We start from the raw sequence: 67756 nt of genomic DNA on the forward strand, positions 1-67756 counted from the left end.
CCTAACATTACACCTAACCTTACACGTAACCCTAACCTTACACCTAACCTTACACCTAACCCTAACCTTACATCTAGCCCTAACATTACACCTAACCCTAACCTTACATCTAACCCTAACATTACACCTAACCTTACATCTAACCCTAACCTTACACCTAACCTTACATCTAACCCTAACCTTACACCTAACCCTTCACCTAACCCTAACCTTACACCTAACCTTACACCAAACCTTACACCTAACCCTTACCTTACACCTAACCCTAACCTTACACCTAACCTTACACCAAACTTTACACCTAACCCTAACCTTACACCTAACTCTAACCTTACACCTAACCCTAACCTTACACCTAACCTTACACCTAACCCTAACCTTACACATAAACTAAATCCTAACCTTACACCTAACCTTAACTCTACACTGAGCCCTAACCTTACACCTAACCCTTACCTTACACCTAACTAACCCTAACTTTACACCTAACCCTAACCTTACACCTAAACTTAATCATAACCTTACACCTAACCTTAACCTACACCTAGCCCTAACTTTACACCTAACGCAAACTTTAAACCTTACCCTAACCTTACACCTAACCCTAACTTTACACCTAACCTTACACCTAACCCTAACTTTAAACCTAAACCTAACCTTACACCTAACCCTTACCTTATACCTAACCCTAACCTTACAACTAGCCCTAACTTTACACCTAACCTTACACCTAACCCTAACCTTACACCTAACCTTACATTTAACCCTAACATTACACCTAACCTTACACCTAACCCTAACCTTACACCTAACCCTAACCTTACATCTAACCCTAACATTACACCTAACCTTACACCTAACCCTAACCTTACACCTTACCCTAACCTTACATCTTACCCTAACAATACACCTAACCTTACACCTAACCCTACCCTTACACCTAACCTTACACCTAGCCCTAACCTTACACCTAACCCTAACCTTACACCTAACCCTAACCTTACATCTAACCTTACCCCTAACCCTAAACTTACACCTAGCCCTAACCTTACACCTAACCCTAACCTTACACCTAACTAACCCTAACTTTACACCTAACCCTAACCTTACACCTAAACTTAATCATAACCTTACACCTAACCTTAACCCTACACCTAGCCCTAACTTTACACCTAACCCTAACTTTACACCTAACCTTACACCTAACCCTAACCTTACACCTAACCCTTACCTTACACCTAACCCTAACTTTACACCGAGCCCTAACTTTACACCTAACCCTAACTTTACACCTAACCTTACACCTAACCCTAACCTTACACCTAACCCTAACCTTACACCTAACCCTAACCTTACACCTAACCCTTACTTTACACCGAGCCCTAACTTTACATGTAACCATATACCTAACCCTATTCTTACACCTAACCCTAACCTTACACCTAGCCCTAACCTTACACCTAACCCTTACCTTACACCTAACTAACCCTAACTTTACACCTAACCTTAACCTACACCTAGCCCTAACTTTACACCTAACGCAAACTTTAAACCTTACCCTAACCTTACACCTAACCCTAACTTTACACCTAACCTTACACCTAACCCTAACTTTAAACCTAAACCTAACCTTACACCTAACCCTTACCTTATACCTAACCCTAACCTTACAACTAGCCCTAACTTTACACCTAACCTTACACCTAACCCTAACCTTACACCTAACCTTACATTTAACCCTAACATTACACCTAACCTTACACCTAACCCTAACCTTACACCTAACCCTAACCTTACATCTAACCCTAACATTACACCTAACCTTACACCTAACCCTAACCTTACACCTTACCCTAACAATACACCTAACCTTACACCTAACCCTACCCTTACACCTAACCTTACACCTAGCCCTAACCTTACACCTAACCCTAACCTTACACCTAACCCTAACCTTACATCTAACCTTACCCCTAACCCTAAACTTACACCTAGCCCTAACCTTACACCTAACCCTAACCTTACACCTAACTAACCCTAACTTTACACCTAACCCTAACCTTACACCTAAACTTAATCATAACCTTACACCTAACCTTAACCCTACACCTAGCCCTAACTTTACACCTAACCCTAACTTTACACCTAACCTTACACCTAACCCTAACCTTACACCTAACCCTTACCTTACACCTAACCCTAACTTTACACCGAGCCCTAACTTTACACCTAACCCTAACCTTACACCTAACCCTAACCTTACACCTAACCCTAACCTTACACCTAACCCTAACCTTACACCTAACCCTTACTTTACACCGAGCCCTAACTTTACATGTAACCATATACCTAACCCTATTCTTACACCTAACCCTAACCTTACACCTAGCCCTAACCTTACACCTAACCCTTACCTTACACCTAACTAACCCTAACTTTACACCTAACCCTAACCTTACACCTAAACTTAATCATAACCTTACACCTAACCTTAACCTACACCTAGCCCTAACTTTACACCTAACACAAACTTTACACCTAACCTTACACCTAACCCTAACCTTACACCTAACCCTAACTTTAAACCTAACCATAACCTTACACCTAACCCTTACCTTATTCCTAACCCTAACCTTACAACTAGCCCTAACTTTACACCTAACCTTACACCTAACCCTAACCTTACACCTAACCTTACATCTAACCCTAACATTACACCTAACCTTACACCTAACCCTAACCTTACACCTAACCCTAACATTACATCTAACCCTAACATTACACCTAACCTTACACCTAACCCTAACCTTACACCTTACCCTAACCTTACATCTTACCCTAACAATACACCTAACCTTACACCTAACCCTACCCTTACACCTAACCTTACACCTAGCCCTAACCTTACACCTAACCCTAACCTTACACCTAACCTTTCAACTAACCCTAACCTTACATCTAACTCTAACATAACACCTAACCTTACACCTAACCCTAACCTTACACCTAACTAACCCTAACTTTACACCTAACCCTAACCTTACACCAAAACTTAATCTTAACCTTACACCTAACCTTAACCCTACACCTTGCCCTAACTTTACACCTAGCCCTAACTTTACACCTAACCCTAACCTTACACCTAACCCTAACTTTACACCTAACCTTACACCTAACCGTAACTTTACACCTAACCCTAACCTTACACCTAACCCTAACCTTACACCTAACCTTAAACCTCACCCTAATGTTACACTTAACCATAACCTTACACCTAGCCCTAACTTTACTCCTAACCTTACATCTATCCCTAACCTTACACATAACCCTAACTTTACACCTAACCCTAACTTTACACCTAGCCCTAAGGTTAGGTGTAAGGTTAGGTGTAGGTGTAAGGTTAGGGGTAGGTGTAAGTTTAGTTGTAGGTGTAAAGTTAGGGGTAGGTGTAAGGTTAGAGTTAAGTTTAGGTGTAAGGTTAGGGGTAAGTGTAAGGTTAGGGGTAGGTGTAATGTTAGGGGTAGGTGTAGGGTTAAAGTTAGATGTAAGGTTAGGGTTAAGTTTAGGTGTAAGGTTAGGGTTAGGTGTAAGGTCAGGGTTAGTTGTAAAGTTAGGGTTATATGTAGGATTGAAGTTAGGCGTAAGGCTAGGGTTAGGTGTAAGGTTAGGGTTCGGTGTAAAGTATGGGCTAGGTGTAGGGTTAAGGTTAGCTGTAAGGTTAGGGTTAAGTTTAGGTGTAGGGTTAGGTGTAAGGTTAACCCTAACCTTACATCTAACCCTAACCTTACACCTGACCTTACACCTAACCATAACCTTACACGTAACCCTAACCTTACACCTAGTCCTAACCGTAACCTTACACCTAACCCTTACCTTACACCTAAACTTAATCCTAACCTTACACGTAACCTTAACCCTACACCTAGCCCTAACTTTACGCTTAACCCTAATCTTACACCTAGCCATAACTTTACAACTAACCCTAACCTTACACCTAACCCAAACCTTACATCTAACCCTAACATTACACCAAACCCTAACCTTTCACCTAGCCCTAACTTTACACCTAACCCTAACCTTACACCTAGCCCTAACTTTACACCTAACCCTAACCTTACACCTTACCCTAACCTTACACCTAACCATAACTTTACACCTAGCCCTAACCTTACACCTAACCCTAACCTTACACCTAGTCCTAACTTTACACCTAACCCTTACCTTACGCCTAGCCCTAACCTTACCCCTAGCCCTAACCTTACACCTAGCCCTAACCTTACCCCTAGCCCTAACCTTACACCTAACCCTAACCGTACACCTAGCCCTAACTTTACACCTAACCCTAACCTTACACCTAACTTCAACCCTACACATAGCCCTAACTTTACACCTATCCCTAACCTTACACCTAACCCTAACCTTACACCTAGCCCTACCCTTACATCTAACCCTACCCTTACACCTAACCCTAGCCTTACACCTAACTTCAACCCTACGCATAGCCCTAACTTTACACCTAACACTAACCTTACCCCTAACACTAACCTTACACCTAGCCCTAACCTTACACCTAACCCTAACCCTACACCTACCCCTAACCTTACACCTAACCCTAACCTTACGTCTGGCCCTAACCTCACACCTAACCCTAACCTTACACCTAACCCTAACCTTGCACCTAGCCCTAACCTTACATCTGACCCTAACCTTACATGTAACCCTAACCTAACACCTAACTAACCCTAATCTCACACCGAACCCACACACTCCAACTATACTGTCTTAGCCGGTACAGTATAGTTTTTTAATGGTATTATTAATGGTAATAGTATTATTAGTACTATTATTACCCCCTGGCAGTAGTATTATTAGTACTATTATTACCCCCTGGCAGTAGTATTATTAGTACAACTATTATTACTCCCCAACAGTAGTATTATTTGTACTATTATTTACCACCGGGAGTAGTATTATTAGTACTATTATTTACCCCCCCGGCATTAGTATTATTAGTAGTATTATTACCCCTCAGTAGTAAAATTTGTAGTATTATTACCCCCGGCAGAAGTATTATTAGTTCTATTATTACCCCCTGGCAGTAGTATTATTAGTACTATTATTAAACCCTGGCAGTAGTATTATTAGTACTATTATTACCCCCTGGCAGCAATATTATTAGTACTACTATAATCCCCTGGCAGTAGTATTATTAGTATTATTATTAACCCCTGGCAGTGGTATTATTAGTACTATTATTAACCCCTGGAAGCAGTATTATTAGCATTATTATTATTACCGCCTGGCAGTAGTATTATTAGTACTTTTATTACCCCCTGGCAGTAGTATTATTAGTACTATTATTACTCCCTGACAGTAGTATTATTAGTACTATTATTACCTCCTGGCAGTAGCATTATTAGTACTTTTATTACCCCCTGGCAATAGTATTATTAGTACTATTATAACCCCTTGACAGTAGTATTATTAGTACTATTATTACCCCCTGGCAATAACAGTATTATTAGTACGATTAATACCCCCTGGCAGTAATAGTATTAGTACTATTATTACCCCCTGGCAGTAGTATTATTAGTACTATTATTACCCCCTGAACAGTAGTATTATTAGTACTATTATTACCCCCTGGCAGTATTATTAGTACCATTATTACTACCTGGCAGTAGTAGTATTAGTACTATTATTATCTCCTAAGAGTAGTATTATTAGTACTTTTATTACCCAATGGCAGTAATAGTTTTAGAACTATTTTTACCCCCTGGCAATAGTATTATTAGTACTATTATTACCCCCTGGCAATAACAGTATTATTAGTACGATTATTACGCCCTGGCAGTAGTATTATTAGTTCTGTTATTACCCCCTGACAGTAGTATTATTATACTATTATTACCCCCTTGCAGTAATAGTATTAGTACTATTATTACCCCCTGGCAGTAGTATTATTATACTATTATTACCCTCTGGCAGTAGTATCATTATACTATTATTACCCCCTGGCAGTAATAGTATTAGTACTATTATTACCCCCTGGCAGTAATAGTATTAGTACTATTATTACCCCCTGGCAGTAGTATTATTATACTATTATTACCCCCTGGTAGTAATAGTATTAGTACTATTATTACCACCTGGCAGTAATAGTATTAGTACTACTATTACCCCCTGGCAGTAGTATTATTATACTATTATTACCCCCTGGCAGTAGTATTAGTACTATTATTACCCCCTGGCAGTAATAGTATTAGTACTATTATTAACCCCTGGCAGTAGTATTATTATACTATTATTACCCCCTGGCAGTAGTATTAGTACTATTATTACCCCCTGGCAGTAATAGTATTAGTACTATTATTACCCCCTGGCAGTAGTATTATTATACTATTATTACCCCCTGGTAGTAATAGTATTAGTACTATTATTACCACCTGGCAGTAATAGTATTAGTACTACTATTACCCCCTGGCAGTAGTATTATTATACTATTATTACCCTCTGGCAGTAGTATTAGTACTATTATTACCCCCTGGCAGTAATAGTATTAGTACTATTATTACCCCCTGGCAGTAGTATTATTATACTATTATTACCCCCTGGCAGTAATAGTATTAGTACTATTATTACCCCCTGGCAGTAGTATTATTATACTATTATTACCCCCTGGTAGTAATAGTATTAGTACTATTATTACCACCTGGCAGTAATAGTATTAGTACTACTATTACCCCCTGGCAGTAGTAGTATTATACTATTATTACCCCCTGGCAGTAATAGTATTAGTACTATTATTACCCCCTGGCAGTAATAGTATTAGTACTATTATTACCCCCTGGCAGTAGTATTATTATACTATTATTACCCCCTGGCAGTAATAGTATTAGTACTATTATTACCCCCTGGCAGTAGTATTATTATACTATTATTACCCCCTGGCAGTAATAGTATTAGTACTATTATTACCCCCTAGCAGTAGTAGTATTATCATTGTTATTGTCTCAGGAAAAGCAGACACGTGGCTGATCTGGGCGGGGATTCTGTCTCTTTAAGTGCGTCACGTGCTGAGGGGGGTGGCCTCTGTCAGAGGGAAGTACGCCTGGATGGGGCAGAGCTATAAGACTCCCGCGATGTGATTGGCCGAGTTACAGAGAAGGCGTGGCGTTAACTCAGTGCTGTCGCCCAATCAGCGCTCAGAAGGACGTGGAAGCAGTCAGCTGGTCGCTGTGTGATTGGCTGGAGGAGGAGAACGGATAACGGGCCGCGGCCGCGGGGGCTCAGTGTGCCAGTCAGTGAGTGTGAGGCGGCAGCGGCGGAGGAGGACGGAGAGAGCCGCCCGGAGAGGATGAGAGCGGGGAGCCGGCGCCGGAGGCGGGAGAGAGACAGACGGAGACAGGCGAGAGACACACTCACTATATATATACACCACCCCCCAGCTCACACACACTATATACACTATACACACACTATATACACTATACACACACTATACACACACTATATACACTATACACACACTATATACACTATACACACACTATATACACTATACACACACTATACACACACTATATACACTATACACACACTATATACACTATACACACACTATATACACTATACACACACTATATATACTATACACACACTATATATACTATACACACACTATATATACTATACACACACTATACACACACTATATACACTATACACACACTATATACACTATACACACACTATATATACTATACACACACTATATATACTATACACACACTATATATACACTATACACACACTATATATACTATACACACACTATATATACACTATACACACACTATATACACTATACACACACTATATACACTATACACACACTATATATACTATACACACACTATATATACTATACACACACTATATATACTATACACACACTATACACACACTATATACACTATACACACACTATATACACTATACACACACTATATATACTATACACACACTATATATACTATACACACACTATATATACACTATACACACACTATATATACACTATACACACACTATATATACACTATACACACACTATATATACTATACACACACTATATACACTATACACACACTATATACACTATACACACACTATATATACACTATACACACACTATATACACTATACACACACTATATATACTATACACACACTATACACACACTATATACACTATACACACACTATATACACTATACACACACTATATACACTATACACACACTATATACACTATACACACACTATATATACTATACACACACTATATATACTATACACACACTATATATACTATACACACACTATACACACACTATATACACTATACACACACTATATACACTATACACACACTATATATACTATACACACACTATATATACTATACACACACTATATATACACTATACACACACTATATATACTATACACACACTATATATACACTATACACACACTATATACACTATACACACACTATATACACTATACACACACTATATATACTATACACACACTATATATACTATACACACACTATATATACTATACACACACTATACACACACTATATACACTATACACACACTATATACACTATACACACACTATATATACTATACACACACTATATATACTATACACACACTATATATACTATACACACACTATATATACACTATACACACACTATATATACTATACACACACTATATATACACTATACACACACTATATACACTATACACACACTATATACACTATACACACACTATATATACACTATACACACACTATATACACTATACACACACTATATATACTATACACACACTATATATACTATACACACACTATATATACTATACACACACTATATATACTATACACACACTATATATACACTATACACACACTATATATACTATACACACACTATATATACACTATACACACACTATATATACTATACACACACTATATACACTATACACACACTATATACACTATACACACACTATATATACACTATACACACACTATATATACACTATACACACACTATATATACACTATACACACACTATATATACACTATACACACACTATATATACACTATACACACACTATATATACACTATACACACACTATATATACACTATACACACACTATATATACACTATACACACACTATATATACACTATACACACACTATATATACACTATACACACACTATATATACACTACACACACTATATACACTATACACACACTATATACACTATACACACACTATATATACACTATATACACACTATATATACTATACACACACTATATACACTATACACACACTATATACACTATACACACACTATATATACTATACACACACTATATACACACACTATATACACTATACACACACTATATATACACTATACACACACTATATACACTATACACACACTATATATACTATACACACACTATATATACTATACACACACTATATATACTATACACACACTATATACACTATACACACACTATATACACTATACACACACTATACACACACTATATATACACTATACACACACTATATATACACTATACACACACTATATATACACTATACACACACTATATACACTATACACACACTATATACACTATACACACACTATATACACTATACACACACTATATACACTATACACACACTATATACACTATACACACACTATATACACTATATATACACTATACACACACTATATATACTATACACACACTATATATACTATACACACACTATACACACACTATATATACACTATACACACACTATATATACTATACACACACTATATACACTATACACACACTATATATACTATACACACACTATACACACACTATATACACTATACACACTATATATACTATACACACACTATATATACTATACACACACTATATATACACTATACACACACTATATACACTATACACACACTATATACACTATACACACACTATACACACACTATATATACTATACACACACTATATACACTATACACACACTATATACACTATACACACACTATATACACTATACACACACTATACACACACTATACACACACTATATACACTATACACACACTATATACACTATACACACACTACACTATATACACTATATACACTATACACACACTATATACACTATACACACACTATATATACTATACACACACTATATACACTATACACACACTATATACACTATACACACACTATATACACTATACACACACTATATATACTATACAAACACTATATATACACTATACACACACTATATACACTATACACACACTATATACACTATACACACACTATATATACACTATACACACACTATATATACACTATACACACACTATATACACTATACACACACTATATACACTATACACACACTATATATACTATACACACACTATATACACTATACACACACTATATACACTATACACACACTATATATACTATACACACACTATATACACTATACACACACTATATATACACTATACACACACTATATATACACTATACACACACTATATACACTATACACACACTATATACACTATACACACACTATACACACACTATATACACTATACACACACTATATACACTATACACACACTATATACACTATATATACACTATACACACACTATATATACACTATACACACACTATACACACACTATACACACACTATATATACTATACACACACTATACACACACTATATATACACTATACACACACTATATACACTATACACACACTATATATACTATACACACACTATACACACACTATACACACACTATACACACACTATACACACACTATACACACACTATACACACACTATACACACACTATACACACTATACACACACTATATACACTATACACACTATATATACTATACACACACTATATATACTATACACACACTATATATACACTATACACACACTATATATACACTATACACACACTATATACACTATACACACACTATATACACTATACACACACTATATATACTATACACACACTATATACACTATACACACACTATATATACTATACACACACTATATACACTATACACACACTATATACACTATACACACACTATACACACACTATACACACACTATATACACTATATACACTATACACACACTATATACACTATACACACACTATATACACTATACACACACTACACTATATACACTATACACACACTATAACAACACCACACTATATATACCTATACTACACACACTATCTACACTATACACACACTATATACACAATACACACACTATATACACTATACACCACACTATATACACTATACACACACTATAATACACTATACACACACTATAATACACTATACACACACTATATATACACTATACACACACTAAATATACCACTATACACACACTATATATACACTATACACACACTATATACACTATACACACACTATATATACTATACACACACTATATATACACTATACACACACTATATACACTATACACACACTATATATACACTATACACACACTATATACAATATACACACACTATACACACACTATATACACTATACACACACTATATACACTATACACACACTATATACACTATACACACACTATATACACTATACACACACTATATATACTATACACACACTATATACACTATACACACACTATATACACTATACACACACTATATATACTATACACTATATATATACTATACACACACTATATAAACTATACACACACTATATATATATACTATACACACACTATACACACACTATATACACTATACACACACTACACACACTATACACACACTATACACACACTATACACACACTATACACACACTATATACACTATACACACACTATATACACTATACACACACTATATATACTATATACACTATACACACACTATATACACTATACACACACTATATACACTATACACACACTATATACACTATACACACACTATATACACTATACACACACTATATACACTATACACACTATACACACACTATATATACACTATACACACACTATATACACTATACACACACTATATACACTATACACACACTATATACACTATACACACACTATACACACTATACACACACTATACACACACTATATACACTATACACACACTATATACACTATACACACACTATATACACTATACACACACTATATACACTATATACACTATACACACACTATATACACTATACACACACTATATACTATACACACACTATATACACTACACACACTATATACACTACACACACTATATACACTATACACACACTATATACACTATATACACTATATACACACTATATACACTATATACACACTATACACACACTATATACACTATACACACACTATATACACTATACACACACTATATATACTATATACACTATACACACACTATATACACTATACACACACTATATATATATATATATATATACTATACACACACTATATACACACACTATATACACTATACACACACTATATACACTATACACACACTATACACTATACACACACTATATACACTATACACACACTATATACACTATACACACTCTATATATTCTATACACACACTATATACACTATACACACACTATATACACTATACACACACTATACACACTCTATATACACTATACACACACTATATACACTATACACACACTATACACACACTATACACACACTATACACACACTATATACACTATACACACACTATATACACTATATACACTATACACACACTATATACACTATACACACACTATATACACTATACACACACTACACTATATACACTATATACACTATACACACACTATATACACTATACACACACTATATATACTATACACACACTATATACACTATACACACACTATATACACTATACACACACTATATACACTATACACACACTATATATACTATACACACACTATATATACACTATACACACACTATATACACTATACACACACTATATATACACTATACACACACTATATATACACTATACACACACTATATATACACTATACACACACTATATACACTATACACACACTATATATACACTATACACACACTATATATACACTATACACACACTATATATACAATATACACACACTATATACAATATACACACACTATACACACACTATATACACTATACACACACTATATACACTATACACACACTATATACACTATACACACACTATATACACTATACACACACTATATACACTATACACACACTATATATACTATACACTATATACACTATACACACACTATATATATACTATACACACACTATATATATATACTATACACACACTATATATATACTATACACACACTATATACACTATACACACACTATATACACTATACACACACTATATACACTATACACACACTATACACACACTATATACACTATACACACACTATATACACTATACACACACTATATATACTATATACACTATACACACACTATATACACTATACACACACTATATACACTATACACACACTATATACACTATACACACACTATATACACTATACACACACTATATACACTATACACACACTATATACACTATACACACACTATATACACTATACACACACTATATACACTATACACACTATACACACACTATATATATACTATACACACACTATATATACACTATACACACACTATATACACTATACACACACTATATACACTATACACACACTATACACACACTATATACACTATACACACACTATATACACTATACACACACTATATACACTATACACACACTATATACACTACACACACTATATACACTACACACACTATATACACTACACACACTATATACACTATACACACACTATATACACTATATACACTATATACACTATATACACTATATACACTATATACACTATATACACACTATACACACACTATATACACTATACACACACTATATACACTATATACACTATACACACACTATATATACTATATACACTATACACACACTATATACACTATACACACACTATATATATATATATATATATATATATATACTATACACACACTATATACACACACTATATACACTATACACACACTATATACACTATACACACACTATATACACTATACACACTCTATATATTCTATACACACACTATATACACTATACACACACTATACACACTCTATATACACTATACACACACTATATACACTATACACACACTATATACACTATACACACACTATATACACTATACACACACTATACACACACTATATACACTATACACACACTATATATACACTATACACACACTATATATACACTATACACACACTATATATACACTATACACACACTATATACACTTTACATTATACACACACTATATACACTATATACACTATACACACACTATATATACTATACACACACTATATACACTATACACACTCTATATATACTATACACACACTATATACACTATACACACACTATATACACTATACACACTCTATATATACTATACACACTCTATATATACTATACACACTCTATATATACTATACACACACTATATATACTATACACACTATATATACTATACACACACTATATATACTATACACACTATATATACACTATACACACACTATACACACACTATATATACACTATACACACACTATATATACTATACACACACTATATATACTATACACACACTATATACACTATACACACACTATATACACTATACACAAACTATATACACTATACACACACTATATATACACTATACACACACTATATATACACTATACACACTATATACACTATATACATTATACACACACTATATATACACTATACACACACTATATACACTATACACACACTATATACACTATACACACACTATATACACTATACACACTCTATATATACTATACACACACTATATACACTATACACACTCTATATACTATACACACACTATATACACTATACACACACTATATACACTATACACACACTATATACACTATACACACACTATATACACTATACACACACTATATATACTATACACACACTATATATACACTATACACACACTATATATACACTATACACACACTATATATACACTATACACACACTATATATACACTATACACACACTATATATACACTATACACACACTATATATACACTATACACACACTATATATACACTATACACACACTATATATACACTATACACACACTATACTATTCACACACTATATACACTATACACACACTATATACACTATACACACACTATATACACTATACACACACTATATATACACTATACACACACTATATATACACTATACACACACTATATATACACTATACATACACTATATACATTATACACACACTATATATACACTATACACACACTATATACACTATACACACACTATATATACTATACACTCTATATACACAATACACACTCTATATACACAATACACACTCTATATATACTATACACACTCTATATACACTATACACACACTATATACACTATACACACACTATATATACACTATACACACACTATATATACACTATACACACACTATATATACACTATACACACACTATATATACACTATATACACTATACACACACTTTCTACTTCAGGGTCCATAGGGGGTCCACAGGGTTGACCTTGGGGTATAGGTTGGGAACCAAATCCGGGCACCACGCAGTTAAAGCTTTTAGCTCCCAGGATGCACTGGGTCCACTCTCCCTATAACCCCACCCCCAAGCCAGAGGCACCTCAGTTTAAGTTGGTGCCCGGCCGGAGTCGGGTCACCGTTAGCGCAGGGGGAGCTGATTAGCAGCCCCTAAGCTTATTTTATTTTTTTAGGGACAAAGTTTTTTCCATGGACTTTGGACTCTTCAGAGCGGCAGCGTCGGACTGTCCATTGGACGTCTAAGCTGCCGCTCCGTCACCCCGCTGGCGCTGAGACGCCAGTACAGATCTGGGGATCTCAGCGGGACCCCAGAGTCTGTACTAGCCGGACTCTGCGGGCGCCCAGGACTGCTGCCGGATCCACGGGGAGCAGGTAAGGTCGCGGATCACCGCTTGCGGTGATCCGCGCATTTCAAATGCAGTCCTGTGCCTCCGGTCTCAGGGGACAGACCGGAGGCGCCGGCAGTGGCGGCGGGCCCCCCATACCCCGTGTGTCCACTAGACCACCAGCGACTTAACGATCGGTGCAGGGAGCCGGAGTCCCGGGGGTTAATAGCCGGCCAGGGGAGGCAGCCTTCCCTGTTACAGCGGCTCCTCCCCTCAGCTCAGCGCGCCTTTCAGTATCCATAGTCTGGCGTCGCTGAGCTGCTTCCTCCACGGGCCACGCTTCCTCTGAGGTCTCCAGCGGCCATTTTATCTCTGTGGTGCAGCAGAAATCTCTCAGGATGGCAGTGAGTCCAGTCCCCCTGCGTACCTCACCATCAGGTCAGTGTACACAGCGCTGTAGCCTTCCCAGACACTGAATCTGGGCAGTTGAATGCAGTGTAATAGTGCAGTATATTATATGACATGTTTATGTATATATGTATATATCTGCATTGTATGTGACTTATGCTAGTGCTGACTGTACTTTATTCTCTCACCTGTCAGTGTATATCTATCCCTTTTCTTTATCTGCCCTAATACAGCTGTACTTAGGGTGGTTCTGAGACCTCACATTTATATACTTGTTAATATTTGTGAGGTTTGTCACATACAGTTGCGTGCTGCACGTTGCCATATTTTAGATGGAACTGTGTGTTGCATACGCTGAAAATGGGTCCCTGCAGCTAATCTTTGGCATCAGTCAGGACCAGTATAGCGCTGCTTAATATTTCCGCCAAGATTGGTCAGATATGTCTGACCAGGAGATAGAGCGTTATACTGCACCCATTTTTGCTATCCTGCAAGTCATGTGCTGCAGGTGTTAGTGCGGAGGATTTGACTCATAAAGGGTTCTGTATGTGGCGTCATCTGGTGCCGGCCTCTTTCACGACCCCCTTGGGCGGTTTGTTTTCTCGTGATCCTCTCAATTGCGGATCGCCGGGCGGGCCCCATTGTTGTACCTCACTTGGGGTTACTTCACCATACTGCCCTTTTCATCTCAGGGTATCTCGCAGCTTCTTGCACTCTTCCCCTGTGACACAGACTACCGCTCCCTGCAGGGGTTTTTCGCAGTATATGAATTCCCCCTGGTGCCACAATAGTCTGTCATTCCCCTTGCAGGGATTACCACAACAGCCACCCTGGGTGGATGTCGTTTTCTACGAAACGCTAATTGGCGTGGTTGACGCCCTGTGGTTACTTCCCAGTTGGCTCTGCCGTGAACTGGGTACTGTTCGGGGCTCTTTCCCTCTTACACGGGGGGAAGCCTATTTCAGGTATTATTATCCCTGCTTTAGGGCTGGTAGCAGGTCCATTCTGGTTAGAGTGAATGTTGACCTGCACCTGTATCATACACCCTCAGTATTGCGTGCCTTCGGGTTCCCTGTTGCTGACTAGCGGGTGGATCGCATAGCGGGACTCTGGCTGTTGCCAGATAGGAGGTGTTACAACAGTGTTTGGCCTCCTGTCCCAAATTCCCTGAGGGTCATCACGAGCCCCTCCTGGGGGGGATGGGCGTGTTACTCGTCTGATTACAGACGTTACTACGCCTCCCATTCCTGCGTGGTCGGATTCTTCGGATCCGTAGGTGGTAACTCTGCCTGAAATCAGTATACTTGCTTTCAGGAGTTGTTACCCATCCTACCATGGCTATAGCATGGTTGGTTAATACTATTGCATATTGGGTTGATGCATTTGTAACGTTTTTTCCCCTCCAACACGTCGGGGGTTCAAATGTATTTGGTCGCTCACGTAATATATGCTGTTGTCATAGGTGGAAATGCCTATATTGGATACCAGTCTCCTAACTTTCAGAGTTCCGGCTGCGACTGTATCCTCCGTAATACCCTATGGCTGCGCTCTGGGAATGCAGAGGTGCAGATACCATCTTTAGGGTTGATATTGTTTGGTCCTGACCTTGACAAGATTGTAGTAACATTGGCAGTATTACTAACGACAAGTTTACCGCTTTCAGCTATGCCCACTACAAGGCCTCAGACTAAGTCTGTTAAGTCTTTTTTGTCCTCTGGGTCAGCCTAAAGGTCTGTTTCTTCGTAGACTGTCGGCATCTACAAGGGCCGACATATCCAGTACCGAGCAGGCCTGGACTGCCAGCCGATCCTGCTTCTGAACCTACGGATATCTCTTCAGTCTGACGGGACAGGCCTACAACTGGGAGATACCGATTTTCTCAGTTCGCCCGGTATTAGTGTCAAGTTGCCGCGGCTACGTGGGTAGGAGGGTACGCCCTCTTTACAAGGGCCTTACAGATCCAGAAAGCTATGCAGTTGTTGCGGTAAGCGGAGCTAATTAGGCCATCCCCACTATCTCAGTGAGGGACTGGTTGTTCTGTTTTCTTTCTGGTGTGGTGGCTGAATGGTCCTCTTTGGCCTATTCTCTGTCTCAATTCCCTGAACCAGTTCCTAAAGCTACCTGGGCTCAGGAGGAAATCCCTATGCTCCATCATACGATGTTTGGAACCTGGGGACTTTAGGGTATCACTGGATATACAGGACGCGTGCCTACGGGTACTTACAGAGACCTTTCCTCAGCATGGGCTGAGGTTTGCTGTATCACAGCAACACTTACAATTTTTCGGGCTCTGCCTGTTGGGACTGTCCTCAGCCCCACAGGGGTTTACCAGCATTTTGGATTTTCTGACAGTTCTTCTGTTCAGTATATCCCAATGCTCCTGTACCTGGACGGCCTCCTGCTCTTAGCGGGATCACCGGGGTACTTTACGGCCAGGTCAGGATGACTGTGGCTTCTTCAGGGTGCAGACGTTTAATCAACGGGGAAAAAGTCCTCCCTGCATCCCTCTCTGGGTATTCTTCATCTAGGATCCCTGCTGGATTCTCAGAATCTGAGAATTCTTCTGGCGTAAGACGGAATCTCCTCTCTTCCATTAGGAGTACATGGTTGTCTGCGCAGTCGACAGATGTCTTTACACTCTGGGATGCATGGTGGAATGGGCTCAGTTCCATTCCAGGCCTTTCCATAATTGGCTCATCTCCAGATGGAATGAGTTTTTTCTGTCGGATAACTGTTCAAACGATGATGCTCTCTCCGGAGGCAAGTCGGTCCCTGTCCGGGTGGCTATGGCCATCTCGTCCAGGGTTTTCTTTGCTAGGGACAGTGTCTGGATCGAATCCTTTTCAGTGCAGTTGGACGTCTGTCGATTCCACCCTGTCAATTAACTTACTCTGGCATAACTCTTGTTTCCCGGTGAACCTGAAAAGGTTCAGTCCGACAGGGTCAGGACAGTGGCTTCCTTTTTAGCAACACTGTTCGTTGGGTGGCAATGACAGGTATGTCACATATTCGGACATAGTCCGAGGGTCTCCTCCCGACCATCTCGGCAGCGTTCATTTCAGGAGCTCTCCATTGGGAAGCGGGAGTCCTCAGCCGTCACGACGTGCATCCCGGGGACTAGTCTCTTCCCCAAGAGAGGTTTCATCTCCTGGTGAGCAGGGGGGGCCCCCCTGAGGTGACCCTCATGGCTTTCTGACTTTATCACACTATGGTGTTACAGTTCAGCTCTGGGGATTCTGAAGCAAACTTCAGCGACTCTTTGTCGGTGAAGTGGTCCTTCCACTTTTGTGTACCTGTGTTCTCCGGTCTCCCTTCTTCCTCGAGGTCTTTGGAAGTGTTTTCAATCGAGACGGAGATGCTTTCCTGCTGGTGGCTCCTGATTGCCCCAGATGTCAGGGGTACTTGGATCTTCGGAGTCTCTACATCGATACTCCATCCCTGATGCTTCACTGCCCGGACCTGTTGTCTCAGGGTCCTTGGTTTTGCCTTGGACCTGGGTCGTTTGTCTTTGACTGTGTCCTTACAGTGGTCTTACGGCTTCCCTGGCTTTGTCATCGTTGGAATGATTAGAGCACATGGATCAGCTTTTGCTGGGACCTACCACAAACTGTGGCAGCCATAAATCTTATGGTATTGTACCTGTCGATACAATCCTCCGGTGTCCAGGATTTCCAGATATTCTGGCATTCCTTCCGGCTGGCTTGGGTTTCACACTTGGCCTGGTCTTCCTGACAGTGCGGATCTCTACACTGTCAGTATGGTTAAGATATGGAATTGCTTCACTCTGGTATCCAGTTCATCCTTTGGAGTGTTTTCTTGATTATGCCTCCATTTGTCCTCCCTAGGGACTCCTTGGGAGTAAGTAGTGGTTCTTCGTTACCTCCGGGGACAGTCAATGGAACTGCTGGTTGTGATAGCCATTACATGGTCTATTGCTTAGGCTCTCTCTTTCTCTCAGGGTGTTTATATCAACCAGGAGAGTGTCTGAATTGGGAGCGTTCTCATGTGGCTCCCTCTTCTGGAGGGCATCATGTCAGGGTGGGAGTTGCTCTCGCCCTGTGTTTCTTCTTAGTGGTTTTCAGGTTCCATATTCTGGAACTTATGGTACGGCCATTCTGTCCCCAGTCCTCTCGGCTGGTGTGGCCTCATTGACTGTGGTCTGGCCTCTTTGGATTTATGTGATCCGTTCAGGTTCCTTACGGAAATCGGACTCCTTATTGGTGGTCTGAGATTTCTGGTTTTCACAGGAAAGGATGGCCGGCCTATAACCAAATGTTGGCTTGGATGGCCTCGTAGGTCTTCCTCAGGGGCCTACCCATGGGTAGGCCTTCCTGTTGTTGATGCTTGTTTTTTCTCGGGCCATGTGACCCTCGTGTGCGGCTCGCTGTGGCGCCTCGGCTGTTTTGCCTTACTAGGTGGCCACGTGGTCTTCTGTCCACACCTTTTTAAGGTTCTAGGCATTGGTTTCCTTTGCCTCTCAGGATGCTTCCTTTTTGGCGACGGATTCTCCTCTCAGCACAAGAGCGTCCCCACCCTTGGTTGAACTGCTTTGGGACATCCCCAAGGTCAACCCTGTGGACCCCCTATGGACCCTGAAGTAGAAAACAAGAGATATGGTAAGAACTTACCTTTGTTATCTCTGTTTCTACGAAGTCCATAGGGTCCACAGGGCGCCCGCCCTGACGCACCTGGCTTCATATGGGCTGTGTGGCTGGTCACCGGTTTTCCGTCTCCCATTTCGGTGAGTATGGTTATTGAGTGTTCCAGTTTTCTCTCTCTTTTTCTCTCCTCCTCCGGCCTTTGGCTACTTACAAACTGAGGTGCCTCTGGCTTGGGGGTCGGGTTATAGGGAGAGTGGACCCAGTGCATCCTGGGAGCTAAAAGCTTTAACTGCGTGGTGCCCGGATTTGGTTCCCAACCTATACCCCAAGGTCAACCCTGTGGACCCTATGGACTTCGTAGAAACAGAGATAACAAAGGTAAGTTCTTACCATATCTCTTGTTATATACACTATACACACACTTTATACACTACACACACACTATATACACTATACACACACTATATATACACTATACACACACTATATACACTATACACACACTATATATACTATACACACACTATATACACTATACACACTCTATATACACTATACACACTCTATATATACTATACACACACTATATACACTATACACACACTATATACACTATACACACACTATATACACTATACACACACTATATATACTATACACACACTATATATACTATACACACACTATATATACACTATACACACACTATATATACACTATACACACACTATACACGCACTATATATACACTATATACACTATACACACACTATATATACACTATACACACACTATATATACACTATACACACACTATATATACACTATACACACACTATATATACACTATACACACACTATATATACACTATACACACACTATATACACTATACACACACTATATACACTATACACACACTATATATACACTATATATACACTATACACACACTATATATACACTATACACACACTATATATACACTATACACACACTATATATACACTATACACACACTATATATACACTATACACACACTATATATACACTATACACACACTATATATACACTATACACACACTATATACACTATACACACACTATACACACACTATATATACACTATACACACACTATATATACACTATACACACACTATATATACACTATACACACACTATATATACACTATACACACACTATATATACACTATACACACACTATATACACTATACACACTATATACACTATACACACACTATATACACTATACATACTATACACACACTATATACACTATACACACCCTATATACACACACTATATATACTATACACACACCATATACACTATATATACACTATACACACACTATATACACTATACACACACTATATATACTATACACTATATACACTATACACACACTATATATACTATACACTATATATACTATACACACTATATACACTATACACACACTATATACACTATACACACACTATATACACTATACACACACCATATACACTATACACACTATACACACACTATATACACTATACATACACTATATACACTATACACACACTATACACACACTATATATACTATACACACACTATATACACTATACACACACTATATACACTATACACACACTATATACACTATACACACACTATATACACTATACACACACACTATATACACTATACACACACTATATACACTATACACACACTATATACACTATACACACACTATATACACTATACACACACACACTATATACACTATACACACACTATATATACTATACACACACACACACACTATATATACTATACACACACTATATATACTATACACACACTATATATACTATACACACACTATATATACTATACACACACTATATACACTATACACACACTATATACACTATACACACACTATATATACTATACACTATATACACTATACACACACTATATATACTATACACTATATACACTATACACACACTATATACACTATACACACACTATATACACTATACACACACTATATACACTATACACACTATATATACTATACACACACCATATACACTATACACACTATATACACTATACACACTATATACACTATACACACACTATATATACTATACACACACTATATACACTATATACACACACACACTATATATACTATACACACACTATATACACTATACACACACTATATATACTATACACACACTATATACACTATACACACACTATATATACTATACACACACACACACTATATATACTATACACACACTATATATACTATACACACACTATATATACTATACACACACACACACACACTATATATACTATACACACACACTATATATACTATACACACACACTATATATACTATACACACACACTATATATACTATACACACACACACTATATATACTATACACACACACACTATATATACTATACACACACACACTATATATACTATACACACACACACTATATTTCTACTTCAGGGTCCATAGGGGGTCCACAGGGTTGACCTTGGGGTTATAGCTGGAACAGGATCCATGGGCACCACACAGTTAAGCTTTTAGCTCCCAGGATGCACTTGGGTCCTCCTCTATACCCCGCCCCCGAGCCACAGGCACCCCAGTGTAAGCTGGTGCCCGGCCGGAGTCGGTCACCGCGCAGGGGGGCTGCAGGAGCAGCCCCCAAAAGCTTTTATTTTAAGTTAAATTTTATTTATTTTTAATCTATTTTTACTACAGAGCCGCTCTGATCCCCGACTGGCGCCGCGACGCCAGTACTGATCTGGGGATCGCGGCGGGAGGGCAGAGTCCGTACTAGCCGGACTCTGTCTACCTCCCAGGACTGCTGCCGGAGTCGCCGGGGATTCAGGTAAGCCGCGCGTCGCTGGCTAGCGGCGGCGCGCGGAATGCCTTAAATGCAGTCCTTTAGCCTCCGGTCCGGGGGACAGACCGGAGGCTGCTGGCAGTGGCGGCGGGCCCCCCCCATAACCCGTGGGACCACTAGACCACCAGGGATAACCGGCAAGCGGGAAGCCAGCATCCCTGGGGTTAATGGCCAGCCAGGGGAGGAAGCCTTCCCTGTCAGCGGCTCCTCCCCTCAGCTCAGCGCGCCTTTCAGCACGCAGTCTGGCGTCGCTGAGCTGCAGATTCCTCGGCCACTCCTCCTCTGAGGTCTCCAGCGGCCATTTTCCCAGTGGCAGCGCAGATCTCAGGGAGCACGCGGACCGGTCCCCCTGTGTACCTCTCCCCTGATTAAGGACAGCGTACACAGCACTATAGCCCTCCCAGACACTGAATCTGGGCAGGTTGATTGTAGTGTAAAGGTGCAGTGAGTATATCTTCCTGCATGGTATGTGACTTTTTGCTAGTGCTGCCTGTCTGTGCTTATTTTCCGCTTACTGTCAGCTTATACCTATCCCTTTACTTCTCCTACAAGCCCTGCAGGTGTGTGGGGGAGGGGCGTTTCTACTGACCTCACTTATATAGATCACGTATTTGTGAGGTCCGTCACATACAGTTGTGTGCTACTCAGTGCCATATTGTGGGCTGTTGTTCAGCACACCGGTGAATGCGTTTTACTTCTACCCTGGTGCCAGATATATAATATATTCTGTCATGTCAGACGAGGAGGTTGAGCGCTCAGTGGCTCCGGTGTTGGCCTCCTGCGGACGCTGTTCTGCAGGAGTAGATAGGGAGGATTTGTCACAGGATGGCCTGTGTAGTCGATGCCAGGTGGCTCCTGGCCCATCCAGACCTTCTCTGGCGCAGGAACCACCGTGGGCGATGTTTTCTCAAGTGCTGGTGTCTATTGCGGACCGTCTGTCGGTCCCGACTGCTCTCCCTACTAGGGCGGTGCCCCAGCCGACCATCCCCCATTCCCCGGGTGTCCCGCAGTTATTGCGGAGTCCTCCTGGGTCTCAATCAGTTGGTCCCTTTGGGGGGTTGCCTATGTATATACAGGCTTCCCCTGTGCCGCAGCAGCCTGTGGTACCTTTTCAGGCCCCTATGGCGACGCCTCCACCATGGGTGGATGTGCTCTCCAACTCCGTGCAAAATTTGGCGGCCGCTTCCTCGGCTTTTCAGTCAATGTTGCAGACTGACATGCCTTCTAGGATTTCTAAACGCCCACTCATGGCACGGGCTGCTCAGGTATCGGACTCAGAGGGTTCCTCAGATGATGGGGAGGTCCCTGATGACACTGACTCGGACGCCTCGGTCCAGGAAATGGATACCAAGTCGTCCATTAATGTGCGAGCACTAGTTAGGGCGGTGCGAGCTATTCTTCTTATAGAGGATGAGGCACCGGTTCCTAGGTCGAAGTTTCCTAGTTTCAAAAAAACTAAGGTGGCTTCTGCGGTGTTTCCCCTGTCTGATCAGTTGACGGATCATATGGCGGTAGCTTGGCAGGCGCCCAGTAAGAGATTCCTTCCTCAGAAGCGGTTGGCTTCTAATTACCCCTTCCCTGAGGCACATTGTAAAAAATGGGAAACTCCACCGGCGGTGGATTCCCATGTCACCCGTTTAACTCGGGGCGTCACCTTACCATTACCGTCGATATCCTCGCTGAAGGATCCCACGGACAGGAAAGTTGAGACTTGCTTAAAGTCTATTTACTCCCTCTCCGGGGCGGTGGCCCGACCGTCCATGGCCATTTCCTGGGTGGCCAAGGCCATTGAGGGGTGGGCCAATGCATTGGAAGATACCTTCCCGGACGACGCTCCGGATGTCCAGCGGGCGTTGTTGGGACAAATGAGGGACGCCGCTTCTTACATTGGAGAAGCTTCTTTAGATGCTAGTCTGCTGACCTCGCGGGTATCGGCTGCAGCGGTGTCTGCCCGCCGATCCTTATGGTTGCGGTCCTGGAGAGCGGACTCTGATTCAAAGAAAGGTCTGGAGGCCTTACCTTTCAATGGGGAATTACTATTTGGTCCGGACTTGGACAAAATAGTGGACACCCTGGCTAAATCCAAGTCGGCCTTCCTCCCTTCGGCGGCACTGCCTGCTAAGGTTCGGAGTTCGGCTTTTCGTTCCTTTCGGGTTCAGGGTAAGGCGAAAGGTCAGTCCTTCCCGAGACAGTCTGCGAGTAAGACGGCCTCTAAACCCAAGAAGCAAGCCTGGAGTGCTCGGCGCCCTTCTTCCAAGCAGGAAGATAAACCTGCGGCCTGATGGGACGGGCCTCCCTCTGGGGGACCTCAGAGTGGGAGGCCGACTTCTTCTATTTGCCCAGTGCTGGCACAATACCACCACGGATGCCTGGGTTCGAGAAGTGGTCTCCCAGGGGTACGCCCTGTCTTTTCGGCACAGACCACCCCACCAGTTTTTCTGCACAAGTCCTTCTCAGGACAAGACCAAGGCGTTACAGGTTCAGGAGGCTATAGAGTCCTTGCTGAAAGCAGGGGTCATTGTTCCCGTTCCTCTATCACAACGAGGGACGGGGTATTATTCGTCTCTGTTTCTGGTGCAGAAACCCAATGGTTCTCATCGCCCTATCCTCAACTTGAAGTCTCTGAACAAATTCCTCAGAGTTCCCAAGTTCAGGATGGAAACGTTACGTTCCATCATTCTGGCGATGGAACCGGGGGATTACATGGTGTCCCTGGACATCCAGGACGCCTACCTCCATGTTCCGATAGCATCTTCACACCAGCGGTATCTGAGGTTCGCTATCCTTCAACACCACTATCAGTTCCGGGCGCTACCCTTTGGTCTCTCCACGGCACCGAGGGTGTTCACGAAGATTATGGCGGTCATGGCCGCACATCTTCGGAACCAGAATGTACGGCTGCTGCCGTACCTGGACGACCTCCTGTTGCTGGCGAGCTCCCCGGAGGTACTGCTTCAACATCTCCACCTGACGATCGCTTGCCTGCAAGCACACGGGTGGTTGATAAATTGGAAAAAGTCCTCCCTGATTCCATCACAGCGGATGGTTCATTTGGGAGCCCTGCTGGATTCGCGTCAGCAAAGGATCTTCCTGACTCCGGAGAAGGTCGCCTCACTACAGCTGCGGATACGCAGTTGCCTGAGCCGTTGCCGCCTGTCGGTCCATTCGGCTATGAGAGTTCTGGGGTCCATGGTGTCGACATTCGACATGGTGGAATTTGCCCAGTTCCATTCCCGGCCCCTGCAGGGGCTGATTCTATCAGAATGGAACGGGTTACCTCACCGGATCCGCTCTCAGGTGCTGGTGTTGTCTCCGGACGTTCGGCTATCTTTGGCTTGGTGGCTTCAGACAGCTCATCTGGTCGAGGGGCGCCCATTTTGGGTCCCGGACTGGGTCCTGCTCACGACGGATGCCAGTCTCCGGGGTTGGGGGGCAGTGACCGGCTCTTTGTCGCTTCAGGGTCGTTGGTCAGCGGAAGAAGCACTTCTCCCCATCAACATCCTGGAACTGCGGGCAGTATACAGGGCCCTGCAGTCGTCCGGCCCCGCTCTTCACGGAAGGGCGGTACAGGTGCAGTCCGACAACGCCACCACGGTGGCGTATATCAATCACCAAGGCGGAACTCGCAGTCAGGCAGCGATGTCGGAGGTGTCTCGTATCCTGTCTTGGGCGGAGGGTCACATTCCAGTGATCTCGGCGGTCTTCATCCCCGGAGTCCTCAATTGGGAGGCGGACTTCCTCAGCCGTCACGACGTGCATCCCGGGGAATGGTCGCTTCACCCAGAGGTGTTTCAGCTACTCGTGGACAGGTGGGGACTGCCGGAGCTGGACTTGATGGCCTCCCGTCACAATCACAAGTTGCCCGTTTACGGGTCAAGGACAAGAGACGCAGGTGCAAGTCTGGTGGACGCGCTGTCGCTGACATGGACGTTTCACCTGGCGTATCTGTTTCCTCCGATATCCCTGCTTCCTCGGGTTCTGCGGAAATTCAAGCAGGACGGCGGCATGCTCGTGCTGGTAGCTCCGGCCTGGCCCAGACGTCCTTGGTACTCCGATCTGAGGAGCCTCTCCATCGACGTTCCGTACCTTCTTCCTCAACGTCGGGACCTGTTGTCTCAGGGGCCCTGCCTTTACCCGGATCTGGGTCGGCTGTCTTTGACGGCGTGGCTCTTGAGACAGCCGTCTTGAGGTCTCGGGGCTTCTCCAGTTCGGTTATTGGTACGATGCTCAGGGCACGCAAGCCTGCTTCAGCACGGATTTATCACAGAGTGTGGCACACTTACTTTCAGTGGTGTGAGTCCAGACTTTATGATCCTCAGGTGTTCCGAGTTTCTAGGATCTTGGAATTTCTTCAGTCAGGATTGGATCTCGGCTTACGCCTTGCATCTCTGAAGGTTCATGTGTCCGCCTTGTCCGTGTGGTTTCAACGGCGGATTGCAATACTACCAGACGTTCACACCTTTTTCCAAGGTGTTATCAGGATCCAGCCTCCCTTTGTGCCTCCGGTGGCTCCTTGGGACTTGGCGGTGGTGCTACGGGTCCTGCAGGGTCCTCCGTTTGAGCCTCTTGAGGCGGTGGAGCTCAAGTGGCTGACATTTAAGACGGTTTTTCTCCTGGCAATTGCTTCGGCCAGGAGGGTGTCTGAATTGGGGGCGCTTTCCTGTCGCCCTCCTTTCCTAATTTTTCACCAGGACAGAGCGGTGCTCCGCACTCGTCCTGAGTTTTTGCCCAAAGTGGTCTCGAAGTTCCATATTAATCAGGAACTTGTTGTGCCAGCTTTTCAGTCCCCTGATCTTTCAGCTGGTGAGACTTCCTTAAATGTGGTCCGGGCGCTTAGAATTTATGTAGACCGGACGGCTTCGGTTAGGAAGTCTGATTCCTTGTTTATCCTCTTTGGTTTTCACAAGAGGGGTTGGCCTGCCAACAAACAAACGTTAGCCTGTTGGCTTCGTTCCGTTATTTGTGAGGCTTATGCACAGGAGGGCTTACCTGTGCCAGCCTCTGTTAAGGCTCATTCCACTCGTTCTGTGGGTCCCTCTTGGGCTGCTAGACGTGGCGCTTCTGCTGTTCAGCTGTGTAGGGCGGCCACTTGGTCTTCAATTCAAACGTTTTTGAGGTTCTATGCGTTTGACACCTTTGCCTCTCAGGATGCATCCTTTGGGCGCCTGGTACTCCTTTCAGCACAGGAGCGTCCCCGCCCTTAGTTGTACTGCTTTGGGACATCCCCAAGGTCAACCCTGTGGACCCCCTATGGACCCTGAAGTAGAAAACAAGAGATATGGTAAGAACTTACCTTTGTTATCTCTGTTTCTACGAAGTCCATAGGGTCCACAGGGCGCCCGCCCTGACGCACCTGGCTTCAAATGGGCTGTGTGGCTGGTCACCGGTTTTCCGTCTCCTATTGCTGTGAGTATGGTTTCTTGTGTGTTCCAGTCTTCCTTCTCTCTGTTCCATATTCTCCTCCGGCCTAGGCTGCTTACCAACTGGGGTGCCTGTGGCTCGGGGGCGGGGTATAGAGGAGGACCCAAGTGCATCCTGGGAGCTAAAAGCTTAACTGTGTGGTGCCCATGGATCCTGTTCCAGCTATAACCCCAAGGTCAACCCTGTGGACCCTATGGACTTCGTAGAAACAGAGATAACAAAGGTAAGTTCTTACCATATCTCTTGTTATACTATACACACACACTATATATACTATACACACACACTATATATACTATACACACACACTATATATACTATACACACACACTATATACACTATACACACTATATATACTATACACACACACACACTATATATACTATACACACACACACACTATATATACTATACACACACACACTATATATACTATACACACACACACTATATATACTATACACACACACACACACACACTATATATACTATACACACACTATATATACTATACACACACACACTATATATACTATACACACACACTATATATACTATACACACACACTATACATACACACTATACACACACTATATATACTATACACACACAAACTATATATACTATACACACACACACTATATATACTATACACACACACACTATATATATACTATACACACACACTATATATACTATACACACACACTATATATACTATACACACACACTATATATACTATATACACACACACTATATATACTATACACACACACTATATATACTATACACACACACTATATATACTATACACACACACTATATATACTATACACACACACTATATATACTATACACACACACTATATATACTATACACACACTATATACACTATACACACACTATATACACTATACACACACTATATACACTATACACACACTATATATACTATACACACACACTATATTCTATACACACACTATATATATACACACACACACACTATATATACACTATACACACACACACTATATATATATATAAATATATATATATATATATATATACTATACACACACACTATATATACTATACACACACACTATATATACTATACACACACACTATATATACTATACACACACTCTATATATACTATACACACACACTCTATATATACTATACACACACACACTATATATACTATACACACACACACTATATATACTATACACTCCCTATATACACTATACGCACACTATATACACTATACACACACTATATATACTATACACACACTATATACTATACACACACTATATACTATACACACACTATATACACTATACACACACTATATACACTATACACACACTATATATACTATACACACACTATATATACTATACACACACTATATATACTACACACACACACTATATATACTACACACACACACTATATATACTACACACACACACTATATATACTATACACACACTATATATACTATACACACACTATATTCTATACACACACTATATATACACTATACACACACACACTATATATATATATATATATATATATATATATATATATATATATATACTATACACACACACACTCTATATATACTATACACACACACACACTATATATACTATACACACACACACTATATATACTATACACTCCCTATATACACTATACGCACACTATATATACTATACACACACTATATACTATATACACTATACACACACTATATACACTATACACACACTATATATACTATACACACACACACACACTATATATACTATACACACACTATACACACACTATATATACTACACACACACACTATATATACTATACACACACACACACTATATATACTACACACACACTATATATACTACACACACTATATATACTATACACACACACTATATATACTATACACACACTATATATACTATACACACACTATATATACTATACACACACACACACACTATATATACTATACACAAACTATATATACTATACACACACACACTATATATACTATACACACACACACTATATATACTATACACACACACACTATATATACTATACACACACACACACACTATATATACTATACACAAACTATATATACTATACACACACTATATATACTATACACACACTATATATACTATACACACACTATATACACTATACACACACTATATACACTATACACACACTATATACACTATACACACACTATATACACTATACACACACTATATACACTATACACACACTATATACACTATATACACTATACACACACTACACACACTATACATACTATACACACTATATACACTATATACACTATACACACACTTTCTACTTCAGGGTCCATAGGGGGTCCACAGGGTTGACCTTGGGGTTATAGCTGGAACAGGATCCATGGGCACCACACAGTTAAGCTTTTAGCTCCCAGGATGCACTTGGGTCCTCCTCTATACCCCGCCCCCGAGCCACAGGCACCTCAGTGTAAGCTGGTGCCCGGCCGGAGTCGGTCACCGCGCAGGGGGGCTGCAGGAGCAGCCCCCAAAAGCTTTTTATTTTAAGTTTGATTTTATTTATTTTAATCTTTTTACTACAGACGGCAGCGAAGGGCTGTCTGTACAGACGCCCACGCTGCCGCTCTGATCCCCGACTGGCGCCGCGACGCCAGTACTGATCTGGGGATCGCGGCGGGAGGGCAGAGTCCGTACTAGCCGGACTCTGTCTACCTCCCAGGACTGCTGCCGGAGTCGCCGGGGATTCAGGTAAGCCGCGCGTCGCTGGCTAGCGGCGGCGCGCGGAATGCCTTAAATGCAGTCCTTTAGCCTCCGGTCCTGGGGACAGACCGGAGGCTGCTGGCAGTGGCGGCGGGCCCCCCCCATAACCCGTGGGACCACTAGACCACCAGGGATAAAGGGGCAAGCGGGAAGCCAGCATCCCTGGGGTTATGGCCAGCCAGGGGAGGAAGCCTTCCCTGTCAGCGGCTCCTCCCCTCAGCTCAGCGCGCCTTTCAGCACGCAGTCTGGCGTCGCTGAGCTGCAGTTACACGGCCACTCCTCCTCTGTGGTCTCCAGCGGCCATTTTCCCAGTGGCAGCGCAGATCTCAGGGAGCACGCGGACCGGTCCCCCTGTGTACCTCTCCCCTGATTAAAGACAGTGTACACAGCACTATAGCCCTCCCAGACACTGAATCTGGGCAGGTTGATTGTAGTGTAAAGGTGCAGTGAGTATATCTTCCTGCATGGTATGTGACTATTGCTAGTGCTGCCGTCTGTGCTTATTTTCTACTTACTGTCAGCTTATACCTATCCCTTTACTTCTCCTACAAGCCCTACAGGTGTGTGGGGGAGGGGCGTTTCTACTGACCTCACTTATATAGATCACGTATTTGTGAGGTCCGTCACATACAGTTGTGTGCTACTCAGTGCCACATTGTGGGCTGTTGTTCAGCACACCGGTGAGTGCGTTTTACTTCTACCCTGGTGCCAGATATATAATATATTCTGTCATGTCAGACGAGGAGGTTGAGCGCTCAGTGGCTCCGGTGTTGGCCTCCTGCGGACGCTGTTCTGCAGGAGTAGATAGGGAGGATTTGTCACAGGATGGCCTGTGTAGTCGATGCCAGGTGGCTCCTGGCCCATCCAGACCTTCTCTGGCGCAGGAACCACCGTGGGCGATGTTTTCTCAAGTGCTGGTGTCTATTGCGGACCGTCTGTCGGTCCCGACTGCTCTCCCTACTAGGGCGGTGCCCCAGCCGACCATCCCCCATTCCCCGGTTGTCCCGCAGTTATTGCGGAGTCCTCCTGGGTCTCAGTCGGTGGGTCCCTATGCGGGGTTGCCTATGTATATACAGGCTTCCCCTGTGCCGCAGCAGCCTGTGGTACCTTTTCAGGCCCCTATCGTGACTCCTCCACCCTGGGTGGATGTGCTCTCCAACTCCGTGCAAAATTTGGCGGCCGCTTCCTCAGCTTTTCAGTCAATGTTGCAGACTGACATGCCTTCTAGGATTTCAAAACGCCCACTCATGACACGGGCTGCTCAGGTATCGGACTCAGAGGGTTCCTCAGATGATGGGGAGGTCCCTGATGACACTGACTCGGACGCCTCGGTCCAGGAAATGGATACCAAGTCGTCCATTAATGTGCGAGCACTAGTTAGGGCGGTGCGAGCTATTCTTCTTATAGAGGATGAGGCACCGGTTCCTAAGTCGAAGTTTCCTAGTTTCAAAAAAACTAAGGTGGCTTCTGCGGTGTTTCCCCTGTCGGATCAGTTGACGGATCATATGGCGGTAGCTTGGCAGGCGCCCAGTAAGAGATTCCTTCCTCGGAAGCGGTTGGCTTCTAATTACCCCTTCCCTGAGGCACATTGTAAAAAATGGGAAACTCCACCGGCGGTGGATTCCCATGTCACCCGTTTAACTCGGGGCGCCACCTTACCATTACCGTCGATATCCTCGCTGAAGGATCCCACGGACAGGAAAGTTGAGACTTGCTTAAAGTCTATTTACTCCCTCTCCGGGGCGGTGGCCCGACCGTCCATGGCCATCTCCTGGGTGGCCAAGGCCATTGAGGGGTGGGCCAATGCATTGGAAGATACCTTCCCGGACGACGCTCCGGATGTCCAGCGGGCGTTGTTGGGACAAATGAGGGACGCTGCTTCTTACATTGGAGAAGCTTCTTTAGATGCTAGTCTGCTGACCTTGCGGGTATCGGCTGCAGCGGTGTCTGCCCGCCGATCCTTATGGTTGCGGTCCTGGAGAGCGGACTCTGATTCAAAGAAAGGTCTGGAGGCCTTACCTTTCAATGGGGAATTACTATTTGGTCCGGACTTGGACAAAATAGTGGACACCCTGGCTAAATCCAAGTCGGCCTTCCTCCCTTCGGCGGCACTGCCTGCTAAGGTTCGGAGTTCGGCTTTTCGTTCCTTTCGGGTTCAGGGTAAGGCGAAAGGTCAGTCCTTCCCGAGACAGTCTGCGAGTAAGACGGCCTCTAAACCCAAGAAGCAAGCCTGGAGTGCTCGGCGCCCTTCTTCCAAGCAGGAAGATAAACCTGCGGCCTGATGGGACGGGCCTCCCTCTGGGGGACCTCAGAGTGGGAGGCCGACTTCTTCTATTTGCCCAGTGCTGGCACAATACCACCACGGATGCCTGGGTTCGAGAAGTGGTCTCCCAGGGGTACGCCCTGTCTTTTCGGCACAGACCACCCCACCAGTTTTTCTGCACAAGTCCTTCTCAGGACAAGACCAAGGCGTTACAGGTTCAGGAGGCTATAGAGTCCTTGCTGAAAGCAGGGGTCATTGTTCCCGTTCCTCTATCACAACGAGGGACGGGGTATTATTCGTCTCTGTTTCTGGTGCAGAAACCCAATGGTTCTCATCGCCCTATCCTCAACTTGAAGTCTCTGAACAAATTCCTCAGAGTTCCCAAGTTCAGGATGGAAACGTTACGTTCCATCATTCTGGCGATGGAACCGGGGGATTACATGGTGTCCCTGGACATCCAGGACGCCTACCTCCATGTTCCGATAGCATCTTCACACCAGCGGTATCTGAGGTTCGCTATCCTTCAACACCACTATCAGTTCCGGGCGCTACCCTTTGGTCTCTCCACGGCACCGAGGGTGTTCACGAAGATTATGGCGGTCATGGCCGCACATCTTCGGAACCAGAATGTACGGCTGCTGCCGTACCTGGACGACCTCCTGTTGCTGGCGAGCTCCCCGGAGGTACTGCTTCAACATCTCCACCTGACGATCGCTTGCCTGCAAGCACACGGGTGGTTGATAAATTGGAAAAAGTCCTCCCTGATTCCATCACAGCGGATGGTTCATTTGGGAGCCCTGCTGGATTCGCATCAGCAAAGGATCTTCCTGACTCCGGAGAAGGTCGCCTCCCTACAGCTGCGGATACGCAGTTGCCTGAGCCGTTGCCGCCTGTCGGTCCATTCGGCTATGAGAGTTCTGGGGTCCATGGTGTCGACATTCGACATGGTGGAATTTGCCCAGTTCCATTCCCGGCCCCTGCAGGGGCTGATTCTATCAGAATGGAACGGGTTACCTCACCGGATCCGCTCTCAGGTGCTGGTGTTGTCTCCGGACGTTCGGCTATCTTTGGCTTGGTGGCTTCAGACAGCTCATCTGGTCGAGGGGCGCCCATTTTGGATCCCGGACTGGGTCCTGCTCACGACGGATGCCAGTCTCCGGGGTTGGGGGGCAGTGACCGGCTCTTTGTCGCTTCAGGGTCGTTGGTCAGCGGAAGAAGCACTTCTCCCCATCAACATCCTGGAACTGCGGGCAGTATACAGGGCCCTGCAGTCGTCCGGCCCCGCTCTTCACGGAAGGGCGGTACAGGTGCAGTCCGACAACGCCACCACGGTGGCGTATATCAATCACCAAGGCGGAACTCGCAGTCAGGCAGCGATGTCGGAGGTGTCTCGTATCCTGACTTGGGCGGAGGGTCACATTCCAGCGATCTCGGCGGTCTTCATCCCCGGAGTCCTCAATTGGGAGGCGGACTTCCTCAGCCGTCACGACGTGCATCCCGGGGAATGGTCGCTTCACCCGGAGGTGTTTCAGCTACTCGTGGACAGGTGGGGACTGCCGGAGCTGGACTTGATGGCCTCCCGTCACAATCACAAGTTGCCCGTTTACGGGTCAAGAACAAGAGACGCAGGTGCAAGTCTGGTGGACGCGCTGTCGGTGAAATGGACGTTTCACCTGGCGTATCTGTTTCCTCCGATATCCCTGCTTCCTCGGGTTCTGCGGAAATTCAAGCAGGACGGCGGCATGCTCGTGCTGGTAGCTCCGGCGTGGCCCAGACGTCCTTGGTACTCCGATCTCAGGAGCCTCTCCATCGACGCTCCGTACCTTCTTCCTCAGCGTCGGGACCTGTTGTCTCAGGGGCCCTGCCTTTACCCGGATCTGGGTCGGCTGTCTTTGACGGCGTGGCTCTTGAGACAGCCGTCTTGAGGTCTCGGGGCTTCTCCAGTTCGGTTATTGGTACCATGCTCAGGGCACGCAAGCCTGCTTCAGCACGGATTTATCACAGAGTGTGGCACACTTACTTTCAGTGGTGTGAGTCCAGACATTATGATCCTCAGGTGTTCCGAGTTTCTAGGATCTTGGAATTTCTTCAGTCAGGATTGGATCTCGGCTTACGCCTTGCATCTCTGAAGGTTCATGTGTCCGCCTTGTCCGTGTGGTTTCAACGGCGGATTGCAATACTACCAGACGTTCACACCTTTTTCCAAGGTGTTCTCAGGATCCAGCCTCCCTTTGTGGCTCCTTGGGACTTGGCGGTGGTGCTACGGGTCCTGCAGGGTCCTCCGTTTGAGCCTCTTGAGGCTCAAGTGGCTGACATTTAAGACGGTTTTTCTCCTGGCAATTGCTTCGGCCAGGAGGGTGTCTGAATTGGGGGCGCTTTCCTGTCGCCCTCCTTTCCTGATTTTTCACCAGGACAGAGCGGTGCTCCGCACTCGTCCTGAGTTTTTGCCCAAAGTGGTCTCGAAGTTCCATATTAATCAGGAACTTGTTGTGCCAGCTTTTCAGTCCCCTGATCTTTCAGCTGGTGAGACTTCCTTAGATGTGGTCCGGGCGCTTAGAATTTATGTAGACCGGACGGCTTCGGTTAGGAAGTCTGATTCCTTGTTTATCCTCTTTGGTTTTCACAAGAGGGGTTGGCCTGCCAACAAACAAACGTTAGCCCGTTGGCTTTGTTCCGTTATTTGTGAGGCTTATGCACAGGAGGGCTTACCTGTGCCAGCCTCTGTTAAGGCTCATTCCACTCGTTCTGTGGGTCCCTCTTGGGCTGCTAGACGTGGCGCTTCTGCTGTTCAGCTGTGTAAGGCGGCCACTTGGTCTTCAATTCAAACGTTTTTGAGGTTCTATGCGTTTGACACCTTTGCCTCTCAGGATGCATCCTTTGGGCGCCGGGTACTCCTTTCAGCACAGGAGCGTCCCCGCCCTTAGTTGTACTGCTTTGGGACATCCCCAAGGTCAACCCTGTGGACCCCCTATGGACCCGGAAGTAGAAAACAAGAGATATGGTAAGAACTTACCTTTGTTATCTCTGTTTCTACGAAGTCCATAGGGTCCACAGGGCGCCCGCCCTGACGCACCTGGCTTCAAATGGGCTGTGTGGCTGGTCACCGGTTTTCCGTCTCCCATTTCTGTGAGTATGGTTTCTTGTGTGTTCCAGTCTTCCTTCTCTCTGTTTAGTCTCCTCCTCCGGCCTTGGCTGCTTACCAACTGAGGTGCTGTGGCCGGGGGCGGGGTATAGAGGAGGACGGACCCAAGTGCATCCTGGGAGCAGCTAAAGCTTTAACTGCGTGGTGCCCATGGATCCAGATCCAGCTATACCCCAAGGTCAACCCTGTGGACCCTATGGACTTCGTAGAAACAGAGATAACAAAGGTAAGTTCTTACCATATCTCTTGTTATACACACTCACTATATATACACTATACACACTCACTGTATGTACACTATACACACACTATATATACACTATACACACACTATATATACTATACACACACTATAGATACTATACACACTCACTATAGAAACTATACACACTCACTATATATACTATACACACACTATAGATACTATACACACACTATAGATACTATACACACACTATAGATACTATACACACACTATAGATACTATACACACACTATAGATACTATACACACACTATATATACTATACACACACTATATATACTATACACACACTATAGATACTATACACACTCACTATAGAAACTATACACACTCACTATATATACTATACACTCACTATATATACTATACACTCACTATAGATACTATACACACTCACTATAGATACTATACACTCACTATAGATACTATACACACTCACTATATATACTATACACACTCACTATAGATACTATACACACTCACTATAGATACTATACACACTCACTATATATACTACACACATACTATATATACTATACAAAGTCACTATATATACTATACAAAGTCACTATATATACTATACAAAGTCACTATATATACTATACAAAGTCACTATATATACTATACAAAGTCACTATATATATTATACAAAGTCACTATATATACTACAGGTTGAGTCTCCCATATCCAAAATGCTTGGGACCAGGGATATTTTGGATATCGGAATATTCCGTATTTTGGAATTATTGCATACAATATTGAAATGTCTTTATAGGGCCCAAATCTAAACACAGGATGCATTTATGTTTTATATACACCTTATACACACAGCCTGAAGGTAATTTTATACTATATTTTCAATAATTTTGTGGCTCAAACAAAGTTTGTGTACATACATGAAATGTATCTGTTTCATATACACCTTATACACACAGCCTATAGGTCATTTCATACTTTAAGGCACAAAATTATTAAAAATAAACAAAGTTTGTGTACTTTGAACCATCAGAAATCAAAGGTTTCACTATCTCAGTCAAGCTAAAAATATTCCGTATTTCGGAATATTTGGATATGGGAGACTCAACCTGTATACACACACTATGAGGGGTATTCAATATGAAACGTTAACTTCACTATATATACTATATATACACACACTATATATACACTATACACACACACACACACTATATATACACTATACACACACACACTATATATACACTATACACACACACACTATATATACACTATACACACACACACTATATATACACTATACACACACACACTATATATACACTATATATACACTATACACACACACTATATATACACTATATATACACTATACACACTATATATACACTATACACACACACTATATATACACTATACACACACACTATATATACTATACACACTAATATACATATATATATACACACCATACACACACACACTATATATACTACACACACACTATACTATATACACACTATACTATATACACACTATATATACTTTCTACTTCAGGGTCCATAGGGGGTCCACAGGGTTGACCTTGGGGTATAGCTGGATCTGGATCCACGGGCACCACGCAGTTAAAGCTTTAGCTGCTCCCAGGATGCACTTGGGTCCATCCTCCTCTATACCCCGCCCCCGAGCCACAGCACTTCAGTTTTAGTTGGTGCCTGGCCAGAGTCGGGTCACCCTGCACAGGGGGGGCTGCAGGAGCAGCCCCCAGAAGCTTTTTCATTTATTTTAACAAAAAAAAACGAAATAAAGAGTCTGTTAGGTTTTTTTCTTATAACTTGGCTCTGTAGCGGCAGCGAAGGACTGTCTATACAGACGCCCATGCTGCCGCTCTTCTTCCCCGCTGGCGCCGCAACGCCAGTATCGCACTGGGGATCGCGGCGGGAGGCTAGAGTCCGTACTAGCCGGACTCTGGGTACCTCCCTGGACTGCTGCCGGGGACAAGGTAAGCCGCGAGTCGCCGATTAGTGGCGGCTCGCGGGTTTTACCAGAATATGCAGTCCTTTGCCCCCGGTTCTAGGGGACAGACCGGGGGCCGCTAGCAGTGGCGGCGGGCTCCCCCTCTGATGAGGAATACCCCGTCAGTCCACTAGACCACCAGGGTTAATTCTTGGCAAGCGGGATGCCGGCAACCCGGGGGTTAATAGCTAGCCAGGGGAGGAAGCCTTCCCTGTCTAGCGGCTCCTCCCCTCAGCTCAGCGCGCCTTTCAGCTCGTAGTCTGGCGTCGCTGAGCTGCAGATTACTCGGCCACTCCTCCTCTGAGGTCTCTGGGGGCCATTTTCTTGTGGCAGCGCAGATCTCTCAGGGAGCACGCGGACCGGTCCCCCTGTGTACCTCTCCCCGCTAAAAGACAGTGTACACAGCACTATAGCCCTCCCAGACACTGAATCTGGGAGGTTGATTGTAGTGGAAAGGTGCAGTGAGTATATCTTCCTGCATGGTATGTGACTATTGCTAGTGCTGCCGTCTGTGCTAATTTCTACTTACTGTCAGCCTATACCTATCCCTTTCCTTCTCCTACAAGCCCTACAGGTGTGCGAGGGAGGGGCGTTTCTACAGACCTCGCCTATATAAATCACGTATTTGTGAGGTCTGTCACATACAGTTGTGTGTTGCACAGTACCATATTGTGGGCTGTTGTTCAGCACACGGGTGAGTGCGCTTGATTCGGCTCTGTTTCCAGATATTTTTTGTAAAATATATTTTGTCATGTCGGACGAGGAGATTGAGCACTCTGTGGCTCCGGTGTTGGTCTCCTGTGGACGCTGTTCTGCAGGCGTGGATAAGGAGGCTTTGTCACTGGATGGCCTGTGTAGACGGTGCCAGGTGATTCCTGGCCCCTCACAACGTCCTATAGCGCAGGAGCCACCATGGGTGATGTTTTCTCAGGTGCTGGTGTCTATTGCAGACCGTCTGTCCGTACCAACTGCGGTTCCTGCTAGGGCGTTGTCCCAGCCGGCCGTCCCCCATTCCCCGGGTGTTCCGCACTTATTACGCAGCCCCCCAGGGTCTCAGTCTGTTGGTCCTTATACGGGGTTGCCTATGTATATACAGGCTTCCCCGGTGACGCAGCAGTCTGTGGTGTCTTTCCAGGCCCCTCTGGCGGCTCCTCCACCCTGGGTGGATGTGCTCTCCAGCTCCGTACAAAATTTGGCGGCCGCGTCTTCGGCTTTTCAGTCAATGTTGTGGACTGATATGCCTTCTAGGGCGTCAAAACGCCCACTAATGGTGCAGGCGGCACAAGTATCGGACTCGGAGGGGTCCTCAGATGATGGGGAAGTGCATGACGACTCGGACACATCGGTCCAGGAAGTGGATACCAAATCGTCCATTAATGTGCGAGCACTGGTTAGGGCGGTGCGTGCCATTCTCTTGATAGAGGATGAGGCCCCAGCTCCTAAGTCGAAGTATCCTAGTTTAAAAAAAACTAAGGTGGCTTCTGCGGTGTTTCCCGTGTCTGATCAGTTGACGGATCATATGGCGGTAGCTTGGCAGACGCCCAGTAAGAGATTCCTACCTCAGAAGCGGTTGGCTCCTAATTACCCCTTTCCTGAGGCACATTGTAAAAAATGGGAAACTCCACCGGCGGTGGATTCTCACGTCACCCGTTTAATACGGAGTGCTACTTTGCCATTGCCGTCTATATCCTCGCTGAAGGATCCCACGGACAGGAAAGGGGAGACTTGCTTGAAGTCTATTTACTCCCTCTCAAGTGCAGTGGCCCGACCGTCCATGGTCATCTCCTGGGTGGCCAAGGCCATTGAGGGATGGGCCAACGCGCCAACGCCTTGGAGGATACCTTTCCGGGCGACGCTCCGGATGTCCAGAGGGCATTGTTGGGACAGATGAGGGACGCTGCTTCCTACATCGGAGAAGCCTCTTTGGATGCTAGTCTGCTGACTTCTCGGGTATCGGCTGCAGCAGTGTCTGCCCGCCGATCCTTATGGCTGAGGTCCTGGAGAGCGGACTCTGATTCAAAGAAGGGCCTGGAGGCCTTGCCTTTCAATGGAGAACTACTATTTGGTCCGGACTTGGACAAAATAGTGGATACTCTGGCTAAATCTAAATCTGCCTTCCTCCCTTCGGCTTCTGCACCCACTAAGGTACGGAGCTCTGCCTTTCGGTCCTTTTGGGTTCAGGGCAAGGCCAAAGGTCAGTCCTTCCCGAGGCAGTCGGCGACCAAGGCCGCTTCTAAGCCCAAGAAGCAGGCCTGGAGTGCCAGGCGCCCTTCTTCTAAGCAGGAAGATAAACCTTCTGCCTGATGGGACGGGCCTCCCTCTGGGGGACCCCAGAGTGGGAGGCCGACTTCTTCTATTTGCCCAGTGCTGGCACAATACCACCACGGATGCCTGGGTTCGAGAAGTGGTCTCCCAGGGGTACGCCCTGTCTTTTCTGCACGAGTCCTTCTCAGGACACGACCAAGACTTTACAGATTCAGGAAGCTATAGAGTCCTTGCTGAAAGCGGGGTTCATTGTTCCCGTTCCTCAATTACAACGAGGGACGGGGTACTATTCTTCTCTTTCTGGTGCAGAAACCCAATGGTTCTCATCGCCCTATCCTCAACTTGAAGTCTCTGAACAAATTCCTCAGGGTTCCCAAGTTCAGGATGGAAACGTTACGTTCCATCATTCTGGCGATGGAACCGGGGGATTACATGGTGTCCCTGGATATCCAGGACGCCTACCTCCATGTTCCGATAGCGCCTTCACACCAGCGGTATCTGAGGTTCGCTATCCATCATCATCTTCAGTTCCGGGCGCTACCCTTTGACCTCTCCACGGCACTGAGGGTATTCACGAAGATTAAGGCGATAATGGCCGCACATCTTCGGAACCAGAATGTACGGCTGCTGCCTTATCTGGACGACCTGTTGCTGGCGAGCTCCCCGGAGGTACTGCTTCAACATCTCCACCTGACGATCGCTTGCCTGCAAGCGCACGGGTGGCTGATAAATTGGAAAAAGTCCTCCCTGATTCCATCACAGCGGATGGTTCATTTGGGAGCCCTGCTGGATTCTCGTCAGCAACGGATTTTCCTGACTTCGGAGAAGGTCTCCTCCCTACAGCTGCGGATACACAGTTGCCTGAGCAGTTGCCGCCTGTCGGTCCATTCGGCTATGAGAGTTCTGGGGTCCATGGTGTCGACATTCGACATGGTGGAATTTGCCCAGTTCCATTCCCGGCCCCTGCAGGGGCTGATTCGATCGGAATGGAACGGGTTACCTCACCGGATCCGCTCTCAGATGCTGGTGTTGCCCCCTGAGGTTCGGCAGTCTTTGTCTTGGTGGCTTCAGACAGTGCATCTGGTCGAGGCGCGCCCCTATTGGATCCCGGACTGGGTCCTCCTCACGACGGATGCCAGTCTCCGGGGTTGGGGGGCAGTGACCGGTTCATTGTCGCTTCAGGGTCGTTGGTCTGCGGAGGAAGCTCTTCTCCCCATCAACATCCTGGAACTGCGAGCAGTATACAGGGCCCTGCAGTCGTCTGGCCCCGCTCTTCACGGAAGGGCGGTTCAGGTGCAGTCCGACAACGCCACCACAGTGGCGTACATTAACCACCAAGGAGGAACTCGCAGTCGGGCAGCGATGTCGGAGGTGTCTCGCATTCTTGCTTGGGCGGAGTGTCACATTCCAGCGATCTCGGCAGTCTTCATTCCCGGAGTCCTCAATTGGGAGGCGGACTTCCTCAGCCATCACGACGTGCATCCCGGGGAATGGTCGCTTCACCCAGAGGTGTTTCAGCTACTCCTGGACAGGTGGGGGCTGCCGGAGCTGGACTTGATGGCCTCCCGTCACAATCACAAGTTGCCCGTTTACGGGTCAAGGACAAGAGACGCAGGCGCCTGTCTGGTAGACACACTGTCGGTGAAATGGACGTTTCACCTGGCGTATCTGTTTCCTCCGATATTCCTACTTCCTCGGGTTCTGCGGAAATTCAAGCAGGACGGCGGCACGCTCGTGCTGGTAGCTCTGGCGTGGCCCAGACGTCCTTGGTACTCCGATCTGAGGTGCCTCTCCATCGACGCTCTGTACCTTCTTCCACAGCGCCGGGACCTGTTGTCTCAAGGGCCCTGCCTTTACCCGGATCTGGGTCGGCTGTCGTTGACGGCGTGGCTCTTGAGACAGCCGTCTTGAGGTCTAGCGGTTTCTCCAGTTCGGTCATTGGTACCATGCTTAGGGCACGCAAGCCTGCTTCCGCACGGATTTACCACAGGGTGTGGTGCACTTACTTTCAGTGGTGTGAATCCAGAAACTATGATCCGCAGGTGTTCCGAGTTTCCAGAATCTTGGAGTTCCTTCAATCGGGGTTGGACCTCGGCTTACACCTGGCCTCTCTGAAAGTTCATGTGTCCGCTTTGTCCGTGTGGTTTCAACGACGGATTGCAACACTGCCAGATGTTCACACCTTTTTCCAGGGTGTTCTCAGGATCCAGCCTCCCTTTGTGCCTCCTGTGGCTCCTTGGGACTTGGCGGTGGGCCTACGGGTCTTGCAGGGTCCTCCTTTTGAGCCGCTTGAGTCGGTGGATCTCAAGTGGCTGACGTTTAAGACTGTTTTTCTCCTGGCAATTGCTTCTGCCAGGAGGGTGTCAGAGTTGGGGGCGCTTTCCTGTCGTCCTCCTTTTCTGATTTTTCACCAAGACAGAGCGGTGCTCCGCACTCGTCCTGAGTTTTTGCCCAAAGTGGTCTCAAAATTCCACATTAATCAGGAACTTGTTGTGCCAGCTTTTCAGTCACCTGATCTTTCAGCTGGTGAGGCTTCCTTAGATGTTGTCCGGGTGCTTAGAATCTATGTGGACCGGACTGCTTTGGTTAGGAAGTCTGATTCATTGTTTATCATCTTCGGTTTTCACAAGAGGGGTTGGCCTGCCAACAAGCAAACGTTAGCCCGTTGGCTTTGTTCAGTTATTTGTGAGGCTTATGCACAGGAGGGTTTACCTGTACCAGCCTCTGTTAAGGCTCATGCCACTCATTCTGTGGGTCCCTCTTGGGCTGCTAGACGTGGCGCCTCCGCTGTTCAGCTGTGTAAGGCGGCCACTTGGTCTTCAATTCAAATGTTTTTGAGGTTCTATGCGTTTGACACCTTCGCCTCTCAGGATGCATCCTTCGGGTGCCGGGTGCTCCTTTCAGCACAGGAGTGTCCCCGCCCTTAGTTGAACTGCTTTGGGACATCCCCAAGGTCAATCCTGTGGACCCCCTAAGGACCCTGAAGTAGAAAACAAGAGATATGGTAAGACCTTACCTTTTGTTATCTCTGTTTCTACGAAGTCCATAGGGTCCACAGGGCGCCCGCCCTGACACACCTGGCTTCATATGGGCTGTGTGGCTGGTCACCGGTTTTCCGTCTCCCATTTCTGTGAGTATGGTTTCTTGTGTGTTCCAGTCTTCCTTCTCTCTGTTTCGTCTCCTCCTCCGGCCTGGGCTGCTTACCAACTGAGGTTCCTGTGGCTCGGGGGCGGGGTATAGAGGAGGACGGACCCAAGTGCTTCCTGGGAGCAGCTAAAGCTTTAACTGCGTGGTGCCCATGGATCCAGATCCAGCTATACCCCAAGGTCAACCCTGTGGACCCTATGGACTTCGTAGAAACAGAGATAACAAAGGTAAGTTCTTACCATATCTCTTGTTATACACACACATACATACATACATACATACACACACACACACACACACACACACACACACTATATATACATACTATATACACTGTACACACACACTATATACACATACTATTTACAGTATACACACACACCGGCTCACACACTATATACACACACAGCGGCTGGTGACTGACTGCTGGAATCTGACGTGGGGTTGATGAGGGCCCTGTGAGATGGGGGTATTAGATGTGAGAGGGGTTAGTCTGGCACTGATCACCCAGAGCAGCGAGGACTCAGCGGAGATGGATAATGGGCTGTTTCAGCGTAAAAAGAAGCTCAGTAGTGTTCTTCTCCCCAGATAGAGATCTCAGGTCTCCAGGTGACTGGCCGGCCCATGGGTCAGCGTTGTGTCACCCCTGCACACATAGTCATTATACTATGTAACAGGAGACCCCCACACGTCTCATTACCAGTCCCCTCGCTGTGCAGCCCCTCACTCCTCTACCCGCAGGGACTGAGCTCCGTGTTCTTCTCCCCAGATAGAGATCTCAGGTCTCCAGGTGACTGGCCGGCCCATGGGTCAGCGTTGTGTCACCCCTGCACACATAGTCATTATACTATGTAACAGGAGACCCCCACACGTCTCATTACCAGTCCCCTCGCTGTGCAGCCCCTCACTCCTCTACCCGCAGGGACTGAGCTCCGTGTTCTTCTCCCCAGATAGAGATCTCAGGTCTCCAGGTGACTGGCCGGCCCATGGGTCAGCGTTGTGTCACCCCTGCACACATACAGTCATTGTACTATGTAACAGGAGACCCCCACACGTCTCATTACCAGTCCCCTCGCTGTGCAGCCCCTCACTCCTCTACCCGCAGGGACTGAGCTCCGTGTTCTTCTCCCCAGATAGAGATCTCAGGTCTCCAGGTGACTGGCCGGCCCATGGGTCAGCGTTGTGTCACCCCTGCACACATAGTCATTATACTATGTAACAGGAGACCCCCACACGTCTCATTACCAGTCCCCTCGCTGTGCAGCCCCTCACTCCTCTACCCGCAGGGACTGAGCTCCGTGTTCTTCTCCCCAGATAGAGATCTCAGGTCTCCAGGTGACTGGCCGGCCCATGGGTCAGCGTTGTGTCACCCCTGCACACATAGTCATTATACTATGTAACAGGAGACCCCCACACGTCTCATTACCAGTCCCCTCGCTGTGCAGCCCCTCACTCCTCTACCCGCAGGGACTGAGCTCCGTGTTCTTCTCCCCAGATAGAGATCTCAGGTCTCCAGGTGACTGGCCGGCCCATGGGTCAGCGTTGTGTCACCCCTGCACACATACAGTCATTGTACTATGTAACAGGAGACCCCCACACGTCTCATTACCAGTCCCCTCGCTGTGCAGCCCCTCACTCCTCTACCCGCAGGGACTGAGCTCCGTGTTCTCCCCAGATAGAGATCTCAGGTCTCCAGGTGACTGGCCGGCCCATGGGTCAGCGTTGTGTCACCCCTGCACACATAGTCATTATACTATGTAACAGGAGACCCCCACACGTCTCATTACCAGTCCCCTCGCTGTGCAGCCCCTCACTCCTCTACCCGCAGGGACTGAGCTCCGTGTTCTTCTCCCCAGATAGAGATCTCAGGTCTCCAGGTGACTGGCCGGCCCATGGGTCAGCGTTGTGTCACCCCTGCACACATAGTCATTATACTATGTAACAGGAGACCCCCACACGTCTCATTACCAGTCCCCTCGCTGTGCAGCCCCTCACTCCTCTACCCGCAGGGACTGAGCTCCGTGTTCTTCTCCCCAGATAGAGATCTCAGGTCTCCAGGTGACTGGCCGGCCCATGGGTCAGCGTTGTGTCACCCCTGCACACATAGTCATTATACTATGTAACAGGAGACCCCCACACGTCTCATTACCAGTCCCCTCGCTGTGCAGCCCCTCACTCCTCTACCCGCAGGGACTGAGCTCCGTGTTCTTCTCCCCAGATAGAGATCTCAGGTCTCCAGGTGACTGGCCGGCCCATGGGTCAGCGTTGTGTCACCCCTGCACACATAGTCATTATACTATGTAACAGGAGACCCCCACACGTCTCATTACCAGTCCCCTCGCTGTGCAGCCCCTCACTCCTCTACCCGCAGGGACTGAGCTCCGTGTTCTTCTCCCCAGATAGAGATCTCAGGTCTCCAGGTGACTGGCCGGCCCATGGGTCAGCGTTGTCACCCCTGCACACATAGTCATTATACTATGTAACAGGAGACCCCCACACGTCTCATTACCAGTCCCCTCGCTGTGCAGCCCCTCACTCCTCTACCCGCAGGGACTGAGCTCCGTGTTCTTCTCCCCAGATAGAGATCTCAGGTCTCCAGGTGACTGGCCGGCCCATGGGTCAGCGTTGTGTCACCCCTGCACACATACAGTCATTGTACTATGTAACAGGAGACCCCCACACGTCTCATTACCAGTCCCCTCGCTGTGCAGCCCCTCACTCCTCTACCCGCAGGGACTGAGCTCCGTGTTCTTCTCCCCAGATAGAGATCTCAGGTCTCCAGGTGACTGGCCGGCCCATGGGTCAGCGTTGTCACCCCTGCACACATAGTCATTATACTATGTAACAGGAGACCCCCACACGTCTCATTACCAGTCCCCTCGCTGTGCAGCCCCTCACTCCTCTACCCGCAGGGACTGAGCTCCGTGTTCTTCTCCCCAGATAGAGATCTCAGGTCTCCAGGTGACTGGCCGGCCCATGGGTCAGCGTTGTCACCCCTGCACACATAGTCATTATACTATGTAACAGGAGACCCCCACACGTCTCATTACCAGTCCCCTCGCTGTGCAGCCCCTCACTCCTCTACCCGCAGGGACTGAGCTCCGTGTTCTTCTCCCCAGATAGAGATCTCAGGTCTCCAGGTGACTGGCCGGCCCATGGGTCAGCGTTGTGTCACCCCTGCACACATACAGTCATTGTACTATGTAACAGGAGACCCCCACACGTCTCATCACCAGTCCCCTCGCTGTGCAGCCCCTCACTCCTCTACCCGCAGGGACTGAGCTCCGTGTTCTTCTCCCCAGATAGAGATCTCAGGTCTCCAGGTGACTGGCCGGCCCATGGGTCAGCGTTGTCACCCCTGCACACATAGTCATTATACTATGTAACAGGAGACCCCCACACGTCTCATTACCAGTCCCCTCGCTGTGCAGCCCCTCACTCCTCTACCCGCAGGGACTGAGCTCCGTGTTCTTCTCCCCAGATAGAGATCTCAGGTCTCCAGGTGACTGGCCGGCCCATGGGTCAGCGTTGTGTCACCCCTGCACACATACAGTCATTGTACTATGTAACAGGAGACCCCCACACGTCTCATCACCAGTCCCCTCGCTGTGCAGCCCCTCACTCCTCTACCCGCAGGGACTGAGCTCCGTGTTCTTCTCCCCAGATAGAGATCTCAGGTCTCCAGGTGACTGGCCGGCCCATGGGTCAGCGTTGTCACCCCTGCACACATAGTCATTATACTATGTAACAGGAGACCCCCACACGTCTCATTACCAGTCCCCTCGCTGTGCAGCCCCTCACTCCTCTACCCGCAGGGACTGAGCTCCGTGTTCTTCTCCCCAGATAGAGATCTCAGGTCTCCAGGTGACTGGCCGGCCCATGGGTCAGCGTTGTGTCACCCCTGCACACATACAGTCATTGCACTATGTAACAGGAGACCCCCACACGTCTCATCACCAGTCCCCTCGCTGTGCAGCCCCTCACTCCTCTACCCGCAGGGACTGAGCTCCGTGTTCTTCTCCCCAGATAGAGATCTCAGGTCTCCAGGTGACTGGCCGGCCCATGGGTCAGCGTTGTCACCCCTGCACACATAGTCATTGTACTATGTAACAGGAGACCCCCACACGTCTCATCACCAGTCCCCTCGCTGTGCAGCCCCTCACTCCTCTACCCGCAGGGACTGAGCTCCGTGTTCTTCTCCCCAGATAGAGATCTCAGGTCTCCAGGTGACTGGCCGGCCCATGGGTCAGCGTTGTCACCCCTGCACACATAGTCATTGTACTATGTAACAGGAGACCCCCACACGTCTCATCACCAGTCCCCTCGCTGTGCAGCCCCTCACTCCTCTACCCGCAGGGACTGAGCTCCGTGTTCTTCTCCCCAGATAGAGATCTCAGGTCTCCAGGTGACTGGCCGGCCCATGGGTCAGCGTTGTGTCACCCCTGCACACATACAGTCATTGTACTATGTAACAGGAGACCCCCACACGTCTCATCACCAGTCCCCTCGCTGTGCAGCCCCTCACTCCTCTATCCGCAGGGACTGAGCTCCGTCTTCTTCTCCCCAGATAGAGATCTCAGGTCTCCAGGTGACTGGCCGGCCCATGGGTCAGCGTTGTCACCCCTGCACACATAGTCATTATACTATGTAACAGGAGACCCCCACACGTCTCATTACCAGTCCCCTCGCTGTGCAGCCCCTCACTCCTCTACCCGCAGGGACTGAGCTCCGTGTTCTTCTCCCCAGATAGAGATCTCAGGTCTCCAGGTGACTGGCCGGCCCATGGGTCAGCGTTGTGTCACCCCTGCACACATACAGTCATTGTACTATGTAACAGGAGACCCCCACACGTCTCATCACCAGTCCCCTCGCTGTGCAGCCCCTCACTCCTCTACCCGCAGGGACTGAGCTCCGTGTTCTTCTCCCCAGATAGAGATCTCAGGTCTCCAGGTGACTGGCCGGCCCATGGGTCAGCGTTGTGTCACCCCTGCACACATAGTCATTATACTATGTAACAGGAGACCCCCACACGTCTCATTACCAGTCCCCTCGCTGTGCAGCCCCTCACTCCTCTACCCGCAGGGACTGAGCTCCGTGTTCTTCTCCCCAGTTAGAGATCTCAGGTCTCCAGGTGACTGGCCGGCCCATGGGTCAGCGTTGTGTCACCCCTGCACACATACAGTCATTGTACTATGTAACAGGAGACCCCCACACGTCTCATCACCAGTCCCCTCGCTGTGCAGCCCCTCACTCCTCTACCCGCAGGGACTGAGCTCCGTGTTCTTCTCCCCAGATAGAGATCTCAGGTCTCCAGGTGACTGGCCGGCCCATGGGTCAGCGTTGTCACCCCTGCACACATACAGTCATTGTACTATGTAACAGGAGACCCCCACACGTCTCATCACCAGTCCCCTCGCTGTGCAGCCCCTCACTCCTCTACCCGCAGGGACTGAGCTCCGTGTTCTTCTCCCCAGATAGAGATCTCAGGTCTCCAGGTGACTGGCCGGCCCATGGGTCAGCGTTGTCACCCCTGCACACATAGTCATTATACTATGTAACAGGAGACCCCCACACGTCTCATTACCAGTCCCCTCGCTGTGCAGCCCCTCACTCCTCTACCCGCAGGGACTGAGCTCCGTGTTCTTCTCCCCAGATAGAGATCTCAGGTCTCCAGGTGACTGGCCGGCCCATGGGTCAGCGTTGTGTCACCCCTGCACACATACAGTCATTGTACTATGTAACAGGAGACCCCCACACGTCTCATCACCAGTCCCCTCGCTGTGCAGCCCCTCACTCCTCTACCCGCAGGGACTGAGCTCCGTGTTCTTCTCCCCAGATAGAGATCTCAGGTCTCCAGGTGACTGGCCGGCCCATGGGTCAGCGTTGTCACCCCTGCACACATAGTCATTGTACTATGTAACAGGAGACCCCCACACGTCTCATCACCAGTCCCCTCGCTGTGCAGCCCCTCACTCCTCTACCCGCAGGGACTGAGCTCCGTGTTCTTCTCCCCAGATAGAGATCTCAGGTCTCCAGGTGACTGGCCGGCCCATGGGTCAGCGTTGTGTCACCCCTGCACACATACAGTCATTGTACTATGTAACAGGAGACCCCCACACGTCTCATCACCAGTCCCCTCGCTGTGCAGCCCCTCACTCCTCTACCCGCAGGGACTGAGCTCCGTGTTCTTCTCCCCAGATAGAGATCTCAGGTCTCCAGGTGACTGGCCGGCCCATGGGTCAGCGTTGTGTCACCCCTGCACACATACAGTCATTGTACTATGTAACAGGAGACCCCCACACGTCTCATCACCAGTCCCCTCGCTGTGCAGCCCCTCACTCCTCTACCCGCAGGGACTGAGCTCCGTGTTCTTCTCCCCAGATAGAGATCTCAGGTCTCCAGGTGACTGGCCGGCCCATGGGTCAGCGTTGTCACCCCTGCACACATACAGTCATTATACTATGTAACAGGAGACCCCCACACGTCTCATTACCAGTCCCCTCGCTGTGCAGCCCCTCACTCCTCTACCCGCAGGGACTGAGCTCCGTGTTCTTCTCCCCAGATAGAGATCTCAGGTCTCCAGGTGACTGGCCGGCCCATGGGTCAGCGTTGTCACCCCTGCACACATACAGTCATTATACTATGTAACAGGAGACCCCCACACGTCTCATTACCAGTCCCCTCGCTGTGCAGCCCCTCACTCCTCTACCCGCAGGGACTGAGCTCCGTGTTCTTCTCCCCAGATAGAGATCTCAGGTCTCCAGGTGACTGGCCGGCCCATGGGTTAGCGTTGTGTCACCCCTGCACACATACAGTCATTGTACTATGTAACAGGAGACCCCCACACGTCTCATCACCAGTCCCCTCGCTGTGCAGCCCCTCACTCCTCTACCCGCAGGGACTGAGCTCCGTGTTCTTCTCCCCAGATAGAGATCTCAGGTCTCCAGGTGGCTGGCCGGCCCATGGGTCAGCGTTGTCACCCCTGCACACATAGTCATTATACTATGTAACAGGAGACCCCCACACGTCTCATTACCAGTCCCCTCGCTGTGCAGCCCCTCACTCCTCTACCCGCAGGGACTGAGCTTCGTGTTCTTCTGCCCAGATTGAGATCTCAGGTCTCCAGGTGACTGGCCGGCCCATGGGTCAGGTTTATACGTCACCCCTGCACACATACAGTCATTGCTCTATGTAACGGGAGATTCCCCACACGTTTTATCACCAGCCCCCTCGCTGTGCAGCCCCTCACTCCTCTACCCGCTGGCCCTGAGCTCCGTGTCTGTGCTGTAACATGTCCTCTCTCCACAGATCCATCTTAATGGATATTGACCTGGACTATGAGAGGCCCAATGTGGAAACCATTAAATGTGTGGTAGTTGGAGACAACGCGGTGGGAAAGACCCGTCTAATCTGCGCGCGAGCCTGCAATGCCACCCTGACCCAGTACCAACTCCTAGCTACCCATGTTCCAACAGTCTGGGCAATTGACCAATACAGAGTGTGCCAGGAGGTTGGTGACTGAGAGCTGAAGGGGGGGGTGAAATGTCTTTTAATTGTCTGTCTGTTTCTGCTGTATTTACTAAAACGTGTGTATCTGTAAATGATTAAGTAATTTCTTTATCATGGACACATGTATATAATTGGGGAAATGGCTGCACACGTGGAGGGGTGAAATGCGTGAAGCTGTGAAATGCGTGATGGGGGTGGTAGTAGTTTATGCCTCTCAGATCCGGTAAGTAACCTTCTCTACTACATGACACCGGCCTGGCTTCACGTCATTGTCACTGCCTGGGATGCGCAATATAAAATGTGAGCATTGAGTTCTACCTGGTAATGACAGAAATATATAGATATAAAACAGACCCCAACACGCGGTTCTCACGAGCAGCCATCTTGCAGCAGAAGTTTCTTCGTATCCCTGTGTCTTGTGGTGCAGAAAGGCTTGCGCTCCTGTATTAAACAACCTTGGAGCCATGCTGCCTTTTTCTTAGCGCTTAGACACCTCAGATGTTACGGCACCCTCGCCGCGCTTTTCATACGCCAGCTTCCCTCTTCTGGAATCCAGTGTATCCTGGTGATCGGTTCCTTGGTGCTGGGACTAAAAAGCAGGGTCCATGTACTAAGCCTTAGTACATGGAGGGGACCAAATAGCTCCTGTCATTGTTCAAACACCGCCTGTAAAATGGCAGGAGCTGATTGGTTGGTACTTTACCTCCGTCCACTTTCTCTCCCCAAGGCTTCGTAAATAGACCCCTGTGTCTATACTGAGAATGACATTGCTATGGTGGTACAGTGTCACAGTTATGGTAAAGCCTGCGTAGTATTGTTATCTTACGATGAATGCGCATCCTTTCCTGCTCCTAGCGACATGATTACAGCGTTTCACCTCTAAATGTGACGATTTTACCTCCCTGCTGCAGTTACTCCCAGAATGGATCACGCTGGTAGGTTGTGTAGTGCAGTTGTCTACCGACAGGGGGCAGTGTCCTCACTAGATCTGAGAGGAAGTGGCGCCATTTATGTCATGTTTGACCTCCTGCCATTAGCTTCCGTTTGCACAATATGGTGATATCTGTCCCATAATGTCCTTGTCCCCTGGTCAGTATAGGGGGAATAGCCTCAGTGCCTGAGCATGCAGTAATATAGTTCTGCGTTGTATGACTGTCCCTACCGTTCCTGTGCTGCATGTCGTTCCAGGTTCTAGAGCGCTCCCGCGATGTGGTTGATGAGGTCAGCGTCTCTCTGCGGCTCTGGGACACTTTTGGAGACCACCACAAGGACCGGCGCTTTGCGTACGGAAGGTGAGAGCCCTTCTGTGGGATTTCTGGACATTGAATAGTAATCGATAAATGTACATCACCCCCACCAGCAGGAAAAGGGGGCTGCACTGGTTATACACATTTGTGATCTGAGCCGGGTACAAATGCATTATGGTCTGGGTTGTTTGTGCAGGACAAACTCGCACCATCTTGCACGTTTAAACGTGAGAGTTTGTCCCACAACTCGCCATTGTGCGACTCCGTGTGATGCTCAAACCTTGTAATGCGACTTTCATTACGAGCAAGTTATACAGAAGCCTTCACAGGTCCATGAACGCTTCTGTGTTAAAACGAAACCCACTCCCTAAAAGTACAACCAGCACCAGAGTTTTCTGAGCCAGTCCTGTTTGTGGAAATGCAGGGGACAAAATGGGGGTCCCCTGTATTGTCCACAACCAGCACCAGACTTTCTAGCAGGGGTGTAATGCCACAGTTGGGGTACCCTTTCACCAGGTCCCCATCCAAAGCATTCATCACTTTACCGTTAATCAGCCCATGCCGGGAGCCCTGGGGAGATGGGGACCCCCAAATAAAGGGGCTCCCCCTCTCCAGGACACCCCAGGCCTGGGCTGATAGCCAGTGCTAACCTTGATACCCCTGTACGGTGCGTGCCTGGTTGACTGTATAAAAAAAAGATGAAATAATATTGTCTTTCACAGTAGAACTTGAGGTCCCAGCAAGCTTCCCCCGCATGCTGGTACTTGGAGAACAACAAGTACCAGCATGCGGGGTATTAAGGGCCCCCTGGTACATCTACTTCACCTGCAAAAGAAATCTAAAAATAAACAGTATGTACAATTTTATTTCACGTGTACTCACACACCTTCACTCCTACAGTAGCATCCACGTAACCTGCAAAACTTTTGTCCAGGTGTGTGTGTGTGTGTGTGTGTGTGTGTATATGTATATATATATATATATATGTATATATATATATATATATATATATATATATATATATATATATATATAATTTATTTATTTAAGGCCATAGTACTGGGTAACCTCTCCTGTGTATGCTAGAGGGTGAGATGCTGGGAACTAGAGGAATCCTCTGTAATAGTACTGGGTGACCTCTCCTGTGCTGTGCCAGAGGGTGAGATGCTGGGGGCACATCCGGAGGAGGAAGCGCTGAAGCCATAGGGGAATCCTCTGTAATAGTACTGGGTGACCTCTCCTGTGCTGTGCCAGAGGGAGAGATGCTGGGGGCACATCCGGAGGAGGAAGCGCTGAGGCCATAGGGGAATCCTCTGTAATAGTACTGGGTGACCTCTCCTGTGCTGTGCCAGAGGGAGAGATGCTGGGGGCACATCCGGAGGAGGAAGCGCTGAGGCCATAGGGGAATCCTCTGTAATAGTACTGGGTGACCTCTCCTGTGCTGTGCCAGAGGGTGAGATGCTGGGGGCACATCCGGAGGAGGAAGAGCTGAGGCCATAGGGGAATCCTCTGTAATAGTACTGGGTGACCTCTCCTGTGCTGTGCCAGAGGGTGAGATGCTGGGGGCACATCCGGAGGAGGAAGCGCTGTGGCCATAGGGGAATCCTCTGTAATAGTACATGGGTGACCTCTCCTGTGCTGTGCCAGAGGGTGAGATGCTGTGGGCACATCCGGAGGAAGCGCTGAGGCCATAGGGGAATCCTCTGTAATAGTACATGGGTGACCTCTCCTGTGCTGTGCCAGAGGGTGAGATGCTGTGGGCACATCCGGAGGAAGCGCTGAGGCCATAGGGGAATCCTCTGTAATAGTACTGGGTGACCTCTCCTGTGCTGTGCCAGAGGGAGAGATGCTGGGGGCACATCCGGAGGAGGAAGCGCTGAGGCCATAGGGGAATCCTCTGTAATAGTACTGGGTGACCTCTCCTGTGCTGTGCCAGAGGGTGATATGATGGGGGCACATCCGGAGGAGGAAAGCGCTGAGGCCATAGGGGAATCCTCTGTAATAGTACTGGGTGACCTCTCCTGTGCTGTGCCAGAGGGTGAGATGCTGGGGGCACATCCGGAGGAAGAAGCGCTGAGGCCATAGGGGAATCCTCTGTAATAGTACTGGGTGACCTCTCCTGTGCTGTGCCATGAACAAACCTCTGAACCAGTTGGAGCACGGCTCTCATATTGGGCTAGTGTATTAATTGCTACTCTCTGCTCTATAGAAACATTGAGCTTGTCGGCAGATAAGAACCACTTGTTCCATCTAGTCTGCCCCATTTCATGTATCCTTTAGGCAACTTCAACCCTATTTGCTCCTTATGTCTCTCTTAAGGATATCCTTATGCCTATCCCAAGTGTGTGTACATTGTTCCACCATCTTAGCTTCAACCACATCTGATGGGGGCTATTCCACTTATCCACTACCCATTCTGTGATGTCATTTATCCTCACATTTCCTCTGAGCCTCCGTCCCCCCAGTGTCAGTGCATGTCCTCGTGTCCTTCTACATCTCTTCCTCTGAGCCTCCGTCCCCCCAGTGTCAGTGCATGTCCTCGTGTCCTTCTACATCTCTTCCTCTGAGCCTCCGTCCCCCCCAGTGTCAGTGCATGTCCTCGTGTCCTTCTACATCTCTTACTATGAGGAATGCTTCCATCCTGTCCCTTGATATATATCCCTTCATGTATTTGAATGTTTCTATCATGTCCCCCCTTTCCCTTCTCTGATCCAAACTATACATATTCAGATCTTTTAGTCTTTCTGGGTAAGTTCTGTGCTGTGGGCTATGCACTATTTTAGTTGCCCTTCATTAGAGACTGGACAATGTGTCTATATCCTTCTGGAGATATGTCCTCCAGAACTGAACACAGTAATCTAGATGAGGACGTACCAATGATCTATTACTAGAAGCTGTCTGGATCCAGCCTCCTCGTTCTATGAGTGTGGGATCAGTGAGCAGGGAATCTGTACTAAGTCTTTTAGACCATTGACCGAGATTCCCATGAAAACCGCCTACATTCTGGCAATAGCTTCCGCTTGGTGATGGAATGCTACTTCAATTAGAACCATCTTACCTTAGAATTGTATGGCCAGGTACCCACCAGATAACCTTCGTCACGATGAACAGTTTCAAGCCAAATCGGAATGACCTATCGTGTCGCGTTGCTCAGTGTGTACCCTCTGTTACGCTCTCGCGCTGGTCTTACCTGATATCTTCTGGTTGGCCGTGCTGCACGGTCAGTCAGAAGATATCGTGTGCCATGCCATTCTGCTATTCAGCATCGCCTGGTACATCGTGCCATAGTACCACTGCATTCCGCAATGTGTACGCACGGCACGATATATAGTTCCGTCGGCCGCTGGATCGGCTCGGAGCACATCGTTCTGATGTGTACCCGGCCTATGAGTGCTGAGCTTGGATCAGAGTACGTAGACTTCTGCCACTTTTTATATTTACTATGCTGCATAAATCTGTTGCGTAACTTTTGACCTGTCATCTGTCTTCCTAAAAGACGTAAGTGTTAGCGCCTCCCCCAGCCTTGTCCATGCATTGCATCCTGTGTGCCAACAAGGAACCGCTCCGTGTGCAGAGACCTCTAACATCTACCGAACTGTCCGTTCCTGGTATTGAGTACTCTGCTCTGTCCTACATTACACTCTGCATTCCATGTTCTGCTGGGGTAACGCCAGTGAGGTGTCCCGATGTTTGCCAGCCAGGCTGTGTGACAGCTACAGATAGCTCTGGAATGTTGTTCTGCTGTTCAGACCTCAGTACCTGAACTCTGGCTGATCTGTGCCGTGCCCCTGCCAGCAACTAGGATGATAATTCCCCACATGGCCTCATTACTACACGGGGGCACATGGCTTCACTACTACATGGGGGGGGGCACATGGCCTCACTACTACATGGGGGCACATGGCTTCACTACTACATGGGGGGGGGCACATGGCCTCACTATTATGGGGGCCACATGGCCTCACTACTGTATGGACCTTGCATTTATTGCTCAGGTCTTCTTTGGGAGAGATTAGAGGAGTATTGGTCTGTAGCTGTGTATGTGGATTATTGCGCCAGAGCCCTAAACACTCTCTAGCTGATCCCAATAGTAGAGCTGACAGTGTAGGAGCAGGCAGGTTGTACAGTGTGTACCAGAACATTCTGAGGTAAACTGTGCACCATGACACCAGGCCCAGAGTCCTAGCACTTCTCCATATACACACTGTGCACCATGACACCAGGCCCAGAGTCCTAGCACTTCTCCATATACACACTGTGCACCATGACACCAGGCCCAGAGTCCTAGCACTTCTCCATATACACACGGCGCACCAGGCCCAGAGTCCTAGCACTTCTCCATATACACACGGCGCACCATGACACCAGGCCCAGAGTCCTAGCACTTCTCCATATCCACACTGTGCACCATGACACCAGGCCCAGAGTCCTAGCACTTCTCCATATACACACCGTGCACCATGACACCAGGCCCAGAGTCCTAGCACTTCTCCATATCCGCACCGTGACACCAGGCCCAGAGTCCTAGCACTTCTCCATATTAAGGAATCTATATATGAACCTCTGTACACTCCTGCCTATACCTTCTAATATCCTGCCTATACCTTCTAATATCCTGCCTATACCTTCTAATATCCTGCCTATACCTTCTAATATCCTGCCTATACCTTCTAATATCCTGCCTATACCTTCTAATATCCTGCCTATACCTTCTAATATCCTGCCTATACCTTCTAATATCCTGCCTATACCTTCTAATATCCTGCCTATACCTTCTAATATCCTGCCTATACCTTCTAATATCCTGCCTATACCTTCTAATATCCTGCCTATACCTTCTAATATCCTGCCTATACCTTCTAATATCCTGCCTATATCTTCTAAGGATGACACTAATTTGCGTACGCTGTCATACAGTAAATAAAGACTTAGACCTGGAATCTGTGGTTCCAAAGCACAAAGTATTATTATTAAAGTAAAGTAAAGTACAGTCAGTTACACGCTATTGATCCAGACACAATTCGGCGCAAAGGAATTATACAGACCCAAGTACAGTATACATACGCAGCGCTTCCGGACAAGATGTTAGGCATCAGCAAGAGACCCCTCGTCCGTCAGCATTCAGCACGAAGACTAAAGACCCAGTGTTGGAGCACACATATTTATACCCCCCCAGAGATAGACAACACAATAGAGGAGTTTGTTGCTTATGCCATTGGTTCCCAAAGGGGATACATCTGTTACAGAGCATTTAACAGGCTGATTCAAATAGACCCAACCCAGCCTCTAACAACTGGTTGTCTCTGGTTTCCTGCCACATGCAACATCCTAACAGTTGTTCATATCATATACATTTTGTTGCTTGAAGTCTCTGCGGTCCATAAGTCGAGAATGCATGATGCGATCTCCCCACCGATGATACCGGAATACTGTGGAAAGAGGGCCTGATTCAGAGCCGGACGCTCTGACCAGAGCGCTCGCTCTGAATCAGGGCCCTCCTCCCTGAAAATGGAGCGGCCTTATGGACGCTCGCATAGCTGTGGGTTACCACCCACAGCTTAGGCGAGCGTCCATGATGATGGTCGCGATGGTCAAGACCATCGGGCTTGCGACGGAGACCCTGCGGTAGGGTCTCGCTGCCGCAAGCCCTGGAGTGATTTTGGCTCTATCAGAGCCAAAATCACTCCCACTGACATCACTAATGATGTTAGTGGGGCCGCCTTCAGACGGTAGGCGTTCCCATGGGAACGCCTCCGTCTGGGCAGGCACGCCCACCAAAGGGGGCGTGCTGTCAATCAACATCGACAGCACGCCCCTTTTGGTGCGAGACCCGGAGCGACGGACAGCCCGTCGCTATCCGGGTCTCGCGCATGCGCACGACGGATCTCCCTCCGCCGTGCGCATGCGCAGTGGGGCAACATCGACCCGCTTGCGAGTGTCCTGCGCTCGCGAGCGGGTCTGAATGACCCCCAGAGTACGCATCAGTACGAAACCAAACACTGCTTACTTAGCATGTATAAAACCTTAATTACCAAATAATCTTTATTTCACAGCATTTATACTTAATGAACAAACTTAAATCTTATACCTTAAAGCTTATGGAACCTTGTATGTGAATATGTAATGTGTGAGTATACGGGGTTTGATATAAAGACGCTAGTTACCTGGGGACAGATGCGTGCGCATTTAGCTACTAAACAGTGTTTTTCATATAGGATCTTATGCATTCGCTAATATGTAACTAGTTAACAGCGCAATTGTGCGTATTACTGTGTATATGAGAAATGATGAAAGATGCAATCGCATGGTGCTAATAGTAATCTCGCCATATGTACATAATTGTGAGTTTGTCCAAAATGGCGCTTGGGCGGCCATTCGCAAAATGGCGTCTTGCAATTTCATTTCCAAGATGGCGTCTTGCAGCCAGTCGCAAGATGGCGTCGCCGCGATTCAATTTTAAACTGATCTTGTCTCAGCCAATTATCCAGCTTCGACAATATATACACGGTGCACCATGACACCAGGCCCAGACGCCTAGCAGTTCTCCATATACACACTGTGCACCATGACACCAGGCCCAGAGTCCTAGCACTTCTCCATATACACACGGTGCACCATGACACCAGGCCCAGACGCCTAGCACTTCTCCATATACACACCGTACACTATGACACCAGGCCCAGAGTCCTAGCACTTCTCCATATCCACACTGTGCACCATGACACCAGGCCCAGACTCCTAGCACTTCTCCATATCCACACTGTGCACCATGACACCAGGCCCAGAGTCCTAGCACTTCTCCATATCCACACTGTGCACCAGGCCCAGAGTCCTAGCACTTCTCCATATACACACTGTGCACCATGACACCAGGCCCAGAGTCCTAGCACTTCTCCATATCCACACTGTGCACCATGACACCAGGCCCAGAGTCCTAGCACTTCTCCATATCCACACTGTGCACCAGGCCCAGAGTCCTAGCACTTCTCCATATCCACACTGTGCATCATGACACCAGGCCCAGACTCCTAGCACTTCTCCATATACACACGGTGCACCATGACACCAGGCCCAGACTCCTAGCACTTCTCCATATACACACGGTGCACCATGACCCCAGGCCCAGACTCCTAGCACTTCTCCATATACACACTGGCACCATGACACCATAGTCTTGGTGTGCAGGTGCAGTGACAACACTGGCTGGGGTGTATATAGTGATAGTGTGGTGACACTGCTGGCTGTATTTTGCTCAGTTGGCTTTATTAGTGTTTTTTTATAGACCCTGCTGGCTGTAATCAATGGGGTGAGGGTGTGATGACACTGCTGGCTGTAATCAATGGGGTGAGGGTGTGATGACACTGCTGGCTGTAATCAATGGGGTGAGGGTGTGGTGACACTGCTGGCTGTAATCAATGGGGTGAGGGTGTGATGACACTGCTGGCTGTAATCAATGGGGTGAGGGTGTGGTGACACTGCTGGCTGTAATCAATGGGGTGAGGGTGTGATGACACTGCTGGCTGTAATCAATGGGGTGAGTATGTGGTGACACTGCTGGCTGTAATCAATGGGGTGAGGGTGTGGTGACACTGCTGGCTGTAATCAATGGGGTGAGGGTGTGGTGACACTGATAGTTGTATTCAGTGAGGTGAAGTTCAATGTGTATAGATGTTGGTGTAGCTGTTTATTTGACCAGTGTATAATGTTATGTCTGTTAACCTTGTTCGGGCATGTGGTGACACTGCTGGCTGTATACAGTGGGGTGTGGATGTGGTGACACTGCTGGCTGTGTACAGTGGGGTGTGGATGTGGTGACGCTGCTGGCTGTGTACAGTGGGGTGTGGATGTGGTGACACTGCTGGCTGTATACAGTGGGATGTGGATGTGGTGACACTGCTGGCTGTATACAGTGGGGTGTGGATGTGGTGACATTGCTGGCTGTATACAGTGGGGTGTGGATGTGGTGACTTTGCTGGCTGTGTACAGTGGGGTGTGGATGCGGTGGGGTGTCACTGTTCGCGTTATACGGTGGGGTGTCACTGTTCGCGGTATTCGGTTTGGCGACATTGCTGGCGGTATACGGTTTGGCGACACTGGTGGCGGTATACGGTTTGACGACACTGCTGGCTGTATACAGTGAGGTGGGGATGTGGTGGCACTGCTGGTTGTATTCAGTGAGGTGACACTGCTGGCTGTATATGGTAGGCTGTAGGTAAGGTGACACTGCTGGCTGTATATGGTATGCTATAGGTGGGGTGACTGCTGGCTGTATACAGTGGCGTGTGGATGTGGTGACATTGGCTGTATACAGTGGGGTGTGGATGTGGTGACATTGCTGGCTGTATACAGTGGGGTGTGGATGTGGTGACACTGCTGGCTGTATACAGTGGCGTGTGGATGTGGTGACACTGCTGGCTGTGTACAGTGGCGTGTGGATGTGGTGACACTGCTGGCTGTGTACAGTGGGGTGTGGATGTGGTGACACTGCTGGCTGTATACAGTGGGGTGTGGATGTGGTGACATTGCTGGCTGTATACAGTGGGGTGTGGATGTGGTGACTTTGCTGGCTGTGTACAGTGGGGTGTGGATGCGGTGGGGTGTCACTGTTCGCGTTATACGGTGGGGTGTCACTGTTCGCGGTATTCGGTTTGGCGACATTGCTGGCGGTATACGGTTTGGCGACACTGGTGGCGGTATACGGTTTGACGACACTCCTGGCTCTATACAGTGAGGTGGGGATGTGGTGGCACTGCTGGTTGTATTCAGTGAGGTGACACTGCTGGCTGTATATGGTATGCTATAGGTGGGGTGACTGCTGGCTGTATACAGTGGCGTGTGGATGTGGTGACATTGGCTGTATACAGTGGGGTGTGGATGTGGTGACATTGCTGGCTGTATACAGTGGGGTGTGGATGTGACACTGCTGGCTGTATACGGTGGGGTGACTCTGCTGGCTGTATATGGTAGGCTATAGGTGGGGTGACACTGCTGGCTGTATACGGTGGGGTGACTGCTGGCTGTATATGGTAGGCTATAGGTGGGGTGACACTGCTGGCTGTATACGGTGGGGTGACTCTGCTGGCTGTATACAGTGAGGTGGGGATATGGTGGCACTGCTGGCTGTATTTGGTACGCTGTAAGTGAGGTGACACTGCTGGCTGTATATGGTAGGCTATAGGTGGGGTGACTGCTGGCTGTATACAGTGAGGTGGGGATGTGGTGGCACTGCTGGCTGTATACGGTGGGGTGACACTGCTAGCTGTATACAGTGAGGTGGGGATGTGGTGGCACTGCTGGCTGTATATGGTACGCTGTAGGTGAGGTGACACTGCTGGCTGTATACAGTGAGGTGGGGATGTGGTGGCACTGCTGGCTGTATACGGTGAGGTGGGGATGTGGTGGCACTGCTGGCTGTATATGGTATGCTATAGGTGGGGTGACTGCTGGCTGTATACAGTGGCGTGTGGATGTGGTGACATTGGCTGTATACAGTGGGGTGTGGATGTGGTGACATTGCTGGCTGTATACAGTGGGGTGTGGATGTGGTGACACTGCTGGCTGTATACAGTGGCGTGTGGATGTGGTGACACTGCTGGCTGTGTACAGTGGCGTGTGAATGTGGTGACACTGCTGGCTGTGTACAGTGGGGTGTGGATGTGGTGACACTGCTGGCTGTATACAGTGGGGTGTGGATGTGGTGACATTGCTGGCTGTATACAGTGGGGTGTGGATGTGGTGACTTTGCTGGCTGTGTACAGTGGGGTGTGGATGCGGTGGGGTGTCACTGTTCGCGTTATACGGTGGGGTGTCACTGTTCGCGGTATTCGGTTTGGCGACATTGCTGGCGGTATACGGTTTGGCGACACTGGTGGCGTTATACGGTTTGACGACACTGCTGGCTGTATACAGTGAGGTGGGGATGTGGTGGCACTGCTGGTTGTATTCAGTGAGGTGACACTGCTGGCTGTATATGGTAGGCTGTAGGTGGGGTGACTGCTGACTGTATACAGTGGCGTGTGGATGTGGTGACATTGGCTGTATACAGTGGGGTGTGGATGTGGTGACACTGCTGGCTGTATACAGTGGCGTGTGGATGTGGTGACACTGCTGGCTGTGTACAGTGGCGTGTGAATGTGGTGACACTGCTGGCTGTGTACAGTGGGGTGTGGATGTGGTGACACTGCTGGCTGTGTACAGTGGGGTGTGGATGTGGTGACACTGCTGGCTGTATACAGTGGGGTGTGGATGTGGTGACATTGCTGGCTGTATACAGTGGGGTGTGGATGTGGTGACACTGCTGGCTGTATACGGTGGGGTGACTCTGCTGGCTGTATATGGTAGGCTATAGGTGGGGTGACACTGCTGGCTGTATACGGTGGGGTGACTGCTGGCTGTATATGGTAGGCTATAGGTGGGGTGACACTGCTGGCTGTATACGGTGGGGTGACTCTGCTGGCTGTATACAGTGAGGTGGGGATATGGTGGCACTGCTGGTTGTATTTGGTACGCTGTAAGTGAGGTGACACTGCTGGCTGTATATGGTAGGCTATAGGTGGGGTGACTGCTGGCTGTATACAGTGAGGTGGGGATGTGGTGGCACTGCTGGCTGTATACGGTGGGGTGACACTGCTAGCTGTATACAGTGAGGTGGGGATGTGGTGGCACTGCTGGCTGTATATGGTACGCTGTAGGTGAGGTGACACTGCTGGCTGTATACGGTGGGGTGACACTGCTGGCTGTATACAGTGAGGGGATGTGGTGGCACTGCTGGCTGTATATGGTAGGCTATAGGTGGGGTGACACTGCTGGCTGTATACGGTGGGGTGACTCTGCTGGCTGTATATGGTAGGCTATAGGTGGGGTGACACTGCTGGCTGTATACGGTGGGGTGACTCTGCTGGCTGTATACAGTGAGGTGGGGATATGGTGGCACTGCTGGCTGTATTTGGTACGCTGTAAGTGAGGTGACACTGCTGGCTGTATACGGTGAGGTGACACTGCTGGCTGTATACAGTGAGATGTGGGTGTGATGTTGGTGTATGCTATATCTCTGAGCAGTATATAGGGTTTTATGTGACTGTGAGATGACCCTGGATAATGATCTAGCAGAGCTGGGACACTGAGTATAACGTCTGGGAAGGTTTCTGCCCGTCCTACCAGTGCCCCACGCTGCCTGGCTGCCCTTCACTTAATCACATGTTACCCTAATCTGCAGTCACACAGATAGCGGTGCCGACCTGCGCCAACGGTGTACATGTCTTACTGCTTATTTATTCACCCTCTATAACACATTGTTACCAATCTGTGTGTACTCTGAATATTACTCAGTACACCTCCTCCCTGTGTCTCCATATAGCCACCACCTGTACTTCTCCCTACTACATATAATCCCTGTACAACTCCTTCTATTACTAACGACAGTCTCCTAGTACTCCACATAATCTATTCCCTGTTACCCCATATATATCCAGTGTCTATTATTAGCCCATAGGTAGTGCTGTGTGCAGGAGAGCAGAGATGTAAGGGGCAGTAGGTAGGGGGGGTGTAGGAGAGCAGAGATGTAAGGGGCAGTAGGTAGGGGGGTGTAGGAGAGCAGAGATGTAAGGGGCAGTAGGTAGGGGGGGTGTAGGAGAGCAGAGATGTAAGGGGCAGTAGGTAGGGGGTGTAGGAGAGCAGAGATGTAAGGGGCAGTAGGTAGGGGTGTGTAGGAGAGCAGAGATGTGAGGGGCAGTAGGTAGGGGATGTGTAGGAGAGCAGAGATGTGAGGGGCAGTAGGTAGGGGATGTGTAGGAGAGCAGAGATGTGAGGGGCAGTAGGTAGGGGATGTGTAGGAGAGCAGAGATGTAAGGGGCAGTAGGTAGGGGATGTGTAGGAGAGCAGAGATGTAAGGGGCAGTAGGTAGGGGGGGTGTAGGAGAGCAGAGATGTAAGGGGCAGTAGGTAGGGGTGTGTAGGAGAGCAGAGATGTGAGGGGCAGTAGGTAGAGGTGTGTAGGAGAGCAGAGATGTAAGGGGCAGTAGGTAGGGGGGTGTAGGAGAGCAGAGATGTAAGGGGCAGTAGGTAGGGGTGTGTAGGAGAGCAGAGATGTAAGGGGCAGTAGGTAGGGGTGTGTAGGAGAGCAGAGATGTAAGGGGCAGTAGGTAGAGGTGTGTAGGAGAGCAGAGATGTAAGGGGCAGTAGGTAGGGGGGGTGTAGGAGAGCAGAGATGTAAGGGGCAGTAGGTAGGGGTGTGTAGGAGAGCAGAGATGTAAGGGGCAGTAGGTAGGGGTGTGTAGGAGAGCAGAGATGTGAGGGGCAGTAGGTAGAGGTGTGTAGGAGAGCAGAGATGTAAGGGGCAGTAGGTAGGGGGGTGTAGGAGAGCAGAGATGTAAGGGGCAGTAGGTAGGGGTGTGTAGGAGAGCAGAGATGTGAGGGGCAGTAGGTAGAGGTGTGTAGGAGAGCAGAGATGTAAGGGGCAGTAGGTAGGGGGGTGTAGGAGAGCAGAGATGTAAGGGGCAGTAGGTAGGGGTGTGTAGGAGAGCAGAGATGTAAGGGGCAGTAGGTAGGGGGGGTGTAGGAGAGCAGAGATGTAAGGGGCAGTAGGTAGGGGTGTGTAGGAGAGCAGAGATATAAGGGGCAGTAGGTAGGGGGGTGTAGGAGAGCAGAGATGTAAGGGGCAGTAGTTAGGGGGGGTATGTACGAGAGCAGAGATGTGAGGGGCAGTAGGTAGGGGGGTGTAGGAGAGCAGAGATGTAAGGGGCAGTAGGTAGGGGGGTGTAGGAGAGCAGAGATGTAAGGGGCAGTAGGTAGGGGATGTGTAGGAGAGCAGAGATGTAAGGGGCAGTAGGTAGGGGTGTGTAGGAGAGCAGAGATGTAAGGGGCAGTAGGTAGAGGTGTGTAGGAGAGCAGAGATGTAAGGGGCAGTAGGTAGGGGGGTGTAGGAGAGCAGAGATGTAAGGGGCAGTAGGTAGGGGTGTGTAGGAGAGCAGAGATGTAAGGGGCAGTAGGTAGAGGTGTGTAGGAGAGCAGAGATGTAAGGGGCAGTAGGTAGGGGGGTGTAGGAGAGCAGAGATGTAAGGGGCAGTAGGTAGGGGGGTGTAGGAGAGCAGAGATGTAAGGGGCAGTAGGTAGGGGGGTGTAGGAGAGCAGAGATGTAAGGGGCAGTAGGTAGAGGTGTGTAGGAGAGCAGAGATGTAAGGGGCAGTAGGTAGGGG

General features: G+C 47.0%; 1 long non-coding RNA gene across 1 annotated transcript; it reads left to right on the top strand.

The window, feature by feature from the left end:
* Window positions 1-7189: 7189 nt before the first annotated feature.
* LOC148479679 (uncharacterized) lies at window positions 7190-54605 on the top strand. The gene is made up of 3 exons (XR_015871985.1): window positions 7190-7408; window positions 53117-53318; window positions 54506-54605. It is a non-coding gene; the product is annotated as an uncharacterized LOC148479679 (long non-coding RNA).
* The last annotated feature ends 13151 nt before the right edge of the window (window positions 54606-67756 follow it).

The sequence above is a fragment of the Taudactylus pleione genome, unplaced genomic scaffold (genome assembly GCF_031769625.1).
Source record: "Taudactylus pleione unplaced genomic scaffold, aTauple2 ptg000618l, whole genome shotgun sequence".
NCBI classification, from domain to species: domain Eukaryota; kingdom Metazoa; phylum Chordata; class Amphibia; order Anura; family Myobatrachidae; genus Taudactylus; species Taudactylus pleione.